The sequence below is a fragment of the Nelumbo nucifera genome, chromosome 3 (assembly GCF_055504915.1).
Source record: "Nelumbo nucifera cultivar China Antique chromosome 3, China Antique-T2T, whole genome shotgun sequence".
Lineage (NCBI taxonomy): Eukaryota > Viridiplantae > Streptophyta > Magnoliopsida > Proteales > Nelumbonaceae > Nelumbo > Nelumbo nucifera.
Window position 1 is genome coordinate 51467723 of NC_142651.1, and position 72089 is coordinate 51539811.

General features: G+C 38.9%; 1 protein-coding gene and 1 pseudogene across 1 annotated transcript; one reads left to right on the forward strand and one right to left on the reverse strand.

The window, feature by feature from the left end:
* The first annotated feature begins 19218 nt into the window (after positions 1–19218).
* LOC104600857 (ethylene-responsive transcription factor ERF098 pseudogene) lies at positions 19219–19650 on the forward strand (annotated as a pseudogene).
* Positions 19651–29020: 9370 nt separating this feature from the next.
* On the reverse strand, positions 29021–30537 carry LOC104600858 (ethylene-responsive transcription factor ERF098-like). The gene has a single exon (XM_010264002.3). The coding sequence runs from the start codon at positions 30370–30372 to the stop codon at positions 29977–29979; it is 396 nt and encodes a 131-aa protein (XP_010262304.1). The 5' UTR covers positions 30373–30537; the 3' UTR covers positions 29021–29976.
* Positions 30538–72089: the final 41552 nt, after the last annotated feature.

Genomic DNA, 72089 nt, shown 5'->3' on the forward strand with positions numbered 1-72089 from the left:
AACATGGTTATAGATTTAAAAAATTGATTTGATTTGTGTGTCTGAATAAAGGGCTATACAGTGGTAATCTATCCCCTAAATACTTAACGTAGGTACAGATGAGATTCGGTTTCAAATCTCCACTACAATCAATAGGAAACTTTATATATATATAATATAAAGGTGCTGTCAATTTTATGATGGATATAACAGTAATGATAGTAGTTTGGAATTTGGAAATTTGAATAATTAATCTTATTGAATTATACTTGCTCCAAGTCTCTCAACACTACACACACTTTTTTAGTTTAGTAGTACACAACAGACACGAGATACCAGTTGCAACTTGCAAGAGACTTGTAACTTTGCATTCGAGATACATAAAGATGTTAAAAAATGTTAATAAAACCACCCGTTTGGCTTTTTCTGGGGACTTGCGAACGAAACGTGGTTTACTTGATGAACCCTCATTAATGCTAAAACTCAAAGGACGATAGAGACGTTCAGATACTTGATCCCAAAAAAATCGCCAAAATTGGGGGAACCGGGGGTGTTTATGCGAGCGGTGGTCATAAACGCTTCCCGTGGCCATCTTATCACTGTCGTGTCACAGATGATTCTTTCGCCGCGCCATCAAGGTTATTGTAATTACTTAGTATGTTTTTCTATTCTTTTGATGTTTCCTTTTGTCACTCCCCCAAAAGCTTAACGTACTCTTTGAGGGGAGGTAGGTAGTCGAGTGAGCTCATAAGCATGTAAAGGTTAAGCATGAGATCCCTTTGACACTGTACTGTGTGCTTGTGTTTACCACTGATTGATGCAATACAAATAGCCTTTTGCTAATTCGTGTGCCATCTTATTGCCTTTTTGTGTGTATTTGCTTTGTTTTGTAGGCTTACTCACCCATTTCGAATGCCGCACGGGACCCTAACAATTACCCCCGTGACAATCGGGTGCCTATCCGTTAGATACCTTACAAATTTAGGATTCAGTTGGTGATCTATAGGCGGAGGCTGGGGCCAATACCTCTCTCCGTGGGATTGGATAGAGGAACATCTAATTCAGGGCGATCGGTCCCTTGATCCCTCTCGTGCCAGCAACACGGGTCCCATCCCAAAGGTCTGTGGGATGGACTCGTTATTAGTGTGAGTTGAATATATTATTCAGATGAAGAATTTCACAAGAAATTCAGATAAAGCAGGATGGGACCAATTAAATTGTTTAAAGCTTTGAACTGGGCCTAGGCATGTACCCTATTTCTAAGTTGAAGCGTAGGTCAGGTTAGAACCTAGTAAAAATTCAAATTGCTAAGGTTATGTTTGGTGCATCTTTTCATGTGGACTGTCTGTATTTTAGAAGCTCGATTGTTTGTTTTTCAATCTTTCTCTATTTGGTTGGGGGAAGATCTTTCCGCCAAAAGACCATGCCCCAAAAAGACATGAAAAGTTTAATTCGAACTTATTTTGAGAATTAGAAATGGAGTTTCTTGTCTTTTTTCGCATACTCAAATCTTATATTCATGTGGAAAGACACATGTAAAGATGCACCTCCAACCAAATAATCTTTGGACTGCAAAGATGATTATCTAGAAGCTCATTATTTCTTTTGACTGTCAGAAGCCTTTGTGTAGATAAATTAATTACTCTAATTTACCTTTTAATTATGATACTTACGGAGAGATGCCTAAAGTAATGATTTGACGATTTGGTTGCAATTTATTAGTTTACTAAGAAGATGAAAAAAAGGGGTAAATTGCATATTAGTATTTTGTAATTTAGGATGGTCTCGCTTTAATACCCAAATTTTAAAACATGTTACCATAGTACCTGAACTTCTAAAAATTGCCACTTTAGTGGATGATAAAATTATCAAACTGCACTTTGCTATCATAAACAATCAAATACGTTTTCAAAACCGATGTATTGGTGGATGAAGAGCACAAAGTACCTTCATACTTGGCACTTGGCAGGTCATCAATGACTTAGTTTCTTCTATTTGCATGCTGCCTATATTGAGGGGACTCACTCCGTTCATCCAAGATTATCAAGTGTTTGGTCAAGGAATTCTTGACCATGATTCCAAAGGATGACTAATAGATGGCATCTGGACATCTTTGAGAGGAGGGGGAATGCTGGTGGGTTTGGGATTTTGCTCACTGCTATTTTGGTTTAGTCTTGAGGAAAGAAAGTTTCAAATGGCATGTAATATCATGTGGACCAAATAATTGATGGAATACTAATTGGGCCTAAAATAGCAGTTTTTGGGAGTTTAGGCACAAATTGGCACGTTTTATGGTTTGGGTATTAAGGCTATACTTGGTTTGAAGGAAAAAAAATATACGAAAAGGAAGTGAAAGGTAAAATACTAATTTTATATAGGTTTCCTTATATTTTCCTTCCTTTCCTTCATTTACCTACCTTTTTGTTTAAATCAAACATAGCCTAAAGTGAGGCTACCCTCAAAATATAAGGTACTAATCTGCAATTTACTAAAAAAAGTGATATAAAAGTAGTAGCTAGAAAGACAAAGGTAATTCATATAAAAATACAGGTAATCAAATTTGTGTTGGATGGAAGGAATAGAAATGAGTCGCCTTGAATAATAAAATTAATAATTAATTATACTTGTCAAAGTTGGAGTTAGCATAATATATATATATATATATATATATATATATAAATTAGAACATACAAATAGATAAATGGGAGAATGACGGTTCAGCCCAGGGTTAGAATTCATAGGCCTAAAGTACAGGTGGGATAGGTGCCAACTTGGAATTGATGCCAATTCACGGTCTGACAATGGTGCATATGGTGGGGGTAATTGACATTTCGAAATGTTGTAACTCTGCAATGGGCATCTCTGTACTTCTCTATAAATAAATTAGATAAAGAGGGAGAAAGAGGATATGCATGAACGGAGCTTGTTTTAGGGCCTGTTTGATGATTAAATGGTTGTTAAAAGAAGTATTTGTGCAAATTGCTTATTATGTTTTTAAGCATTTATTGGGTTGGGATGCTTGGTAAGCTACTTTCCTCATAAGTGCTTATATTGATACAAATGACAATTTTATCCCTCACTTCACTCATACATATATACAAAAAAACCAATAAAAATCAAACATGGAAGGGAGGAGTTGGGCGAACTAACCTCCTTGTCGTCGGTGGCTAGACAATGGGATTGTCACCGTTAAACTCTTCCAAAGTGTAGATCTACGAACACAACAAACAGGGGAGTTTCAAGTTTTAAAAAACCCAAGAAAAATGATTTAATGAGAAGCAAAACTTCATAAAATGGAAGAAAATGGCAAAACAACAGGTCTACTGACCATTTTTCCTCATGGCTGATCGTTGCCGATGGACCTGTGACTAGGTGTGCCGCTACCTGGTTCACTATGTTTGAATAAAACCCTCACGTGAGTGTATTTTGGGTATTAAAAGAAAATGTCAGGGACTGATTCATCTTGTTCTATTTGAGAAGTATTTCTCTAACAAGTACTTAATAACCATTTAATATGTGACTCCAGCTCTTAAAAGAAGTAATTATTAAAAGTAAAATCAAACGAGAGCTTAAAACATGCCGATGTCCACATTTAGAATATGAAGGATCTTGTCCTTATCCTCCCCTGTCCCTCTATTATATCTCCTTGTATGATAAAATATTTTTAGATTAGAGCAAGGTTGGAGAGGTTCCTAACACATACTGACGACTTTCATCTAGAATAGAGGTGCCTTCTAATTCTTCTTCTTCCCAGTTCATGAAAATTGTGTATTTCTTTTAATAACTTTGCCCTGTTAATTTCTTTCCTTGTTGCTTGTTTATCGAGGTAAGGTGACACACCTTCATAATTTTAGTATATTGCAACTCCAGCACACTGAAGCGCTCATGTATAATCCAACACCTTTGTCAATGCAATACACACACATTTCCAATTGAGTGATGAGAGAAGAATAATAGTACGGAATCTCTTTGTATCAGCATATGAAGACAACAATGGATGATGATGTGGCTTTACAGTCTCGGTTGGATGAGGATCATCATGCATCTACCAATGAATTTGAATTTGATTGCAACTCAATGACATTCCATTCATCCCCGCCCATTCACTGATTGATTGTGCAAGATCATGCATCTTGCATACACACATATTTTGCTTGTATATTCTCGTCTTTCAACAACTTGGAAAAACTACCTATCCAATAAGCTATATATTGAAGTATTTTCTCAATGGTATCACAGTCAATGACTACTACTGATTTCACCACTCAGTCTGCCGTGACGAATGCTCAATCGTCCAGTCGTCGTCCTCTACAATGAGAATTACCATGTCTCGGAAGCATAATTCTTTCTCATATTCAATGATCATGATATGATAGGGTTAAGGGATGGTTCTATACCATGGTTTTTAAAACCGACCCGGTGACCGAATTGGTCAGGGGTCTGGTTACCAGGTCCAATGATCCGATCATTTGAATCGAATGTTCGGCCTGTTCTGACAGAAAAATAAAAAAAAAAATCAAAAAAAATTAAAAAAAGGTCAAAACCATTCGAACGGTTAACCACTCGGATCAGCGGTTTACTGACCAAAATCAACGATTTTGAAGGAAAATCCAATTTTTGGGGAAAACAAAAAATCGATTTGGTGCGGTCCGATTTTGAAAACCATGTTCTATACCATGCCCACCCACTAAAATTCCACATCAATAATCCCACTACTGATACTTGGCGTTGGTTTGCTCAACTAGTTTTCGGTTGGATTTTATCATCTCTCTCTGAAAGTGTCATCGCATAGGTCATTGGGTTCTCTACCGTAGCAGCTGTATGTAGGGCTCTTGCTCACACTATGGATCCCCCATTCTCGTGTTCTACAACTATGCCTGTAGCTTTAGTCTATGAATAAAGGTGTCTCTTCAATCCATAAATATCTATACTACTATAAAGTTACAAATAGCCTATAAATTTCTGTAATTTTTTTTTACTAAAATACATTTTTTTCTGAAATATGATCCATCTATTTGAGGGTAGAAAATGTAATTTAAATGATATTATTTAATGCATTCAATTCACTCTCATAAATGACACATTTAAGGTATTAACTCCCATTCACTCTCATTAAATCATATATTTAAAGTATCTTTATTTATTCCCATCACTAAATTCCACTAATTAAATTCATACATAATAAATTAATAATTTCAATAACATAAGAATTTATACTTTTAAATCTATATGGAAAAAATAGTGTTTTCATCTAGGTGATGATAAGAAATGGGTTGATCAACTCATATTGCTACAATTATCCACCTGTTGAAAAGTTAGTGTGTTGTGTTAAATACCAAAAAAAATGATGCCACAATTAAATAATATAACATTCAAAAATAGATAAAATGCAAAAAAATATATAAATTCAAGAAAATTTTGGAACACTTTTAACATCATATATTTAACATATTAAACAATAATAAATATGACAAATAAGAATTATTTTTATTAATGGTGGAAATGGAATATAAAATTTAAAACCAATTTGAAATAAAACTATTTTCAGATTCTCTTTTTAAATCTCATATCTAAGTTACATTGGCTCATTAAATCCTATATTGAACATATATGTTTTTCTCATCATTAAATTCCAGTAATTAAATCCACAACATTAACTTTATTACTATAAAAATAAATATTTTGAAAAATTATTTGAAAACAAAACCATTTTCTTTCCCTCTCGGTGGTGGGTAAGCAATTAACCATTTGGGGTTAAATGGTTTAATCAACAATGTCATAATTTAATAATAAAAAATTAAAATAAATAAAATATATATAGAAAAACAAAAAGAATTATGCATATCTTTAATATTGTATATTCATTAAACTAAACAAAAATATGTATGAAATATAAGAAGCATTCTTATTAATGATGCAAATGGAATGTCAAATCTAAATTCAACCTATAAATGAAATGATGTCATAGTCAAATAATAAATTTTTTCAGAATAGAAAATAAAAATAATTACAAAAATATAAAAAAACTAAATAAAATTTTGGGCACATATGTAATATTTATAAAAAATAAAATATTGGGTACATCTATAATATTATATGATGAGGGCAGATTTGGCCCTTTAGTGACATCATGACAAATGGCATCTCGAAACAACTGGACGACACCTAGACACCACCTAGGCGATGATTTGCCCTAGCCAAAGTGATGGAATTCTAGATCACGATCCAACTTCGTGACCGACCTAGCGACCTCGATCACAACTTAGGCTTGCTAGCAGCACCTCATCCAAGACTGACCAATAGCACCTCATCACCAGCTAAAGTGACCTCGATGCGAGGACCAACCTCCCTCGAGGGCTTGTCGGCTTGATTGAGGTCCAGGTGGCGACCTGCAAGACGTGCTCGCCGACCAATTCTGCATGCACAACCCATCACTACTGGATCTCTTGGATGTTGGCCCCCGTATCGAATGTTCCGGAGGAGACCGAACAAGGCACGAAGACTAGTCTACATGTATGGCTACCTCCCTGAGATATCGGACATGATGCATGAAGCCCACACCAAACAATGCCTATATAAAGGCACCAACTCCAATGACACGAGGTACGTATGATTTAGTGCATGCTAACTCTCTCATTTCTCAAGCTATTAGCTCACATATTACAGTTACTAACTTAAGCATCGGAGTGACCACGTCAGGTTAGCCACCTCGGGTTCTTTGAACTTCCTCTTCTTGCAATTTGACTTACCAGTTAATTGACCGACATCCGAGCTGTCGTCCAGCTAGGAGCAACCAAATCGTGCATCATCATTATACATTCATTATATTGAACAAAAATAAATGTTATACACAATATTTAAATTTATCAATGATATAAATGTAATACATAATTTAAAGTCAACCTAAAAATCAAACTATTTTCCTTTCTTTTTTTTGAAAAGAAAAATACTATTATCCTTTTTGGGTGGTGGGTTATTGGGTTTTGTCAAATGAATTAACTAATGATGTCATAGTTAAATAATAAATCTTTAAAAAGTAAAAAAAATACAAATAACCAAAAGAATACAAAAATTATAAAAAAAAGTATAAATCTCTAATGTTATATATTAATTATATCAAACAAAAAATTAGTGTAATAAGTAAAAAAAGTATTTATATAATGTAGATGAATAAATAATTTAAAATTGATTTAAAAATAAAATTATTTCCCTATCTAGATGTTGGGTCAATAATCCAACTTTTCAAATAAACTCATGGTTATTATTATTATTATTATTATTATTATCATCATCATCATCACCATCATCATTATTATTATTATTATTATTATTATTATTATTATTATTATTATTATTATTATTATTATTATTATTATTATTATTATTATTATTATTATTATTATTATTATTATTGTAATTTAAAATTTCCATGTGTAATCCATATGAAGTTGGAATTTTTTGTATATATTTATTTTTTATTTTATAGGGTCATTTACTATAACACCCCTATAGTTTCACAAATTTGCTTAAATCTACCCATAATTTGCATTTTACTGAAACACCCCTTATAGTTTGCAACCTATTTACTTAGTCGACCTTTTATTAAGAAATATTTGTTTTGCCATTCAAATATAGTAACATGCTAAAATAAGTAGAAAATGTTCACCAATGGTTGTTTATTCCAAAAATACCCCTAAACTGGGTGGAAAATGTACAAGGATACGGATCCATATTCCAAAAGTACCCCTAATACTTTTACATAGAAAACAAAATTGATCAAATAGAGAAGAATAGAATGGTTGTCCATGTTTTACTAGGGGAAAAATAAGATTTTTGTTTTTAGTTTCTTTTCATTAAATTTATTCAAATGAGGGTGTGGAACTTGTTTTTAGTAAAAAAGAAAGTTCCACACACACACACACACACACATATATATATATATATATGTATGTATGTATGTATGTATGTATGTATATACTTTTCTCCATAGTATATTTATTCACATTATTAAAAGTATCAATGAGGTGTGGAACTTTCTTTTTTACTAAACTACCCCTATTTTTGAATTTAGTTCCTCTTTAATTTTGAGGACTAATAATGTAATATCCGTTACAAATTTTCACCTTATTTAATTCCCTTCTCATTAAGCTCTATATTTAAGGAACTAATTCGCATTCTCTCCCATTAAATTTTGTATTTAAGGTATTTTTATTTAATAAATTCTAATAATTATATCTTTATCAAATACTTATTAACAATATGAAGCCGATGTTTTTTAAAGGACAAAATGCCACTACAAAGAAATATGACCTTTAGCTACGGACAAAACCGTGGCTAAAGGTAAAAAAAAAACGTAGTTATAGACCTATAACTACGATTTAGCTATGGACAAAAAACCGTATCCTATTTTCGTGTGACTATAGGCTATGGCTACGGTTCACCTAATCCGTGGCTATAACTCATCTATAGCTACGGTATTTGTCTGTAGCTAAAGGGCAAACATAATCCATATGAACCTTTAGCTATGGTCTAAACCGTAGCTAAAAGATGCATATAACTACGGTTTTTAAATTGTTTGTAGTTATATACCCAAATCTATAACCATGGATTTTTATAAAATTGTAGCTATAATTCTTCTATTTATAGCTACGGTTTGCTACAAAACCATAACTAAATGTACTAACCTATAACCACGGTCTTTTCTGCTAAAACCGAAGTTAAATACTTTAACCTATAGCTACGGTTTTTTGATAAACCGTGGCTAAAAGATGCAATATATGCCCACAATTTCTTGGAAAACCATAGCTACTTGTTTTAATCTATAGAAAAAATTGTGGCTCTATTCCAAATAAAATAGTAAAATAATGACAATTAGGAATGCCACCTTAAAGCAACACCTATTTTATTCATGCATCAAATAAAAATTATATAATAACTACTAGCAAATACTTATATTATTGTAATAATTCAATACATGCCACATATAATTTGAATACATTCATTGTTCTATAAAAAAAATACATGTTAGGATTAAACTCTGAATTACCGATTAATTAGTATGGCAAACAAGAAAAATAATTGAGGAATATGTGAATTATAAAGCAAATAATAAGAGCAAAAGAAATGTAAAGATGGCACCAGATTTACGTGGTTCGGTCAAAGAGACCTACATCCACGGGAGAAAAAAGAAAACATGTTTATTCATGCCCTTGATGAGAGAACTACAAACTGACCACCTTACTAATGCCGAAATGCCTTTAACAAAGCCTTGAAGTACTCAAAAAAAGGGCATAGATGACTGCTTTGAGCTGGTGTGAGAGAAACCCTTAATGGCAGTAGTGAAGAAGAAGAACGATCCAAACAGAGTAGGAGTAGATCTTGTCAGAAGATGGTGATGGAGTTCTCCCAATCTTTTCAGCCTTCTAATGCTCTCTCTCTATACTCCTACTACCCCCAGGAAGCACCCCTTTTATAGAAGAAAATAGGGAAGTGGAGGTGCAGCAGTTTTTGGTGGTGTAATTGTGACTGTTACAACATTCATACCAAAAGATAAATGTAGCAGTTTTTGGTGGTGTAATTGTAATTGAGGCTGTTGAATTACTTAGCCACACCAAACGTCAACAATACATCCATTGTTTAAAATGTATTACAAATGTCAAAATTCCCTCCATAAATATTAAACTCTCAATGACTTTAAAAAAAAATAGAGAAGTTTTAAATATAAAAGAATTATCCATTGTCTTCAACTATGCTTGAAGAGTCACGCATTGCATCTTTAACCTACAAAGAAAAACAAAAAAAAAATAGAACAATGATTAGTTTGATTTAATTAAATATGTAATATACAATGAAAAAATGTGAAAAGAGATAGATAACGAAATCCAATAATATTTTGTTTAATACAAGATAAATTTTAAAATTCTAATTAATTGGGCTTGGTGCATTTGTTTGATACATTGAGGGGATCTCTTAGCTTAATATATTTAATTTAAGTTGTGTTATAACTATTAATTACTTGGGCACTAGGCATTTTGAAACTATAAGGTAAAGTATTTCATTAAAAGCAGAGAACCCCTTGAATTACAAGGTCTGAATTAAACAAGATCAGCCCATCTGTCTCAAATGCAATTACAGATATTATTCTCATTATTAATAGTAGAAGCATAACAGACTTGATAGTTTGGTGTTTAGAGCCAACTGCCCAATAAACCAATTGAGTCCTAGCTAATATTATCTGAATTGTACAGTTTATTCTCAAGATTTTCTTATTATATGCAACAGTCAATAAGCTTGCTGGTATATTATAGTATCTATTCTTCTCATGGGTCCAGAGGTTGGTCAATAAACTTGCTGACAACTTGGCTAGGGGGGAGGGGGGAGAGAAGAGGCTTAGACTGAGGTTCAGCCTTTCCCAAATTAGTTGCTTTTGGTGTAAACTGTAGGCTTGGGTGGAGGTGGGCCCTCTGTTTTTTCCCAAATGCCTCAAGACTCTAGGCTCGTTTATAAGCAATGGAATTTAAGAAAGCACTAGGCTCATTTCCTAGTGTAGATGCTGTTAGAAGAAGGCTAAATGCCTTCAAGACTCTCTTTATTTTCAAGGCATCATGAAGCCCATTTCCTCAACAAACAAGCGATCGCCAAACTACTGCTTAGGCAGGATGTTTGTCGACTCCAGCATCCCCCCAGGCCCCCACCACCTAACAGAATTAAATGCACCGCTCATGACCTTTGCCACAAATGCACCCAAAAATCTCACAATACCCGAAATACCAGCACCTCATGTCTAACCAATTCCGTCGATGGACTACATTCACCATTAAATTTCTCCCATTAAAATAATTAAGGTAACTCAAAGGAAAGGAAATACTAAGAAGTAAGGACATGATCATTGTCGTCGTCAAAGAAATTCGAAACCTTAAGACATAAAAAAAAGCATCATTTTTTTCTTCAAGAAATTCCCGTTTTCCTCAAGATTCCTTTCTTCCCATGGAAGGGTTCTCATATATTTTCTTAAATTACACATTGATATAATCAATCCAATCAAAAAAGGAAAAAATGAAGCTAAAAATAAAGAACACCGACAAACATGATAACCATCAACTCGTTTAATGGTTTTGGGCCATTTTTTGTTTTAATTTTTTTTTTAATTTTTGTTGTTAGAATGGGCCATTCATTTGAACTGGATAGTCAAACCATTGACCCGGAAACCAATGACCAGAATGGTTCCGTTTTTGGGTCATTTTTAAAACCATGCTAATTAATAATAAGTATATAATTTATATTTTAAAATTTCTTTTATATTAGTACATTTATTTTTCAAAAAATAATGTTGATTGAAAAATCCCAGGGATTTGGGTCCCCGTAGGGAACCCATCTTTGTCAGGGATCGAGGATGGAGGACAACTTTTATCTTCAATAGGGAACATGGTTGGTGATGGGGATTTATTTCAAATTTGAAGTTGGGGACAGGGAATATGATCCCTTTCCTAAACCCACCTTGTTGCTATTCTTACGATTAGGGATACAAGCTAGGCTCAGTAGTAGGGGTGGAAACGATTGAGGTTTTCACAAGCTATTGAGCTCAGCTCGTGAAAAGCTTGATTCGATTCGGTCAAAATCAAGCTTCGAGCCAAGCTCAAGCCCAATATATAGGCTCGTTTGCTAATTGAGCTCACTCATGAGACTCACCAATGATTTACATATATATATGTATCATAATATTTTTATTTTTGTATATATGATAATAAATGATTTTTATAATTCTTAAATATTTGTATGTAAAATAAAAAATAATTTTATATGTATGATTTTATTTTTATAAGAAGCTTGGCTCACATTCGAGCTCAAACATATGAGCTTTTAAGTCGAGCTGAATTTGAGCACAAATCTCTACCTTTAATATATAAAGTTTATATAAATATATTTAGAAGTGTAAAAATATATTCCATATATTGTATAATATATGAATATATATAGTAAATTTATTATGTTATATTTATATTAATTTATTATATATAAATTTTGAAAATAAATATATATATATATATGTGCCTTAAGGGTCTACACAACGGGAGGTACCATATCCCCCAACCCTAGTGGCAACAGAATTTGATCCTAGGTCTTTGCTACAATGACTAGAGATCCTACCAACTAAGCCACCATCAAACAATAATCAAATGAATCAAACTAAATTTGCTTATTTAGTTTGGTTTGATTTGGTTTTCGTTTCAATAACCAAATTTGAGTACCCCTAGCTTTCATTGCTTGTGGCATGACATTTGCTTTTTGAGATGAAAAAATGAAACACCAAATATTCCATGACCCATTCCTTTGGTTGTAGTGTGTTTGTTGTCTCTATGTCATTAGTGAATAAAGGTCAATGGGGATGGTTGGTCATTAGTGTTATAAACTGAACATTAGATTTTGGTCACTGCGACCTAAATAAGATAATTTCGCAACACAAAAAGGTTTCACTAAGAGGAGAGAATAGAAGAAATTTGACTATTGGTTCGGGTTTGAATCAGTTCAGGACTAGATGGAACCGATTCCAAACCGATAATAATTGGGACAATATATTCAGTACCAGAGTCAACTCATTGGTGCCGATTCCTAGAACCATAACCAACCTAATTAGTTCATGAACATCAGGTTCGTCGAGTCGAACTTGACCCATTGAATGCCCTATTTCTATGTAATATAAAATAACATATATATTATCTATAATATACATATAGTTAAATATATGTGGGTCAAGTTAAGTCCAAGGTGGGTTTAAAGTAGTAGGCCTATGCCCAACCCTAAAATTTGAGACTCTAATGAGGGCCCGAGCCTTTGCCATGGCTTAAACACAAAATCTAGGTCCAAGAGCAAAATTTTCCAACTCGCTAAAATGATCACCCTTGTTTTATAGCAAAAATAGCAGGGTAAGGTGCCCTCAGTACTTTAAAACACTTAGGTAGCAAAAAAGTTACCCAAGACCAATTCATTAGTTATTGGGTTAGACCAGTTTGGTGGATGGTTTTGGCTTTTTTTTTTTTTTGTAGTAAATAGAATTAGGTGTATGACCAAATTGGTTAAGGGTTGGGTCATGGTTTAACAATAATCTCACTAGCTGGTCTCGTCCAAGTTTCTAAACATTGGTTAGTGTTATATGTTTTATTATATATAGAATAAATAATGTTGTTTTGAAATATGCAGAATATCTGCATATTTTATTTTACGTTTTCATCTTTCACAAATAAAAAAGTCAAAAAATACACTTTAAGGCAAAAAATTGGTAAAGTGGTTGAAATAATTTATTAAATAAATTATTATTTATTATTTAATTAATAAAGTAATAATTAATAATTATTTATCTATATTGTATAACTATTATTTTATTAATAATTTATTTATGAATTTAAATAATTTAGTTTAATTGTCAATATTATTTTCATTCATAGGTAATTAATTAATTTACTATTAGTGGTTTTCATAATTAGTTTATTATTTTCTATTAATTATTAATTTACTTAAATAATTAAATTAATTTATGATGATTAGTTTTAATTAATCAAATAATAATTAATACTTATTTATTTCTATTCTAGAACTTATCTTCTTTTTATTAATGTACTTATGAAATTATTAATAAGTTATTTTCTAGTTTAATTATTATTAAATATAAATCATTAATTATTATTGTTACGCAATAGTAATGAGCTAACAATTTGTTAATTACTAATTATTACTTATATTCATTTACTTTAAAAATTCTTAATTCTTAATTTACTATAAAAAGTAATTAATATATAATAAATATTATATGATTATTATTTATGAGTCAGGAATAAAATGATTGTATCTAAAGATGATTAACTTCGTAGTTATAGCCATGGAATTGTAGTTACCCATGGCTATAGTGATAAATAGCTCTTTAGCCACAGACAAAATAACTTTAACCACGGACAAGTTGTCCGTAGCTAAAGCTCAACTTCTGCTTTTGTAATTATCGCTACGGATACATTATAACCATGGCTATAAATATCTTTTAGCCAAGGACAGAATAACTTTTAACCACAAACAAAATATCCATAAGTAAAGCTCAACTTCCGCTTTTGTTATTTATAACCACAAATACATTATAACCGTGGCTATAAATATCTTTTAGTCATGGATAGAATAACTTTTAACCACGGACAAATTGTTCATAGCTAAAAGCCAATTTTTGTTTTTGTAACTTATAGCCACAGATACATTATAACCGTAGCTATAAATGTCTTTTAGCCATGAACAGAATAACATTTAACCACGAACAAATTGTCCGTAGCTAAAGCTCAACTTTTTGCCACAGAAATCGAATTGTTCATGGTTATATCTCATATTTTAGCTACGGATTTTTTGACCGCAGCTATAGCCCCATTTTCCTGTAGTGTGCTAAAACCTCCCCTGAAGTTTCTAAGCATTCCTGAAACTTTCCCTGAAAGTTGATAATTGTTAATAAGTATTAGTCATTTTTAAAACAGTAGAGGTCTCATTAGTTAATTTTAAAACAGTAAGAATTAACTTAATCAATTAGTTAAATCATAAGAGTAGCTTAAGAAATTTACCTTATTTATAATTTCAAAAATAATTTCCTTCCCCAATCCTTTTCGTTCACCACTGAACTTCTAAAACTCCATCCGCCACGATTGCTCTCCAAAACCTTCCGTTCGAATTGGACCGTTAGTTTTCTTCTAGTCTCTCCGTGTGCAAGAAATTATCTCTACGTAACCAGAAATATTCTTAGTAATATTATTTTTTGATACCACAAAAATTGCCTAGTATTTGTAGTGATAGATTTGCCTCTTTTCGTTTCGCTTCATAAAGTGTCCGATACGATGCATATTTTTCTTCGTCAGTGTTTACATCTCTTTTCAGAAGCATTTTGCTATGTGTTTATTGATTTCGTATTGGAATTGAGGATTAACCTCTAACCTGATGTTCTTTAACTAACAAGCAGCTTCTCATGCTTAGCTTTACTGTAAAAGAAGTTTTCTAGAGTTCTTATAATCTGCTTTTGTCTCCAGCTCTAGAAGCGGGACCCAATAATTACAACTACAGTCTCACTGAAATGGAGGGGGTGATTAGAGATTCAATACGAATAAGAAGAAAATTAGATGATGGGTGAAGGGTATTTTTGTTCTTTTATATGATACTTAACGTTTATTAACAGTTTTGGGCCAATTTAATACTTTTTAAAGGTTTGAATATTATAGTGACACATTTAAAAATTCGAGTACTAGCTTGACACAACCCCCAAAGGTCAGGGTATTAAAGTAGAATTTTCCTTATTTCTATTTAATATGATAAATGTAATACCAAAGATGTGACCAAATGTTTTATACAAAATTTCTATATTCCTATCTTGGTTGGGCCATCGTCCCACCACCTAGATAAGAAAATAATTTTATTTTTGAATTAGTTTTAAATATATTATATTTCATTTACATGATTAATACAAATAAGAGTGTATGTTGATAGGTTGTGCCAAGTTTGTGATCAACCTTGGCTTAACAACTTAAGGCCTGAGCCCGAATTAAAGCGTCACCTATCCAACCTAAGTTCAGGTTCAACTGTAATTTGGCATATTCAGGTTAAGCCCCAGCACAAGTCGACCTTGAGTTGTTAAATTGGGCTTAAGTAGGCCTATCAGGCCCAATGTAGTAAAAATTTGCATTAACCAATTGACGATCAATAGTTTAAACCTTTAAATAGGATTAAAATATCAATACGTCTGATACTGTGAATTGGGATGCATATCGATATGATCAATATAATATTGATTTTTATTTTTCTTACCTTTTTGTGATTTATAAGTATTCGAGGGTCCACTTATTACTTCAGAATTTTAAGGTTTTTAAAAAATTCTTGTATTGATGTATCCAAGCATACTTGGGTACACTAATACAAATGCAATTGTTTAATATTAATAATTCAATCCTTGTACATGCATATATGTATCTATGGACTACGTGTGTATAGTTGGGCCGAGACTAAGTTAGGCTAAGGTTAGGTTTGGGCTCAAGGTACCAAAGGGTTAAGACCATGTCCAACCTGAATAGATGAAGCGTAGGGTTTTATCACACATATTTTATTTAATATGATTAGATAATAAGTTTTAGGGAGAATAACGGTTCAGCTCATTATCAGAATTTTTAGGCACAAAGTACTATTGAGGTAGGTGCCAGTTCGGAATTGATGCCAATTCACAGGCGGACATTAGTGCATGGAGTGTAGTGTGGGTATTTAACATTTTGAATGTTTATAGGTTTACAGTGAAATTCAGAAATCTGCATTGAGCCTATCTGTACTCTTCCATAAGTTTTAAGGTTTAAAAAATCTACATTCGTCATTCTGACAACTGACAGAATTGTATCAACGACCCCACACTATGCACCCCATGCACGCGAAACATCATCCCATAACAAGTACGGGATATGTTCCCAATCTACGGTGAGATATGCATGTGGGGTGCCAATCAGAAGTCCTTTAAAGCCTACTTAAGCGGTGAATGATAGAGAATAGGCATTTGGGTGACTATTTTACCTTTAAAGTTTTATTATATGCCAACAATACCCTTTGAACATGTTTTGCTCTCAACATCTCCAAAGGAGATTGGTTTTGGGTTGGATCCAATCCAATCCAAACCTTATCAAATCAGATTTAGACGGTCCATATAATTATTGGATTGGGCCAATCTAAAATAAATTGGTCTATATTCTTATTTGTCTGAATTAGACCTAAACCAAAATCCCAATAATCTGATCATGAGGCCAAACCCTTGTCCAATTTGAAATTGATCAAAACTGAAGCCGACATAGAATCACTTTTATGAAAGTACTTTTACAAAAGCACTTTTATAAAATTAGTTTTATAAAAGTACTTTTACAAAAACACATTTACAAAAATACTTTTATGAAAGCACTTTCACAAAAGTGCTTTTATGAAAACACTTACCGAAACAGTTTTATAAAAGCACTTTTACTAAAGCACTTTTATAAAAGTACTTTTACATGAAAGCAATTTTACAAAAGAACTTTTATAGAAATATTTTTATAAAAGCACTTTTATGGAAGCACTTTTACAAAAGAACTTTTATGGAAGTACTTTTATAAAAGACTTTACCAAAGGAATTTTATGAAAGTACTTTTAAAAAAACACTTTTCCAAAAGCACTTTTATGAAAACTTTTACGAAAGTACTTTTTATAAAAGCACTTACACAAAAGTACTTTTATAGAAGTACTTTTATGAAAGCATTTTTACAAAAGCACTTATACGAAAGTACTTTTAAAGCACTTCTATGAAAGTACTTTTACAAAAGCACTTTTATAAAAGTGCTTTTTCAATGCCGAAAGAGTATATTTTTGTAATTTTTAGATCTCTTCATTTTAATATATTTTTGTTATTTTTAAATGTTTTGTTTTTTTATATATAATTTTTGATATTTCATTCGATTTGGATCAGATCCAATCTATTCCATTTACATTTTAATGTATTGTACTGGATTTGGTGTGTATTAGATTTGGATTCGATTGGATCCAATCCATTACTAATTGGACCAAATCCAGTCCAATTGACACCTCTAAATCGTTTGAGCCAACCCAACAAACCCGTATTAATCTGACTCTCTACTACATAGGATTGTAACAATCAGATCAGTAAACGGAGTTTCCACCAACACGTTGCAAGTTTAAGAGTCCCACTATTGTGGTTAAGGGTGTTCACGAGTTGGGTTGGGGTGGTTTATTGGGGTTTTCCCAACCAACCCGACCTGGTCGGGTTACCTGAGGTGGAAACCAAAACCGACCCACTGATAAACCAAACCGACCTGGCCGGTTTGAGTTGGGTTGGGTTGGTTTGGGTCGGTTTCGATTTTGCTCCTGTACAAAAAGACACCTAATTGAATTCTAAATGTAATTGGCTAATGGGTTGCCTATTTGGTGTAAAAAATTATAGAAAGTTAGAAACTAGGATAGATTGCCTATTTTAATTGTAATTGCCTAATGGGCCTTCTAGTTCTAGTAGGAAACTACTCAAACTATGAACTACCGAACTAGTTCAGGTCGAATCGGGTTAGTTTCGGTTTTCACACAATAAAACCGAAACCGATCCGATATATCAATTTATATATTTTTCAACCCGAAACTGACCGATACTGATGAAAACCTGACCAACTCAAATTGGATCGTTCTGAATTGATCGATTTGGTCGAGTTGGACATTCTTATAAACAGCCTAGTTGTGGTAAACCACATACAATACGATGGATGACCACAACCCACGTGAATAACGGTGAATTAAGCGGAAGACGACAACCGCTAGTCATGACGAGGTTGTGCTGCAGAGAGCCCCCGGTAGCTTCTGATCACAAGATCCACGAGTAAGCAAATGTTAGATGCTTACGTCCGCATGAAATGAAACGAAATAAAGCACCCCCGCAATTGGATACCGGGACCCACAGCATTAAAACATTGGGAGATAACGTACTGCGGATCATTTGCCATGTGTCGGATATTCTACTGTTAGTTTGTTGGGATAACATTATTAATCAAAAAACAATAAAATGGTCGTAAATCAACAAGCTAGACCCATCACGACATGAAGAGAGATAAGACATTAGAATACACGGTGGAGTAACTCATCGCCGTGTGGGTAACGAGTTAGGACTTGGGAAAAGAACAAACATAAAGAAAGAAAATGTGGGGTAGGGGGGGTGGGTTCTAGGAGATTCCAATCTGACGTCAGAAAGCTCACCCACTCATTAAGAAGGATCCACCATTAATAAAATACTACTGTTTAGTGTTTAATAAACGTAATAGAGATGAGCAAGCAGATAACACGTAAGCGTATGACCTCGGGTCAGGGCCGACTAAGCAAATGAGTGGTGCAAATAAGCACGAGGCCGAATTAAGGCAAAACTTAATTATCTAAATGGGAAAAAAAAATCCAAAGAAAAAAGAGACCGCACGAACCAAAAAAATAAAAAGGGAAACTGGGAAAGCCATCGTTTGACCGTTGAGAACATCCACGTACAATGCATCGAAACCTCTCTACCGAAGGTCGAATACCACGTGTGAAGAATTCCCGGCCATTGGATTTCACAGTTGTAGGAATCTTGACCCTCGATTTGGGACCAATCAGACGCTTTTTCCAAACCAATTTAAATGCGGAGGGAGAAGTATAAAACTACCTGCGCGACGGACGACGTTGCGTCCATAGATGGCGGAAGAGCCAGCTGATCATCAAGGGAGGATGAAAGAAGGCGAGGAGGAGAGAGAGGTTCGGCACAGAGGCGTGAGGAAGAGACCTTGGGGGAAGTTCGCCGCCGAGATTCGGGACTCCACCAGGCACGGAGCTCGGCTGTGGCTGGGTACTTTCAATACTGCAGAGGAGGCGGCCAGAGCTTATGATCGGGCTGCCTACGCAATGAGGGGTCCTTTGGCCATCCTCAATTTCCCAGATGAATATAAATTGCCACGCCATGACTGTCTGTCGTCGAGCTACTCTTCCTCTGTGCTGGGGTCATCGTCGTCTTCTGAGTACGAGAGTGCAAAGAGTGGGAACGGGAAACAAATTATTGAATTGGAGTGCCTGGATGATAAGCTGTTGGAGGACCTCCTTGATTTCGAGGGGAAGAACAAGAAACAGTAGTAGTTTAGTTTTGAACGCAACTGTTTTTAGGGCTAAAATCCTGAGACCCAGAACCCAAATATGGTTCCACTTCAGCAAGTGTTCTTCTCTGGAATGCTATTAGTCTAAGTAGTTCTGAAAGGGGATTGATTGTTGGAGAGTGATATTTTTCAGTTTCTTCAAATCTAGGATGATGTAATGTTTGTCAATGTAAAAGAAAAAAAAAATTAGAGTAATATTTTAATATATAAAATTTGCACTCTTATTTCTATATATATATATATATAAGGTTACATCAATCTATTTAGTTTCGTTTGTAGAGAATAGTTCCAAACTTCCATAGCACCTCTATATGGCTTAATTAATTGACTTCTTTAGAACCCCAATTTATTTGACCAGTCACAATCCCATAAATTTTGGTGAAAACCCACCTGATCATTGATTCTTACTTTTATGATGATGCTAGTTGGTTGATTGTAAGTTTTTTTAGTACTATATCTTTTTGGCATCATAGTCAAACCCTGAATATATTTGTATTTACACTATTCCCAAATGAAGCCATAAAAAATAAAAATGAATCAAATAAATTGGGGTTTTGTGCTTTTGGGCTTTGAAAGCACAAACCCTGAAACTTATCCAATCACAACCTAATTTCCTAATAGCAGATGAAATCGGTAACGGGGTTAATAGACAACGGTGGGATTTTGATTGGTTTTGTTTACAGACATTATATTCAATGACGGGCAAGATTAATTCCTGTTTTTGTTGTTGTTGTTATAACATGTCAAAGCTTATAAAACTAAAACACTTGCAACAAATTTGGACGCGTTGATGTAATAGCAAGACTGTTTCTGATTGCTAGGACAATATATAAATGATGTTTGAAGAAATGCAACTTATTTCCATTTTCTTTCAATAATAGGATAGAAATATGACTAACTAGTTTGGATGATGATGATGACAATGACAATGACAATATTACGTCAAATACTTTTCATTGAAGACTTTAAAAGCATTAAAAGACTCAACTGTTATGTATCACTACTTTTATCACCGGTTCAAGTTTCTCTGCTTGGCAGTGCAGTTCATTGCCATAGATTTTGCCTATATCTAATTAAAGTAGCCAGTGAATACTTAGGAGTTCAAAATGTGTGGATGACAGCGTGAGATAGCAACATTGGAGTGAATATCACCCACAATTAGCATCTGGAAGGCAACGAAGCAGTCAAGCCGCCCGCCCACTTGAATGCACACAAATTCAGAAAAAGACATGATGACATTCAAATGAAATCAGCAGTCCTATCAAGACTTTAAGTCTCCCTTTGTTTGCAGTTCAATTTCATTTTCATTGGTAGGAATGCAAATTAATTAGAAGAATAATGTGACTATACTTTGTTTTTGCTTGCAGTTTTACTAATTTACTTTGCTTTAGGTAGGCAAATTAATGAAACATAGCAAAATTTAAAACAAAAATAAATCTGCAGAAAGATGAACCCAATTTAATGTTGAATTGTGAAAGTTTTTTCAAGATCAAAGTTGGGTTGGTTAGACGTTTGTAAGATTTTAATTGGATCCACAAATGCAAAAAAAAAAAGAAAAGAAAAAGGGCAAAGATATCTAACCAATTTGATTCTGCGCGCGGGATGGATATTGTACTTTCATGTGAAGAAGCTTTGTTCCAAAAAACCAGGATTCAACAGAGAAAAACACGTGACAAGCAATAGATAAATAGGGTTTGTTTGGTGGGGGAGAATGACAATTTCTTTAACCATTCAAATCACATTAGCTCTTCCATCTCCAGACGATATTGCTTGCCTACCTAGTAACATGGTTGCGTTGAGCTAGGCGTGGTGATTTTTGTTGGATTTTAATCTCATAAGAGATTAAATCCAATGGGTTTCATTGGTCAATTACATGAGAAATTGCACCTACACACTTGATTTAAAAATCTGTTTTTCTCTTACAAAATCCAGTTTTGAACTTGTCCCACATTGGATAATTATAAGGTTTGTTTTCAGTATTTTAATAGGAGCTGATTTACACTCCTTAGAATTAGTAGAGGAGAGTATGGGGATTCGATACCACGCAACGCACGCGCACGCGTGGCTTGCGATGGGCGGTTTTGGTTTTGGTGCGTTGATGACCGTTGATCACCGTTGATGAGATCAACGGTCACGATTCGATCGGGTGTGATCAAGAGGCACAATTCAAAGTTAACAGTTTCCAGCTGTTAATCACCCACCTTTTCCTCATACCTCTTCACAAATTATTTAAGGAGCATGAATCAGACTCCAAAAACACACAATTTCGAAATTCACTCTCTCTCTCTCTCTCTCTCAGTCCGGTCTGCTACAGTCTCACAGAAGGTTTCTTTGGAGACTCTTCAACTTTGGTGGTTGCAGATTCTCGCCCAAAGGCTCTGTTGTATCCTGGGAACGAATTTGCCTGTAACCCAACAGCAAACTCAGTAAAACTGAGTGGGGGCAAATAACGTTCTAAAGACAGTGTCTTCAGACGCGCCTCAGAGCTTCTCCTCCAAAGTTACAATGACCCCATCTTCCCCAACAATTTTGTCATCCACTCCTTATTATATAGTCAAATAAACTTTTATAACATTTTGCCTATTTACTCGTTGAAGTAATCAGTCATATATATATATATATATATATATATATATATATATATATATATATATATATATATATATGAGGACTATTTTCTGGAAGTTGTCACGTGAATATTGAGTAGATGGTGACATGCAGACTCTTCTAGAGCTACATTCTTTGCTGGTGTGAAAGTTAGAACAATTACAGGCCAAATCATTCATGGGTGAGTGAACAGTGGTCTGAGGTGGCCAAATTCTTGGTCACATGGCCCAGCAGAACTGATTAAATTAATATAAAATATAAGATTTTGCATTCTACATATTTGCATTTGTATTCTTCCCAAACTCAGCCGTAGGGGGTGTTCTTTTATTGGATTTTGAGAGGGAGGAAAGTTGGTCAATGGGATTTTGGTTCCCATTAACCAAGAATTCCATATTCTTTTTTTAGATTTATGGACCCATTTCGTACGTGGGTAAATAACTTTCCCACCTAAGGGGAAGTTATCAACACTTGAATGGGACAAAAGTGCCCCTTTTATGCCCCATTCGCTTTTCGATAAGTCACTTACCTAGGTAAATGCACTTATTTGGGTAAGTGTTTCCTAGCCAGGTAAGTGCATTTACCTATGTTCTTTTATTTCCCATGTAAATAAGGCAATGGCCATCTTAGCCATAAAAATTCTACTAATAAAAGGGCATTTTTGTTCCGTCCAAGTATTGGCAACTTTCCCTAGATGGGAAAGTTAATTTACCCACCTAGGAGATGGGTATCACTTACCCGGGTAAGTGGTACCCAGGAAAATAAAATTTCACTGGTCCCCACATAAATCTGAAAAATGAACATGGGTTTCTTGGTCAATGGGAATCAAAATCCCATTGACCAACTTTCCCCCTCTCAAAATCGAAAAAAAGAACACCCCCTTAATAATAGATTTATATGACTAAAATGGTCATTACCTTATTTACATGAGAAATTAAAAAACATGGGTAAATGCAGTTACCTGGGTAAGTTTTTCCTGAGAAACACTTACCCGGGTAAGTATCTGAAAAGCAAACAAGGCTTTAGGGGGCACTCTTTTTTCATATTTTGTGGGGGGGGGAAGTTGGTCAATGGGATTTTGGTTCCCATTGACCAAGAATCGCATGTTCTTTTTTCAGATTTATGTGGGGACTAGGGAAAGTTTATTTTCTTGGGTACCACTTACCCGGGTAAGTGACACCCATCTCCTAGGTGGGTAAATAACTTTCTTACCTAGGGGGAAAGTTGCCAATACTTGAATGGGCCAAAAATATCCCTTTTAATAATGGTTTTTTATTGCTAAAATGGTCATTTCCTTATTTACATGAGAAATAAAAGAGCATGGATAAATGTACTTACCTGAGTAAATGTTTCCCAGGTAACTGCATTTACCCGGATAAGTAATTTACTGAAAAACAAACAAGGCCTTAATATCTTTTCATCTAATAATTTTAGATGGGGTCATAACAAATTGTACTTTTACGGTTTTATGCTATAGGAAGGGTGGATTGTTAGATCTGATTAGATGGTTCTCCGGTCTTGACAATGTGGATTAGGGTTAGGTGGGAGTTTGAATCTTTAAAATAATAATTTGGCTCTATCGCACCAAATGCCTTTTACAATCTAACTGCAGGGGGGGGGGAGTTGGTCAAAGTTAACCAATTCTTCCGGATTCTTTTATCAATAAAACTAAGATTTAGGTAAAATTATTTTTCTTTAGGCTGCGTTTGGTAGAGGTGTAAATGAGGATCGGGGTAAAATTTACACCTCGGTTCAATTTTGCAGGCATTTGGTAGAGGTGTTAATATATCTCATCAATGGGTGTAAAATTTCATTCTTGTCTATATATTCATCAAAAATCAGTGGAAAGTTTATATCAATAAAATCGATGTAAAACTTTACCTTCCTCTTCCTCTGTCCAACGATTACCTCGCGTCTCCTCTGTCCAACAGCTGCATCTCTTTGTTCGATTGAAGAAGAGAGTGAACCAGTGCGATGGCGGCGGCGTATCATAGTTCCGTCCAGAGAGTGAACCAGCTCCATCGTATCAGTGAGCGGCAACGTATCGGAGTTTGATCAAAGAAGAGAGTATTAGTGATTAGTGAGCATATTAGTGAGCGGTGGCGTTTCAGAGTTCAATCGAAGAAGAGAGTGAACCAGCACTGGTGTATCAGTGAGTGGTTAGCGGTGAGTGGCGAGCAGCGTATCAGTGCAAATCCTACAATCCCCCTCACCAATAAACGGACTAGGAGTCGACATTATTAGTGAGTAGTGAGTGGTGAGTGGTGTATCAGAGTTTCATCCAGACCCAGTTCCGGCGTATCAAAGCTCTAGTAGTGGCGAGCGGCGTATTAGTGCAAATCCTGTCGGTGTACCCATTGAAGCACTACGTAAGATTCACTATGCAGCGGTAAGATTCACTGTGTAAGCATTGCTTGTTCACCTTTTTCTTCCATCAAGACCCAATTTATTCACTTTTAATCAAATAGATTTTTAATTTACACCTTAAAAAACCAAACATGATCCGTGTAAATTTTCAAAATCAATCAATCCCAATTTCCATCTACCACTAAACCGGTTCACATTTTTCCATGGTGTAAAATTTGAATTTACACCTCAAACAAATGCAGCCTTAGGTAAGTTCTTTTACAATTTTCCTGAATCCTTTTATCAGTAAACGTGGAATTTATGGTAAAATTACTTTTCCTTAGATAAGTGTTTTGACAATTTATCTTGGTTATCAATTTTAAGGTATCATGCCTTTTGTATTATGCCTTTTGCAAATTTGAAGTTCCAAACTTCATTTCTCCTTTCCACCACTTGGCTTGAGAACTGTCCAGGCAATAGATTTTTGGCCAATAATGAAAATAAAAAAAAAGTCAAAAATTGTTCTCCAACAGTTCAGGTTTAATAGATTGATAGTTCGATCGCTCGGGTCAATGGGTCACTACCAAGTCAATGGTTTTTGGCCATAAAACGGATTAAGAATGAAACAGAACTAATTGCCTGATCAGTTCCTGGGCTGAATGGTCTGACCAAGTCAATGATGCTCAAAAAAACACTAGTGGAAACAAAGTGATGGAAGGGAGAAATGGAATTTAAAACTTCAAATTTTCAAAATATACCAGCTCCAATAGGAGTCAGTAGTGATAGTAAAACTGGGTTTTTGAAAAAATAAAAGTATCACGTGATGTCATATATAAAGGGAACGTAATTGATAACTGGATAGATAATATGTGCCATATTTACAAAAGTTCAGTGGTGTATAAATAGGGTTTAAAACTTTAGATGTACTTTAATTAATTATTAGGCGTCTGTTTGGCATCGATGCCATTGTTTCAGAAAACGGTGACACATCAGCGCCATGTTGGAAAAAATGGTGCTCCAGAAAACATCTGTTTGTTTGGAACCGTTTTTCCATAAAAAATGATGTTCCAAGCTACGCCTTGGAAATTGGGAAGGCATGGCTTGAAGCAACACCGAATTTGGTGTTTCCTGGAGCTGCAGCTCATTGCTGCCAATAGGGACATGAGGTGGCAGTGATAGGGACATGATGTGGCACGGGATAATAGGTACCAGTGCTGAAAACATTTCATGGAGCATTGGTACCAAACAGAAAATGTTGTTGTTGCTCCAAGAAACGTCCTACCTGATAGCAATGCTTCCAAACAAAAATAAAAAAAAAAAGACAATTTTCTCAGAAAACAGTACTTCTAACCCACACATCAACTGAGAAGACGGTGTTATATCTGCAGCATTAATGCCAATTAACCCTTTGTAATATTATCATCATATTATTTCAAATGTATCAATTTGAAATGATACCTTAAAAATGATAACCAATCAACGAGTGTCAAATAACCAATAAACTGGTTTTATTCCAATTTCACTTGGAGGGGTTTAATTAATTGGTGAAAGTTTTTCAATTATCATATCCTTTTCACTTATAATCTTATCAAAGCACTGACCATAGGTCTCATTTGTTCACAAGATCTATCTCTACCAACAAGACACTACAGCTGTGCATCGTAAATAAACCCTTGTCATTCGTGGGGGATGTTCGAAATAGACGGGGGTAGGTAGGGATGGGGGAAGAGTTTGTGGATAAAAAATCATTAGTAAGAGGACATTTTGGAGATTTTAGCTATAGCATGCCCGATGCCCTAATGAAACTCTACGTGTGCAAAACATGGTGTTTTGAAACGTTTTGATGCAGAACACCTTTTGTGCGCAAAACAAAATGCAAGCTCTGGTGTTTCTGTTTCAAGCTAAATTAAGTCTACCAAAATTTGTTTTGTGTGCACAATGTGGTTTCCAAGGTAACCAAAGGGTAGATAAACGAGAATAAAGGAGCCCAGCCCAACCCGACCCAAAATATCAACATCAAGAGGCAAGAGCGAATAAAAAAACACCGGGGCCCCGCGCAGAGTATTAATTCCTTGTTGACAGGGTTGACAGTGCCCATATTACCATAAACAGATTGGACTAGAATTGTTCTTACAACATACAACCAAGGAATCTTTCACATGGGATGGGAATATGGTTCAGCGTCCCACAATTAACCCACGTGTTCCCTTCACCACCCTAATTCATTATTCGTGGCCAATTTTCATCTAAAAAGCCCAGACCATGCTTCCAGAATAACTGAGTTAGTCTTCCTTGGAAGTTTGAATTGAAAAACCCTAGTTTTCTATGGGCACTTTGCACACTAGTGATTAGTCCTCATCAAAGGAAGTCCAACTACAATGAACCACTCTGAAGTCTACAAGTTTCCTCAGAGGAGAACACGTGGTCCTGCTAGTCAAGGACCGTCAAGGACCGATGTACATCAAAAACTAAAACCCCAACCCAAAAAGTTTATAGCAAATCCATCAACTGTATTCCTTGGTATCATTGTTCTCTTCAACCCAAAACCGAAAACAACCTTAGACGGAGACCAATTACTTAAATATTATTGGAAAATTTGGTGTAATATAGGTAACCCATCCTCTAACTATGATGTAGACGGAATTCATCTCAAGTCTCCATTATAATTAATAGGAGACCTTACCCGTTGGCACCTTGCAGAATTTGGTGTAATAAAAGAGGTAATCAATCAAGGGGCATTTGATACTTTTGATTGGTCAAATTTCTTCCCATACTATATCTTTCCAGTATCATAAATTTTCCCATAATATGTATGTACACACTCCACTTTTAATAATCCTTTTTATCAAGTTCAGAAATGACAAGCGACATTACTCGCTCATTATCGTCATCCACCTTCTCCCTGTTACGCGACTCCCAATTTACTATTTGGTTCTATTTAATGCTATATTAATTATTAAATTACAAGCAATTAATTCATTTTTTACTATTTTGACTCGACTTCAATAATTTGATTTGTTAATATGGTGTATTTCCTCACAATAAACCTGTCTTGAAAGTCTCACAATTGCTCAGACACGGCTCAGTCCATTGGCAACCCTGCCCTATATCACTCTTTTCCTATTAATTAATATATTAGCGGCACCCGTGCAATGCATTGAAAATTTTGAAAGATTGAATAAGTTTATTTACTATTTATTAATTAATAAGTTAATAATGAAAATTTGTTGTTAATTAATTAAATGTATTTAAATTATTGTTAATATTTAAAATTTTAATAATTATATTTTTTATTTAATGTTGATTTACAGAAAATAATAATTGTTAATTTAATATGAACAAATATTTTTTAATAAATTTAATTTTATTAATCATTTGTAGCAATTTTAATAACAATTATTATTTCATTATTTTTAAATGAAATTTTGGTTGACTTTAAATAAATAAAAATAATTACAAAAGATAACATTTTTATTAATTTCATCAATAATTAACAATTATGTAGGAAATGACAATGGGTCGGGTTCGGGGCAGAACACCCTATCCCTATCCCATGCCCTGTAATCAAAACACTTTACCCCATTCCTGTACCATCCCCAATGTCAGGCAGGTTCAGGGCAAGAAACCCATTCCCCGTTAAGGACGAGAAATTCTCAAATTTCCCCGCCCCGTCCCCAATGTCAAATAGGTTGAGGGCAAGGCCCTCACTCCCCGTTAGGGACGAGGAATCCTCAAATTTTTCTGCGGGTGAGCTCAAGGAAAGGCACCCACTCCTCGTCAAGGAAGGAAAATCCTTGAATTTCCCTACCCTGTCCTTAGTGTTGGGTGGGTTCATGACAAGGCACCCACTCCCCATCAACCCAATATTCAATTTGATGATAAAAATGATCAAAATGATATATTGAGTTTCAGCCACATGTTAAATTTATAAAAATACACTAAATTGTCTTTAATTTTCAAAAATGTAATTTTATGAAAATCTATTACATTTGTGTAATGGCCTAATGGAAGTGGTAGGAAGGGGAGAGAGAGAGAGTCAAGGAGAATGCAGGGTGGGGGTAATGGAACAAGGAGATGCATATAAATAAATAAAAGGTTTAATAATACAAAATACAAGGTTTTGCATTATACATATTTGTTATTTAGGCATGAATAGAGTGCACTGCACCTCAGAATTCTGAATTCCATTCCAGACCTACAGCAATTTAAAATTTCAAATTGTGAGGGTGGACTGAACAGTAAAAGCCTCTTGTATTTATACTCTTCTCTAATTGAGTTAGGATTCTTGTCAATTTAGTTGAGATTTTGCATTACACAAGTACAAACGCCGTCCAGACACTAGATTCATTGCTTTTGGCTATGTTCTGTACTTCTCTAAAGGGATCGATGCAAAGCAAAAATTTACACCCATGAGGCTCAGTTTGGAAGGAGTACAAATACAAATATGTACAATACAAATACATACAAAATAATATAAAGACTTAGTTTGGAAGGAATGCAAATACAAATATGTAGGATACAAATACATACAAAATAATAGAAAATGTAAGGTTTTTCACTCTACATATTTGTATTTATACTTGGTTTTGTACTCTATAAATTTGTATTTATACTTCTTTCAAACTGAGCCTAATGAGCAAATTAGACGACTAACATTTTCATGAGAAAAAGAGTTTTTTGATGAGGAATAGAAATTTATAGCGAACAATCCCATAAACCATGAAACGAATCTTTTTGGACATGGATAGATTCAAAAGGAATCATTTTATAGTGAAAGTCGCCTTTTTAGATTTAAAAAATTCAAGTCAGACTATATCGAAACGGGTAGCCTTACAGTCGTGATGCATTGGGAAGCGTTTTATTTTTTCATGGGAAGATATTCCCAATGTATGGCTGTAGGCGAGAGGTAGGTGTGCAACATTGCAACGTGGCCTGGCTCTGTTTGGGCTTTTGTCAATATTTGGAAATTTGAATGGACGCAGCCCAAAGGCTCAGGCCCAAATATTCGAATGGGCGCAGCCCAAGGACCCCTGATTGGTAACGTTCCTTCGCGCTTCTGAAAGCGATCGAGATGTGTAGACAATTGCTGGTACACCAAACACCTCTTGGCTCCAGCACAGATCCGGACTGTTTGCAGCCGGGGAAATTAGGATCTACCATCTTTCATTTCCTTATCCAACGATCCAATATTTGGACAATCAAATTCAAACAATACGAACCCTTTAGACTTTAGTTTAGTCCCCTGCCCCAGGGAAAATAAAACAAACCAAACCGAAACGAAAGCCCTCATACAATACAGTACGCAGAGAGGGAAAGTGAGGAACAGAGAAGAGAGAGATGATCAAGATTTAACTCTTCAACATCTCTTCCCTTGTTTTTCCTCTTCTGACTTCAGAAGCTCCTCTAACAACTTGTCGTCCAAATACTCAAACTCGATAACCTGCTTTTCTCCACCCGTAGCCGTATCAACAGTTTCAGAACTGGGAGCAGAAGAAAATGATGAAGAAGCATCATCAGGAGCGGCTGTGCTATGAGATTGGTATTCGTTGGGGAAGTTCAGAATTGCCAAATGGCCCTTCAACGCAAAGGCCGCTCTGTCGTAGGCACGCGCAGCATCTTCTGCATTCTCGAACGTTCCGAGCCACAAACGAGCACCAGGCCGAGAGGGGTCACGTATCTCTGCTGCGAACTTCCCCCATGGCCGGCGACGAACCCCTCTGTATCGAACATCCACCTTTTCCATCTGTTTCATCTTTCCTCTCCTTTTTGGCGCTTCAATCTTCCATTTGCATGTTTTGTTACAATAACAAAAGTGCTTTTAAAGCCTGTAATGTCTACTACTCTTTCAAATCTGGTGGGAACAAATTCGTCTTTCCTTTGGCGTTTCCGGGACCCGGAAAAAAGTTTGGGCCGGAATTCTTAATGGGTCTTATCTGACGGTTAGAATCTAACTTAGACGTGGTTAAACAAATGTTGGTAGGAACTAGGAAGCTTCCATTTCTATTGGATTGGTCAAAGATTTTGATTCCATTCAAGTCAAAACCCTTTTCAAATATCAAACCCGCCCCCCGACCCCGACCCTCCTTTTTTGCTTTTAGAAACCAGATTGGTGTGGATCGACTCCAGTCTCCACTCCCACCCCAACGGCCAAAGTTTTGTGCACAGCTTAAGCATACATCAAAGAGAAATAACTGTCAACCGTCAAACAATGCACAGGAGGAGAGGGTGTACACTGAACGGAGGGGGTTTTCGAGCGATGCAAAACCCTCTCTCTAATTGGTGTACACAGGAGGAGAGGGTGTAACCTTACAAAGAGATTTGAATCGTTTGCTTAATTTCACCTCGGGCTCGGGATTCCGGTTGTTGGCAAAACCCTCTCTCTAATTGGTCGGTTCGGTGTTTTTAAAAATCCGAAGGTAATGGTTCGGTTTCAGTTACCAATATAAAAAACCGGAGGTTAACTGAACCGACCGTATACATATATTTTTATATATTATATTATATATATATATATATATTATTTTATATATTATAAATTAATAAATATGCATTATAATATATATTTATAATATTATATATTATTTATTATTTAAAATATAATATTATATATATATATATTATTTTTTATTATATATTTATATATATTGTTATAATATATATTGTAAAAACTAAAAAACTGAAAAATCAACGAACCGAATTGACAGTTAATCGAATCGGTCAATCGGTTAACCGACTAGTTTCGGTTTGATTCTGGTTACCGGTACTACCAGTTTGGTTCAAGAAAATGCCCCACTGTTCGGTTAACCAAACTGTGAGCACCCCTACTAATTGGCTACAAAATGCATTTTAAATTTGTTATTTGGCTAATTGCAAGGCTTTCAAAACCACTATTGACCCAAAAGGTTGGACCATTTGGCCTAGAAATGGTCAGATCAGGGTATTGGTTCCGTTTAGACCTGTTAATGGGTCGGGCTGGGCTCGGGCCGAGCTTTGCCTCTTTATCAATAGAAAATGTGCAGGTCCGAGCCCAAAGCCCGACCTATATACAAAATGTCTTATTTTCAATGTACTTTTATAAACTCATATTATATTAATTTAGTAATAATTTAATAAATCAATAAACTAATTTGTAATTTCTAATAGTAAATTAATATTTATTAATAATTTAATAAACAAATATATATTATATATATTTATTATATATAACATAAATGCTTTTTATTATATGTAATAGTATTAGGTCAAGCTCGAGCTTGGGCTGGGCTTATTTGAGAAAGCCCGAGCCCAGCCCAAAAAATAGTTGGGCCTGATATTTAAAGCCTGATCCTGAGCCCGCGGGCCTGGAGTTTTGTCCAAGCCCAAAAAATAACGGGCCAGGCCAAGCCATCCGACTACACCGCCCATGAATAAGTCTACTTCCATATCACCCCGAATCATTTGAAATCCTGTTAAATTAGCTAGTGGCCTACTAACTCAGGTGGTCAAACCATCGAGTCGAATAATGGTTTTCTGGCCAAAATTTTATTTTAATTATTATAATATTTTTTTAAATGTTGTGAACTGATCCGTTTAGACTAAACGGGTTTGAACTAGTGGCCTATTGACACGGGTGGTCAAATCATTGAGTCGAATAATGGTTTTCGGGCCAACATTTTATTTTAATTATGGATAAATCTCTTAAACTATCCCTATTGTTTAGCATAATGACACACGATAGCCCTATTATTTAGCTATTGGCTTGGGGTACCCTTAAATTTTCTAACAATTGACTAGCTCTACCCCTGTCGTTAATATGCGTTAATGTTCCGTCGAAATTCAAACACACGTGACACCACATGATGTATGATTTTTTTTCAAAACCCAATTTTGTCCTTCACCATCCCTCTCCCCAACGGCAGCTACAACGAACCACTCTGCAACCGTTCCACTCCCTGTTTCTCTACAGCCATCGCCACCACTGTCGTCGTCTGTATCTGACCACTTTCACCAGTGACTTCTTCTTCACCCTCTTCCTTTCCCTCTCTCTCCTCATTGAACTGAAACAATGACTGAAAACTTCACTGTTCACCTTCATCTCCATCATCATCTGTCGTTTTAGATGCAGGAGAGAACAATGATATGGAACAACGAAACCGACGGGGATTTCTAGTAAGGGAGGTTCTAGGCGGAGGAAGAGAGGGAATAGTGTACCCAACTCAGTCGAGGCTGATCTCAGTGATGTTGGGTCCAGCCCATTATGGGATATTGACCCATGTTATAGCCCATCCTACTTCAGCCCACTATTTTTTGCCTTCAAAAAGAAAAACAAAAAAAACTAGGGTTATTATCAAATTTGCGCGCGGCGTGTTGAAAAGAGAGAGCAAAAGAGAGAAATCGAAATACTGTGCAGATTTCTCAGAGTGCAGAGTTCATCAAACGGCCGGAACTTTCCGATCCACCGTCCGATCGAGCTGAAATTTGGAAAGTAACTGGAGAACTCATCTTTCCTCATTCTGAACGGTCGGATCGTTGATCAGATCTCTGAATCGTCGGTTATTTGAGGTCGAACAGAAGAAACTCGCAATTGGTCGGGAAAATAAAACATCTCACGGCAGTTTTCATCAATTACTCTGATCAATGGCCATTTGTGGTCCGATTTAGCTGAAATTTGGTGGGCGTTTTCGAAACTCATAGACCTACGATCTGAACGGTGGAGATCGGATTTGGAGTAGTGGAAGTCTCTATGTTGTGGCCTGAACAGTAGCCGCGTTTGTGAGTTTTTCAGACTGTTCTTTTCATAGTTTTTGGTATTCTCGTGTGTATGTTTGAGAATTTGTATTTGCTCTAAATTTGTGAGCATATTGTGGTATTTGAGTTGCTGTAATTGTTACCTCAAGTTATTAGTGGAGATTTTTTGTTGGGTCTCCTTGGCCCCGTAGTTTTTACCCTTCACATTGGAGGGGTTTTACACGTTAAATATCGTGTCTCTCTTTGCTTGGCTTATGATTGTTTTTTGTTGATAATTTGCTTGGAATTGTGCTACCTGAATATCTACAAGTTTTTTTTTTTTTGGAAGAGAATTAGTTTGTGGATTTGTTTGATTGCATGATGGAGCCTAATTATGGTAGAATGATTAGTTTGAATGGCACCAATTACCACAAGTGGAGAGGAAAAATGAAGGATCTACTATTTGTGAAAAAGTTACATTTACCAGTTTTTGCTACTCAAAAACCTGAAAATAAATCTGATGAAGAATGGGCTTTTGAGCATGAGATGGTTTGTGACTTTATTCGACAATGGGTAGATAATAATGTTTTGAATCATATTGCTAATGATTCACATGCCAGAACCTTGTGGGATAAGCTTGAGACTTTGTATGCCTCTAAATCTGGGAACAATAAATTATTTCTGTTGAAACAGACTATGAATTTGAGGTACAAGGAAGGTACTCATATTTCTAATCACATAAGTGAATTTCAGGGGTGCTTTGATCAATTGTCCGACATGGGTATTTGAAGGTGAAATTTTGGGACTTTGGTTGTTTAATAATCTACCTGACTCTTGGGAAAATTTACACGTGACTTTGTCCAGTTCTGCTCCTGGTGGTATAGTGACCTTGAATATGTAAAAACTGCTGTTTTGAATGGAAAAGTCAGACGACGAACTTAGCAAGCATCCTCTTCTCAATCAGAGGTTTTGATTATTGAAAACAGGGGGAGAAGCAATGATAGAGACCAAGGACAAGGTAGTAGAGGTAAAATTAAGGCTAGAAACAAATCAAGGTCTAAGTACAAAAAGGGACATATCAAAAGATTTTGTTTTCAGTTGAAGAAAGGGCAATAAAGGTAACAAATGTAAGCAACAAAATAAAGATAATGACAATGATGATCGTGTTGCCACCACCACTGCAGGTGATCTTGTGATTGTCTGTGATGAGAATTTGATTAATGTTGCTTGTGATGAGACAAGTTGGGTTGTTGACAGTAGTGCCTGTTTTCATGTTACATCGAGAAAGGATTTTTTCACATCTTATACTCTAGGTGATTATGGGGTTTTAAAGATGGGTAATACTGGTTTGTCAAAGGTGATTGGCATTGGCACTATTTGTCTAGAAACAAGTAATGGGACTGAATTGATTTTGAAAAATGTCAGACATGCACTAGGCATTCGTTTGCATCTGATTTCTACCAGTGTTCTTGATGATGATGGTTATGTTAGTACCTTTGGTAATGGACAGTGGAAACTCTCTAAAGGTTCTTTGGTTGTGGCACGCGGAAAGAAGTGTTCTGGTCTGTACTGGACCAAAACTTCAGTTTTCATTGATGGTGTGAATGCAGTTGAGTGTGATAACCCATCAGTGTTATGGCACAAGAGACTTAGCCACATCGGTGAGAAGGGACTTGATTGTTTGGCCAGGAAGAATCTACTTTCAGGTTTGAAAGGTGCAATGTTAGAAAAGTGTGCTCATTGCTTGGTTGGGAAACAAAATAGAGTCTCTTTCAAGAGCCATCCTCCCTCTAGGAAATCAGAGTTGCTTGAGTTGGTGCATTTAGATCTCTGTGGTCCGATGAAGACAAAAACATTGGTGGTGCACTTTATTTTGTTACTTTTATTAATAATCATTCAAGGAAACTTTTGGTTTATCTCTTGAAGAGTAAAAACAGGTACTTGGTGTCTTTAAGCAGTTTCAGGCTTCTATTAAGAGGAAAACAGGGAAGAAACTGAAATGTATTCACACTGAAAATGGTGGTGAATATTGTGGACCATTTGATGAGTACTGCAGGCAGCAGGGTATTAGACACCAGAAGACGCCCCCTAAGACTCCTCAGCTTAATGGCCTAGCAAAGAGAATGAACAGGACGTTGATGGAGAGAGTTAGATGTTTGCTTTCAGAAGTAAAGTTGCCTAGATCTTTTTGGGGTGAGGCTTTATATACTACTGCACATGTTATTAATTTATCTCCTGTTGTTGCTTTGCAAGCTGATGTTCCTGACAGGGTGTGGTACAGAAAAGATGTATCCTATGACCACTTACGTGTCTTTGGCTGTAAAGCATTTGTGCATGTGCCAAAAGATGAAAGGTCCAAGTTAGATGTCAAGACAAGACAATGTATCTTCATTGGCTATGGTCATGATGAATTTGGCTATAGATTGTACGATCTAGTTGAAAAGAAGCTTGTAAGAAGTCGTGATGTTATTTTTATGGAGGATCAGACCATTGAAGATATTGATAAGGCAGAGAAATCAGAGTCTTCGAGTACTGATGGGTTGGTTGAGCTTAATCCAGTCCCTGAGACAGATATGCCCAGTGTAGCTGAGTTTGGTAATCATGATGACATCCAGAATTATATTCATGATGATTTGGTTGAGGATAATGATGATGATGTTGCTGATGATATTGATGCTTCTGCCAGTGGTGCTATTAGTGAACCTGTTGCCCCACTTAGAAGGTCTTCTAGACAACATATTCCCTCTACTCACTATTCGTCTAATGAATATGTGCTTCTCACTAATGGGGGAGAACCTGATTGCTACAAAGAGGCTATGGAGTCTGAGCACAAGAAAGAATGGATTGCCGCTATTAATGATGAGATGAAATCTTTGGTTGACAACCATACTTTTGAGCTTGGTCAAGTTGCCTAAGGACAGGAAAGCTTTGCAAAATCGGTGGGTTTACAGGTTAAAGACTGAGGAGAATACTTCTAATCCACGATACAAAGCTAGATTAGTTGTCAAAGGCTATCGTCAGAAAAAGGGAATTGACTTTGAGGAGATTTTCTCGCCTGTTGTCAAAATGTCTTCTATCCGAGTTGTTCTTGGTTTGGCAGCCAATCTTGATTTAGAGGTTGAGTAGATGGATGTAAAAACAGTTTTCCTTCACGGTGATTTGGAGGAGGAAATTTACATGGAGCAACCAAAAGGTTTCGTGGTGAAGGTTAAAGAAAACTATGTCTGCAGATTGAAGAAAAGTCTATATGGGTTGAAACAAGCCCCAAGGCAATGGTACAAGAAGTTTGAGTCTGTTATGATTCAGCAGGGATTCAAGAAGACAATCTCAGACCATTATGTTTTTGTGCAAAAGTTTTCTGATAATGACTTCATCATTTTATTGCTCTATGTTGATGATATGTTGATTGTTGGTCATAATTGTTTTAGAATTGACAGGTTGAAAAATGAGCTTAGTAAAACTTTTGCAATGAAAGACTTTGGACCAGCAAGACATATACTTGGCATGAAGATTACTCATGACAGAGAGGCCAAGAAGTTGTGGTTATCTCAAGACAAGTATATTGAGAAAATACTTCAGCGGTTTCATATGGATAAAGCTAAAGTGGTAAGTACACCTCTTGCTTTACACTTTAAGCTTAGTACTAGACAAGCTCCTTCTAGTGATAAAGAAAAAGGAGAAATGCAACGTATTCCTTATGCATCTGCAGTAGGAAGTTTAATGTATGCAATGGTTTGCACAACGCTTGATATAGCTCATGCAGTTAGTGTTGTTAGTCGTTTTCTATCCATTCCAGGTAGAGAACATTGGACTGCTGTGAAGTGGATATTGAGATATCTCCGGGGTACTTCTAGTTTAAAACTCTGTTTTGTAATTGGGAAACCTATTCTTTGCAGTTACATAGATTCAAACATGGCTAGGGATGTTGATTCTAGAAAGTCTACTTCTGAGGCCTAGCAGTCTAGGTTGTAGGGGGATTAACTTTGCAGGGGGAGCTGTGGCCTAGCAGTCTAGGTTGTAGAAGTGTGTTGCATTGTCTACGACTGAGGCTGAGTTCATCGCTATTACTGAAGCATGTAAGGAGTTGTTATGGATGAAAAAGTTTGTGCATGAACTCGGTTTCACTCAACAGATATATGTCTTATATTGTGATAGTCAGAGTGCTATTCATCTTGGTAAGAATCCAACATTTCATAATAGATCGAAGCATATTGATGTAAGATATTATTGGATTCGAGATGTTTTGAACTCCAAGTTGATTGAACTTGAAAAGATTCACACTGACAAAAATGCTGCTGACATGATGACAAAAGTGGTGCCTCGAGAGAAGCTTGAACTGTGTGCCGGAGTAGCTGGCCTTAAATTTGCATAGTTGCCTTTTTTGAAGTGTCTTCCTTCCCTCATGGGCTGGAGGGGGAGAATTGTTGGGTCCAACGCATTATGGGATATTGACCCATGTTATAGCCCATTCTCCTTCAGCCCACTGTTTTTTGTCTTCAAAAAGAAAAAAAAAACTAGGGTTATATCAAATTAGCGCGCGGCGTGTTGAAGAGAGAGAGCAAAAGAGAGAAATCGAAATACTGTGCAGATTTCTCAGTGCACAGAGTTCATCAAACGACCGGAACTTTCTGTTCCACTGTCTGATCGAGCTGAAATTTGGACGGTCAGATCGTTGATTGGAGCTTTGAACCGCCGGTTATTTGAGATCGAAAAGAAGTAACTCGCAGTTGGTTGGGAAAAGAAAAAATCTCGCGGTAGTCTTCATCAATTACTCTGATCTAGAGCCATTTGTGATCCGATTTGGATGACATTTGGTGGGCTTGTTCAAAACTCACAGACCTACGATCTGAACGGTGGATATCTGATTTAGAGTAGTGGAGGTCTCCATGTTGTGGCCTGAACAGTAGCCGCGTTTGTGAGTTTTTCTGACTGTTCTTTTCACAACTTTTGATATTCTTGTGTGTATGTTTGAGAATTTGTATTTGCTCTAAGTTTGTAAACATATTGTGGTGTTTGAGTTGCTGTAATTGTTACATCAAGTTATTAGTGGAGACTTTTTGTTGGGTCTCCTTGGCCCCATGGTTTTTACCCTTCACATTGGAGGGGTTTTCCACGTTAAATATCATGTATCTCTCTTTGCTTGGCTTATGATTGTTTTTTGTTGATATCTTGCTTGGAATTGTGCTAGCTGAATATCTACAAGTTTGTTTTTTATTTTTGGGAGAGAAATAGTTTGTGGATAAACTTAGTTTCTTCCCAACAGGTGACTCGATTGATGCCGACGAGAGGGAATGGGGGCGAGAGAACGAAGGGGAGAGAGGGAGCGGCAATGATCTCTAAGTGCATGGAGGGAGCCCCTTCACTAGTGCTGCAATGAGCTATGAGTGCAACGGTTGTGCAGAGAGGGAGCGGCGATGACGGTGATGAAAACGGGGCGAGAGGGAATGAGGAAGAGAGAGAGAATGAAGGGGACAAAAGGGAGATAGGCGACGAGCTTCGAGTGCATAGTGGGAGCCCTTCGCCAGTGTTGCAATGAGTTCTGAGTGCGACGGCTGTGCCGAGATGAAGCGGCGACGAGCTCTTCATCTTCATCGAGTTGCAACGTTCCCTGCAACGTTGCTGTTGACTTTCTGGAAGCTACTCTTGCTACTTGTTCCTTGCAACTTTGCTGCTTGCTCCATTGTCTCCACCGATGGAGCCCTTTGTCTCCATTGAACTGCAACTTTCCCTACTGACTTTTCGAAAGCTACTCTTGCTGGTTGTTTTTTGAAAGGGAGGAAATTAAACAAGGAGGGGCTATCTGGGTAGCGAGATCTAATCATAAATTTTCTCCGTTCCTCTACCTTTACCTTTGTTAAAGTTCCATTTCTTCAGGGTTCTTCATATCTAATCATGAATACGGTATTGCGTCCCATAGATGCCACCACAACCGCTGTTGTTGTTGCCGACTTGCCGTTGCCGTTGCTGCTGCCAGTTTCGGCACCGGTCTCGATGGAAATGAAACAGACCTACTGGTCTTGCTAGCCTTTGATTGCCTCGCTTGATGGTGAAACTGGAAGCTTTCGGGAAAGAAGGCATCCCCGCCGAGACCTTGCTCCATTGAAGAGGAAGAAGAGGGCAAATTTGACATTTTGTTTCCTTCCATTAGCACTTAACAGCAATGACAATTGTTAGAAAACTGTAAGGGTACCGCAAGACAATAGCTAAACAATAGGGGTACCGCATGTCATTAAGTTAAACAGTAGGGATAGTTTAAGAGATTTACCCTTTAATTATTATAACTATTTTTTTTTAATGTTGCGAACTGATCCGATGATGCACAAAATATGCCCACCAATAGATGAAGCACAAAACCTGTTCACTCTCTCGTGTCTGATGAGGTGGCTCGAACTGGGTTCAATCTGTGGTTAACCGAGTTGTAAAGCCGAGCTGAGATTTGCTGAAACAAAAGAGAGGTTAGAGTGCCAAGGTAAATTTTACCCAGGAGGACACTCCAATGCTTAAGTCAGTGAGTAGTTAAATCGGGGAAATTGAGAGAGAGTGAGAGCTTATGTACGCATACCTTTCAGAATGTCCCTGGGTCCCTTTTATAGTTACTTGGTGTTCAGATGTCATTGACCAACGTCTTTGAGTTTTCTGTGGAACTGTTTCCATAGTTTAAGGGAGCGCTAGGCAATTAGTTGCTAAACTCGTACAATGGTTACAGGTCGCCCGTAGGTCTCATGGCCTATGGTTCGGCGAGCTGCTCCTGTAGTCTCGGTAACGGTGCTAGATTGGACATGGTGCACGGGACAGTTTTGGGTGAGCTGTTGTTGTCGGTGGGCCAAGCTTGCCTCAGCTCGGTTGCGTACCTATTATAAACTGCCACTTGCTGAACTGGTAAGCTGTCTCGCTGAGTTGGATGTTGTGTTGCTGACAACCTCCATGTGTCCACTACCAATTGGGTTGACCAAAATGCCCCTCATCAATTGCCCCCCACTCTCAAGTCACAAGCTAGTAGACAAAGAGAATAGAAGTTTCTGGGGCATTTTTGGTTCGACATGCTTAGTTCTTAGGTTTGTCTTGCCTTTTCAACTGGCTTGGTTCAGATCGCCATTATCAGTTCAGTGTGGTTGGTTCAGCTCATCCGGCTCAGCATGGTTGGTAAAGTTTGCTGGTACGGAATGACAGGCTTTTCAAATTTCAAAAATGCGTGCCCCTTCCTCTTTTCAAATTCTCGGGTTGGCGCGTTGATAGGTTCGATGTGCGCGTCTGTCTGCAACTGTCAACAGCCTGTCAGGCACAGGCGCCGCTCGATCGTGGGAAGCATGCTCTTGTCACATCATCTCCAAATCTGGGCCGTTGACTTCCTTTCTGCGAGCTTTAAATATGGGGGCCCATGAGGTCCCCACTTTGTCATTATTCTTTGGATTCTTCTGAGGATAGGTATGTGGTGAGTATGAAGTTTCCTACTGAGGTGATCTCTGTTTTCTGTGGGCGAGCTATTTTTTCTTACTTTGCTAAGTTCGGCGGCTGTTGTTCCAAATCCCTCCTAGCATTCTCCTGGTGAGTACTTCATTCTCGACATTTATCACAGTTTCGTTGAGAATAAAGTTTGTTGTAGTGGGTCAGGGGAGGAGTCCATCTCCTCAGATGCTTTCGAGGTTTTCTATGATGGAGCGCTGGTAGGTAAAAGGTAAGAGGTTGAGGCCGCGACGAGTTTGTTTGGGGGGACCGAGTTGTCAGGGGATGATAGTAGAGCTGTCATAGGTATGAGATCCCAAATGAGTACCAGTGGATCACGCCTGGTTCTAACAGCTATCCTTAGGAGCATGGCCCAGAAGGGTTATGTGTCTATGAGGAATCCTTAGCGGCCAGTCTTCGCTTTCCCCTTCATCCTTTCATTGTTGCAGTCCTGATGCACTACCGGGTGTCTTTGGGCCAGCTCACCCCTAACGGGGTTAGGACACTGATTGGATTAATCAGCCTATTCCATCATCGCAGTTTTCCTCTGAGCATTGAAGCCTTCTCGACTTTGGTGCACATGAAGTGGGTTTTGGGTCCCTTCTGTTTCTATCTTCCCTTTCATAGCGGGAAGAAGATTTTTAACTTCCCGAACAAGGTTAGGAATTGGAGGCAGTGATTCTTTTTCCTTGAGAAGACCGATGGCTAGGGCTATAGTACTACCTGGTTCAGTAGTCCTCAAAAGGTTCTTGAGTGCAAGGATGACAAGTTGCGGGTTGCTGTTCAGCAGCTCGTCCGAGAATGTGTTAGAATTGAGGATTTTGTGGCTGAGCAGATGCTTGCACAGGTAGGCCTAAGCCAGATAGGTGGGTCGGATGTCTGGCCACTTATTGCACATTTAGTTCAAGTCACTTGTCTTTTTATTTCTTCCTTTTGAATTGGTAACTGATACTCTTTGCTTTATTTAGGTATGGCGAGCTTGGCTTCCATGATGTCTACTGATGCTGAGCAGAGGTCTGCTTGCAAGAAGTGCCGAGCTGAGCGCAGGCTGTCGAGGGATGGAGCTTCTTCTTCTGGGACTCCTCCCATTGTTGACCAGGAAGGGGAGGGGGATCCGATGCTTACAGAGCAGGATTCTTCTGACCTTTAGCCTGTGCGAGAGGCAGGCCCTTATCTTTTCGACGTTCCTCCTTTTGTTCCCTGTATTCCTGATGTGAAGGTGATTGATCGATTTAGTGAGGCTCGGGTGGCACTTCAAATCGGTAGTGGCATTCTTCCTCTGGCAGACATGCAGTAGATTGCCGAGATGGACCTTGCAGAGACTAGGGTTCTATTGACCCTGTGCATTGTATAGGTACCTTCTTTTTCTTCTTCTCTCTTTTTTTTTTAAGTGCCTTACTCCTGCCCTTTCTTTTCATAGGCGAACTCTTACGGCGAGGCCTTGCTGCATCATTCTTACTCCAGTAAAAAGGAGTGAGCTAGTCTGTAGTCTAACGCAGGTTTGCTTAACGCCAAGGTGCAGAAGCTAAGGCTGGACTCGGAAGGGGAGCGTGTGGAGCATCAGCATTTGCAACGCGAGCTGTCAGAGGCGAGGTCGAAGTGTTCACAAAAGTAGTGCCCAGGGGTTGAGTAGGCTAGGCCGGAGGTGGTTGCTTCTTACCTGAAATCCCCCACGTACGAGAACAAGTGAGCAATGGACAGTATCCCTTCAATGAAGAGGGGTTTCAAGCTGCGCCGCTGCTATCTTAAGTCTCTTTTTCCCGACCACGACGTCAGCTCCATTAGTTCTTAGAAGGTGCCACTCGAGCTCGTCACCCAGGTGGACAAAGAGTCGCTGACCTCATCGGAGGAAGAGGAAGACGACGAAGAGGGGTTTGAAGGGGGAGATAGCGAGGAGGCTCAGGATGACGCTGGTGGTGACGAGTAGCCTGCTTCTCAGCTCGACCATGGACTTTGTGGTGGTGGTTCTTCTCAGTTGTTCTGGGGGCTTTTATGCTCATGTTAAGATCTTGGGGCCTGCGTGCCCTATATTGTTCGAACTCATGAAACCTTTTTTTTAGGCGGCCACTTGGCCTGCTTCTTGTAGGGGGGAAAGTTCTGGTTCTCCCCCTCCCCCGTTTTTTTTGTAATAAAGAAGTTCATTTCTTTTAGCATTCCATGCTTGTCTTTTCGTGTGACTTAGCTGTGTTGTGTTGTTTCGGGCTTACTTATTGCCTATTTTCGAGCAAGCTGATTTTTTATGCTGGCGAGCTGTTCGAATCCTTAATTTAGACATAATACCGGCATAGGTTGTCTATGTTCCATGCCCGGGGGACCATTTTGCCTTCAAGCGTCTCAAGTTCATATGCATTCCCACCAAAAATTTTAGAAGCTCTATAGGGACCCTCCCAATTTGGGCCGAGCTTACCTACTCCAGGCTCAGGCATCATAATTTTCCTGAGTACTAGCTCACCAACTCTGAAGTTGCGTTTTCTGACTTTAGCATTATAGTATTGTGCAACACGCTGTTGATATGCTACAATCCGAATGTGAACAAGTTCTCTGGTTTCTTCTAGTAGGTCAAGGTTGGCTCGTAGCTCTTCTTCGTTTGATTCTTCAGTGTATACTTTAGATCGCAATGTTGGAATTTTTATTTCTGTTGGTATCACAGCTTCGGTTTGTTTGATTCTTCGGTGTATACCTCAGATCGCAAGGTTGGGATTTCTATTTCTGTTGGTATCACAACGTCGGTTCCATATGTTAGGTTGAACAACATTTCACCGGTTTCTATTTTGGTAGTGGTCCTATAAGCCCATAGCATGTTGGGTAGCTTGTTCACCCACAATCCTTTGGCTCGAGATAGGCAAGCTTTGAGTCCTCGTAGTATTGCTCTATTGGTGACTTCAGCTTGCCCATTGGCTTGGGGTTGTGCTACCAACGTAAATCTCTGCCTTATTCCCATTTGACCGCATCAATCCTGAAACTTAATGTCCTTGAACTGTTTTCCATTATCGGAGACTAGTATCCTTGGTAAACCAAATCTGCACACTATACTTCGCCAGAAGAAATTTTGGACGCTGTGAGCAGTTATTGTTACTAAAGGTTCCGCTTCCGCCCATTTGGTGAAGTAATCGACTGCTACTAGCAAAAACTTCTTCTATCCTTTAGCCGGTGGAAAGGGTCCTAGTAAATCTATGCCCCACTGCACAAACAACCATGGACTGGTTAGGTATCTTAGGTCGGAAGCGGGTTGATGTAGGATATTCGCATGTCGTTGACACTTATTAAACCATTGGACTAGCTCGGCTGCGTCTGCTTTCATGGAGGGCTAGTAGTATCCTTGTCGTAAGGCTTTTTGAGCGAGGGCCCTACTCCACAGATGTCCTTCACAAAGGCCCTCATGGATCTCGTGTAAGACTTGGCTCGCTTCAGTTCACCTCAGGCATTGTAAGTAGGGCAATGTGAAGGATCTCCTGTAAAGCAGCTCGCCTACTATCACGTAGCAACTGCCTGTCACACTATTCGCCAAGCTACATTTCTTTCTGTTGGTAGCGTTCCGTGTTTTAGGTAGTTATAGATTGGGTCGATCTAACTCAGCTCTGCATCTGCGATGCTGGTGATTTCCTCATTTGTCCTTTCTATCGAAGGGCGAGGATATTATTCTATGTAGATAGTTCATTTTGTCGAGTCAATCGTGCTTGCAAGTTTAAAAAGGGCATCAACCTCTATATTTTTCGATCTCAGAATTTGTTGGAGATACCAAGAGTCGAAACTTGGGAGTAGCTTTCTTACTTTGGTGAGGCATGCTGCCATGGAGGGTTCCCATGCCTCGTAATCTCCATTTACCTAGTTTACGATAAGCTACAAATCACTACATATGATTATGTGTCTGGCTCCCACTTCTTTTGCCAACACTAAGCTTACTAGTAGGGCCTCATATTTAGCCTCATTATTCGATTCTTGGAATTGAAACTGGAGTGCGTGTTCTAGCTTTACCTCGCAAGGTCCATATAGCATTAACCCAGCTCTACTCCCGCCCTGGTTGGATGAGCCGTCTACGTGAAGCATCCAGGGCTCCATATCCCAGCTCGCTATCTCGCGAGGTGGGGGTGCCAAGTTGGGTGAAGCTCCAACTTCTGGCTCTACCTGTGCAGGCGAGGGCGAGCTGGAGATACACTTGGCAAGGAAGCCTGCCAGGACTACGCTTTTATTGCCGTGTACGATTCGAACCAAATGTCATATTTGCTGAGCTCGATTGACCATTTAGTGAGCCTTCCTAAAACCTCAGGCTTTAGGAGGACTTGCTTCAGGGGTTGGTCAGTTTGCACCACTATGGTGTGGGCTTGGAAATAGGGCCTTAACTTTCGTGCTGCTAATACCAATAAAAAGGCGAGTTTCTTTATGTTGGGGTACCTTGTTTTGGTGGCATGGAGAACCCTGCTGACATAATACATAGGTCATTGTACTTTGTCTACCTCCCGCACAAGGACTGAGCTTATCACCTCATCACTTGTAGAGAGGTAGATCTTGAGCTCGTCTCCTTCCTATGGCTTGGTCAATAAGGGGGGCAAGCTAAGGTATTGCTTCAGTTCGTCAAAGGTGAGTTGACATTCTTCAATCCACTCAAAGGTCTGGTTCTTTTTTATGGCCTTGAAAAAGGGAGGCACCTCCTAGCCGACCTATGTGGTCTCAGATCTAGAATAGCTTGAATCTTTTCAGGGTTGGCCTCTATACCATTTTGGCTGATGATGTAATAGTTTTTAAGTTATGTTTACACAGAACATCGAACACAGTTTTTAAATCAGAAACTAGATCTTTTGTAAAAAGCGTTTTTATAACCATGTCATTGACATAACATTCAACTTTATTGCCAATTAACTCAGAAAAAAACAAAGTTTACTAAACGTAGATAGGTCGCCCCAGCATTTTTCAAACCGAATGGCATGACCTTGTAATAGTACAGGCCTGTCTCGGTGGTGAAGGTGGTATTCTCGCGGTTTTTAGGATCCATTAGAATTTGATTGTAGCCTGAATAGGCATCCATGAAACTGAGCAGTTCATAGCCTGAGGTCGCATCTACCAGGCGATCTATACTGGGTAAGGGGAAGCTATCTTTTGGGCAGGCTTGATTCAGATCTATAAAATCTATGCACATCCGCCATTTTCCGCTCGCTTTCTTTACTAGGATCAGGTTGGACACCCAGCTCGGGTACTGGACTTCCTCAATGAAGTCCGTTGCTAATAGGTTCCCCACTTCCTCATTTACAATGTTCCACCTTTCCGGGGCAAGGTTTTTCCTCCTCTACTGGACTGGTTTGACTGTAAGGTCCACATTAGGCTATTGAGTTATCAAACTAGGGTCTATACCAGGCATTTCAGTAGCTGACCATGCAAAAACATCTAAATTATTTAATAGAAAACTTACCAACTCATATCGCAATGACTCCTTTAGGTGGGTTCCTAAGTGCTTTCTCAGGCTTGGTTTTGGAGGCCTATACCGCTACCGTTTCTTCGATTGGGTGAGCTCTTTCTTCCTCCTTCTCCGGTGGTGGCTCCAAATCTATATCAACTGTCATTTTTCCTTTGGCCTTCAACAAAGCCACATAACATTTTTGGGATTCCAGTTGGTCGCCTCTCAATACGCCTACCCCCATATTTGTCAGAAATTTCAGTGCGAGGTGGTATGTTGAGACCACAACTCGTAGTGCATGCAGTATTGGCTGTCCCAGGATTGAGTTGTATCATGACGTGACAGCCACTACCAAAAAATCGTGTTCAAAACGTACCATGTGTGGTGGCAAGCCTGCCTCAACTGGCAGCTTGATCCTGCCGGTCGGGCAAACTACCTCGCCACTGAATCCTACTAAGGGTACGTCAGCAGGCTGCAGGTCACCTTTGCTAAGTTCCATCCTGTTAAAAGCTTCTGCGAACAAGACATCTGCTGAGCTACCTGAGTCCACTAGGATCCTTTTTACCTTGAAATCATTGATGAGTAGTTTCACTACTAGAGCATCATCATGGGGGTACTGGACCCCACACATATCATCTTCTGTAAAGTAAATCACTTCCTCCTTTCGTGGGCATTTACATGGCTGGCTATCTTCTTGCTTCAATTCTCGTACTGCGTTTTTTCTGCTGATGTGGTACAGAATACTATTATTGAGCCTTCAGTAGTTACATTTATGGTCCCTCAGACCTGCCTTTCTTGTGTTTGCTTACTCTACGCAGTTTGATCCTGTTGCTTGCTGTCCTGAGGTGCCTCCTTGATGGTTCCTGCTTTGGGCTGTCATTCATCCTTGATGAAATGTTTAAGGTAACCTCATTTGATGAGGTCTTCTATCTCGTTCTTGAAATTCCAACAATGCTCAGTGTCATGTCCGAAATCCTTGTGAAAATGGCAATATTTATTTGGTTTTCAGGTGTTGGGGTCTCCCCTCATCTTGGGAGGCCACTTTACATAGTCATTGGATTGAATTTGCATTAGGATTTCCTTCCTCCCGGTGTTCTACGGGGTAAACACCCTTGTGTATGCTGGTGGCATTGCTGCTCGTTGACCTGTCCTTCTAAATGGCGACCTGCGTTTTTGGCGTGGCGAGTTGCTACCTCTTCTCCTTGGGGATTTACTCTTTTTGGCGATCTGCACCTTCGCCGGGTTCTGTTGGTGCTAGCTTTTTCGTCAGCTTGCTTCCTTTTGGTTGTCTCAGACTCTGTGCCCACTGCTTCTTCTGCTCTGATGAAATTGTTGGCTATTTCAAGGAATTTCTCCATGGTAGTTGGGGGACGCAATTCAATTTCCCACTTCAACTCTTGGTGTTTAACTCCTTTTTTGGCTGCAATGACCTATACAGAGGGATCAAGGTCGGGAATCTACAGCCGTTCCATGTTGAATCGTCGAATGTAGTCCTTGAGCCTCTCATTGGGCCTTTGTATGATGTTGAATAGACAAGTTGCCAATTTTGAATGCAGCTTGCTGGTGACAAACTGATTGATGAAGAGCCCGGCGAACTAGTCCCAGTTCTTTATAGACCCTGGGGCCAATCCTGAATACCAAAGCCACGCTTCTTCCTTCAAAGTGGTGGGAAACGCAATGCACATATTGGCGTCATTTGCCCCATGAAGGAGCATATGGGCCTGAAAGCTATTCACATGTTCTACAGGGTCTGTCTTTCCTTGGTAGGTTTCAAGGGCAGGGGCCCGAAAGTTTTTGGGCCGAGGGGCTTTAAGGATTTTGGGTGCCAAGGGAGTCTTGCGGGTCAGGCTATGCTGTTCTGAAAGGGATACCAGCTTACTGGTTGCGATGGTGCATTCTCCAAGTGGTATCATACTTCTGGCCCAAGCAACTTGTACTTTCTTTCCTGCTCGGTGTGTCCATTTCTTCTTCTTGGTGTACTCGGCGGAACTAGTTGCATTGGACTAGATTGGTGCATCTGCTTGACTTTTTGCCGGGGCTTGTTCATGTCGGTTTGGTTCTTCTTTATCTGGGACTTGAACTTGGCTTTATATTCGCTAAGGGGGTGGGTTTTCATGATTGGAGTTATGACAAGGAGGTTGTTGGTTGTTGCAAGGTTGACTTCCTCGCGGTATTTGCTGATTGTCCTGCTGAGCCAGTTGATCTAGTACCGCAAGATGTGGTTGTGGATGTTGTTGTTGCTGGTGTTGTCGTTGTTGCTGCTGAAGAAGTTGTTGTTGTTGTCCAGTAGTGAAGGCAAACTTGTTTTCCCATGACCGCATTCACTCGGTCATATTGTGCACACAATGTACCAAGTCATTGAATTGTTGTACGTCCACTGCTGCAGGATGTGCCACAGGCTCCACAACCCAGGGTGGGGATGGCATATTCAAGTTCTCCTATACGTCAGTGGACAACAATGGAACGTTGATTTGGCCTACTGCGATTGTTGGTATTTGGCCGTTGACATTGTTGGCAGAAGGGTTGTTGGATGAGGCCATTGAAAGGTTTCTTTGGGTAGAATGAGAGGTAAAGGGATGAATGAAAGGAAACACTAGCATTTTGCTATGCTTCCCATAGAGGGCGTCAATTGATGATGCACAAAATATGCCCACCAATAGATGAAGCATAGAATCTGTTCACTCCTGCATGTCTGATGAGGTGGCTCGGACTGGGTTTAATCTGCGGTATGCCAAGCTGAGGGTCTGAGTTGAGATTTGCTGAAACGAAAGAGAGGTTAGAGTGTCTGGGTAAATTTTACCTAAGAGGACACTCCGATGCTTAAGTTAGTGAGTAGTTCAATCGAGGAAATTGAGAGAGTGTGAGAGCTTATGTGCACATACCTTTCAGAGTGTCCCTGTGTCCCTTTTATAGTTACTAGGTGTTCAGATGTCATTGACCAACATCTTTGAGTTTTCTATGGAGCTGTTTTCGCAGTTTAAGGGAGTGCTGAGCCGTTAGTTGCTAAACTCGCGTGACGGTTACAGGTCGCCCGCGAGTCTCGTGGCGTATGGTTCGGCGAGCTGCTCCTGTAATCTTGGTAATGGTGCTAGATTGGACATGGCACGCGGGATGGTTTCGGGTGAGCTGTTGTTGTTAGTGGGCCGAGCTTGCCTCAACTCGGCCACATACCTGTTATAAACTGCCACTTGCTGAACTGGTGAGCTGTCTCATTGAATTGGATGCTGTGTTACTGACAACACCCACGTATCCACTGCCAAGTGGGTTGACCAAATGCCCCTCTTCAGATCCATTTAGACTAAACAGGTTTGAACTATTGACTCAAAAACCGGTTTGGGAGTGGATAGACTCAGTTTGAGATAGGATACGCGGACCTGTTATTCACATATACTCAGGAATTCATTTACAGGGTTTGTCTTTGCCCCTTTCAACATCCTATCCAGACTTGGTGAGTATGACGATCTAGTGGTAGTCCAATCAATTAGTGGACATTGGAGAGAAGCCACAGGTTCACATAAATTGTCTCCTTTATGTCTAACCCATGCACTATACAAGTCATTCAATTTAAATATATTAACAATATGGGGGTTTACATAGAAATGGCAATTTTCTCTATCCCTCTCAGGGTTGGAGATTTCCATGGCAGGGCCTAGACGGGGATGGGGATGGGGAGTGTAGTCCCTGCCCCACTCCAACATCAATTATATATTATTCATATTAAATATATGTTATTTGTATATCAAAATATATTTAAAATATTAATTATATTTTAAATTTTTTTTTATTTTAAATAAATTTATTTTTTAAAAAATACTATTAATTAAAAAATTTTATGGATTCAAATCCCCACGGAAATCTCCATTAAGGTTCAGGGATGGAGGATGACTTTTATTCCCAATAAAGATTGGAGTTGAGGACGGGGATTTATTTCAAAGTTGAGGTTGGGGATGGAGAATATGATCCTTTCCCTATTGCTATTCCTAGGTCCACATTAGGATAAATTGACCCCCCTTTATGTCTAACATGTACACCATAAGAGTCATTCAATTTAAAATGACCCCTTTAAGTACTTTAACTTAACAATTTAATTCAATTAATTTAGTCAACTCATCTAATTAAACTAAATTAATAATACAATACACAAAATTGATTACTCAATTCAATAATTCATTTACATAATTATAAATGGAAAAAAATAATAAATTTATAAAATAAATACAAAATGATTTAATAATTACTAAAAATGATCACAAACTTAAAAAATTAGGAAATAAATAATAAATTATATTAAAATTAATAAATGGTAAGAGGGAATAAAAATGACTATTAAAAAAAGAAAATGATTGAATAATTAGTAAAATGGTTAAATTGTTAGATTAATTAACTTCATTAAGTTATCTTAGCTTTATTAACTAAATAAAATTAATAATTTAATTAAAATTAATTAAAATGTGATTAAAAAGTTAAAAATGACTATTTAAATAAAAAATAATTGAATATACAACATATGCATAAAATTTAGTTGTCCATGTTAGCATCTCCTCCCTCTTTTACACCGTCTAAGTTTACAATTTTTTGATTTTTTTTAAATAATCTCTAATTCTACATACTCTTACAATATTCTCAATTGCCTAAAGCCTTTTTTTCCTAAAACATCTCCACCTCTTAGATTAGACAAGAAACTCAAATGAGATTTATCACAATATTTTCATTTGCATTTATTTTTGTTTCTAACATGATACCGAACAAACTTATAACCAGCTAGAGGTGTAAATTGGGCCGTGTTGCCCATGGCCCAGCATGGCCCGACACGATTTTGAGTCGACCCAGAACGATGGTTTACAAGCCATGCCGGGTCCAACATAATTGTATGGGCCATGCCAGACTTGGGGTTTCAGGTCCATGGGCTGGGTTGGCATGACATGATTGAGCAGGCCATGCCACCCGTGGCTTGCGTGCCAACACAGCCTAGCACAGCCCATATATTTATATATATTTTGTATATATAATATATAATAATATTATATAAATTATAATATATTAATAAAATAAACAATTATTTTCAATTTTATTATACTATTTTATTTAATTATTGTATATATAAACAATTTTATACATTAAAATTCATATAAAATATTTTTTTTAAGATTTTTTCAATTTTTAAATAAATAACTTTAGCCTAATCTAGGGTTCAACCTAATCTAAGACTTGGCCCACAAAGTAGTCTGGCCCGTGACAGGGCATAATATGAAACAGGGCCGCACGAACTCAGGTCGTAAGCTATGCTAGGACAATCCCCCAAAATATCCCAAGAAAAGGAGGCACAGCCCAAAAGGACCCATGGACTAGCACAACACGGCCCGTTTTAAAGATCTAAAACCAGCCGATTAACTCGTTGTCTCGTTGTACGAGGAGAGACCTATTTATCCACAGTAACACAGGAGAATATCTTGAATCGCGGACACACAACCATTCTTATCTCTAATAGAGCCGCGGTTATTTACCACAACATTTCAATGAAGGCCCGGCCACTAAGTACGACTGTCACTATACTGATTAATTTATACTGATTATCAATTGATACCTGTGACTCATACGGAAGAAACCCGTACAGACCGATGAATAGAAAAGAAGAAGCTCTTTACAGCACTGGTGCCCTGCAAATAAGGGTGTCAATGGACCGTTTCGGCTCAAAATCAATTTTAACAGATTGGACGGACTAAGAAGACATATTGGATTAGACCAATCAGGTTCTAAATATTTATTAAATTGGATTAAACATGGTCCGTCTTTAATAAATTTATATTGGATTGGGTTAGATTAAGTCAATATCTATTTTATTGATATAAGATCTATATTACTTATAAAAGAGTGAATGTTCATTCTTTCTGAAATTTTCATTAGATGCTTTCTATCTTTCTTGTCTAAACATACAATGGGCATAAAGATGGCATATATGTCCTTTACTCTCATTTTAGAAACTGTCCACTTATACTGTCTAAAAACTGCCCACTTATTATAACTGTTCAGAAACTGCCCATAAATTATAAATAGTTGTCTTGGCGATAGTGCCACGTACATATTTACTAGTAAGAATATAGGTGTCAATGGACCGGATTTGGATTGAAACCAATCTAAATTAAAATGAGTTTGAACAGATTGGGCAATCCATACATTGAATTGGACCAGTCCAAAATATTCATTGGATTGGATTGGACCTGGTCCATTTGTAATGAACTCAAATCCAGCCCAATTTGACACCCCTACTCGCAAAAGCTTCCTGCATACGACATGTGGTAAAACCACAAATGGGTAAGAACGATATGATAGTATGCACAGGACAGTAGTGGTCCATTTCACCTATAAATAGAGACCGACCCTTCAAAGGGGGGATATTTTTCTTAACCTTCCCGGTTTTTGACATCCTAATCTCTTCTCATTAGGGGTGTTTACAGTTCGGTTAACTGAATTATGGGATTTTTTTTGAAATCGAACTGGTATTACTGGTTTCTGAAAATCTCTTCTCACCATCACCACTGCCTTGCACCCATATCATAAAAGTGATATAGCCAATCAGGTGGTATTCATCAAAATTCACAAAAAGAGGGGAGGGATTTGATTAGTCAAAGCTCTTTTAATATCATGCCTTTTCAACATCATAGATTTTCCCTGGACTATACCTCCCAAAGAAAAGGTTGAAGTCATAATGTAGTTAACAAACCATTTTATGATCAATCCATCCAGGCTTGATCAAGTTCACCTAAGGACTCCAGATATCCTGCCCACAAGAACTTTGCTCACGTCTGCCTACAACACACTACCCCCATGTATAATACTATGTAGGAGGATGAGATGTTTTCCATGTGTGGCTGTGATGTTATGTGAGTATACGTAGACAGAGTTCTTGTGGACAGGAGAACCAGACTCCACCTAAGCCCTGCACAAGTTCTGTTGGGTTTGGATTGGCAAATTTGGGCTTTGATCTTTGGGTTGGTCCATGCATGTTTGGGTCAAAACTCAAGTTCTTAGGGTTGGACCTATATTATTGGTCAGCCCAGCCCAAAGACCCAAATTCCCAAGTAAACCCATGGCATTGTTAGACTCTTTGTAGGCTGGATGATTGGACCATTAAAACAGTTTTTCGGTTGCCTGGTTCTTAAAAATTTTGACAACATACCCAAAATACATGTTTTAATAGGTCTTTTAACATCAATTACTACTACTACTACTATTATTATTATTATTATTATTATTATTATTATTATTATTATTATTATTATTATTATTATTATTGCATCTTTTATTTGAAGAACAGTTCTACATGAAATGAGACTACATGTGACAAGAGGCCCAAAACATTAGTTGCCTATTGCAGCGAGATGATGTCCTGAGAATTGGACCGGGCAATAAGGCACTTGGGGTGGCTGTTCCAAATTCACTTTTGCTACGACATTTGCCGTTGTGCAAGGCTAAAACATAAAATCGTAACCTTAAATGTATTACAATAGCCCACCAATAAGTCACTTCATCTGATTAGGGATATAAATTTTCTCCATTCCCAACGAAGATCCGACTTCCCCGACCCTATGAGATTACTTTCAGAATCAAAATAAAAAACGAAAAATATAAAAATAGGGTTAACTTCAGAATCGAAATCAAAGATGGAAAATATGATCCCACCCCATTGCAATTCTTATATCTTATTCAAGATGGGTCCATGCAACAAATCGAAGAATTTTGTTTAATTGTTTCAGCACTGGGCTAAGACACTGTCGTATCAAATGTGGGTTGGGTTGTTTCTCCTTCATTCCTACCAAGTTGCAGCTGTGGCGCTGTCAAACTCAGTAATTCACTGTGGTGGTGTGCGGGGGCGGGGTGAGTGGATTTCCAGTCAAGTCAATTAGTAAGTTGAAGTCCAGGTGATCTCGTCAGTCGTCACCCTCCATCCATGGGGGCGAATTTTGACTTATCCCCTTGTCGCATGGCTCACGTATATGTCTTTGTTCTCATATTTTAATGTAAAAGATCACTTTTTTCAGAAACCATATTGGACTATTTGGTGGGTGTTTGGTATGGCTGCGTTCTAAGTCTTATACTTTGATACAGAGATGTTTTGGCACATGGTACAATGAATTAAAGAATACTAAACCCATTAATAAGTGCTATATATTTAGGACGCCCGAAATGGATAGGCCGAAACAACTTTATTAAGCTTCTGCCAACACTTTTTTTTATAGAAATGATAGTACAAAGACTTGATTTTGTCCAACCAAACAGGATTTCTGAAAGATAAGGTCAATACCTACATGACACTTAAAAGTATTGGCTTTAGGATAGGAATGATCGCCCCTAATTCAAAATTTGAATGAGAGAAAGAGAGAGAGAGAATTTTAAGACTATGTTTGATTTGAAGGAAAAAGTAAGAAAATGAAAAAAAACATAAAGAAATCTATACAAGATTTGTAAAGAGGGCCCATATCATGTTTTTCTTTTTCTGTCATTAGTAAGAGGGCCCATATCATGTTATTAATTAGTAGCCTCCGGTAGCCATGGCTAAGCTTATGCTTTTGTTGACCAAGTTTGGTTAATTTGCCATTGACTTGACCAATTTGAAATCCAATTGGGACCAGTTCTACGGTTTCTATCACTAACTTGGGGCCCATTTAATACTCATCTCCTTATCATTGCTTTTATTTTATATGTTGGATTGTCATACCAGAGTCCAGATGCCTCATCCTAACTATTTATACTCGGTTCGGACACCATAAACAGAATTCAAGAAGGACATTCAATAATGCTAAGCCAGTTGTCCTAGTCATCATCCCCTCTCATCTAGAAGAAGTCTCAAGTCCCTTAATATGCTTAGCAGCAAATTGAATGAAGAATTAAAACAAATTAAGTCAATAATAATAAAAAAATGAAGAAAATGAGTGATGAATTCCTATTGAAAACTACGAAAGTAGTGGAAGCTGCTGGTTTCTGCCGCCTTTGGAGATGAGACCAATCCTTGACATATATGCATCTTGAATTTGTGGCCATACGATTAGGACTTTAAGATTGAGATGCCATGTAGATGAATTAATTGAGATGGTTTAGTGTTGTTATATGGATATAATACGCATTCATATAGATTTTAAAGCTCAAATCGGATCGACAGGTTTAAGCATAGAAGATTTCAAAATGGGTGACCCTTCTACTTCTAGGTCGTATTGACCAAACAATTTGACTACACATGCTTCTAAATTAAAGATTATTCAATTCATTCTTTGTGATTTCGTAATGACTAGTTCAACCCTTCCATGCATTTTCTTTCGTTCTTTCTCAATAGAAATGTCTTAAACCTGCAAATAAATTTTGCAGCTAGTTTGATCAGTTGAGCCATTTTACTATTACGAAGGAGGAGAAATTACAACGGAGGATTTACTCTTTGCCACAGACCCAAGCATTACAAAATTTTTCCTTTACAAACCCAACCCAGCCCAATACAAGCTTCAAAACAATGGAAAACAAGAACAAAAACATATAAACAAGATCAATTACCTAATTCTAGCAACAAGTAAGCCCAAGATGTCTTCCTGGATCAACATTTTTGTACAGACTAAGAGCTCTGAGATATTGTGGTAGTGTGCATCACTCAGCCATATTTGGGTTTGTTTTACCCATGAACTGTTTACCTGTAGAACTGTAGGAAATTATTGATTTGGTCAATAATCTTGTGACTCAATTGGTGGAACCATTGAGCCATTTGACCTGCTCAACAAGTCACGAATTAGATACTTTTTTTTCTTTTCTTGTATTTTATTCATTTTCTTCATTAATAACAATAACGATTCTCATTTATCACACTTATTTTTATTTGATATGAAGAATATATGATATTACAGAACATCTATAACAATTTATTATGGTGATAAAACCTCAGGTTAGGCTGAATTCTCTACACTTTGTGATGGTTTACAATTATGTTACAATTGTGGCATAATGTTGAAGGTGATGATAACAAGATATTGGTTGACATTATGTTGGGTAAGGTGTCTCATCATTTGTCTGTTGCTTGCATTTTGTGGAAAGTTAGTAGTATAATTTGCAATACACAAATGGAATTTCCCCGTATATTTAAAAAAGACAGACAACCAAAATATATGTTGATCTCCTTGCAATTAAACATGGGGCATTGATGAGATTTGCAACAAATGAGAAGAGGTAGGGCTTTGGTGATCTGCAAGTTTCAAAAGACGTCAAATACCATGAGTTTTGTCCCTCGGGAGTCCTAGCTGAGGGAGAGGTAGGGCTTTGCTTGAGAGGTTGTGTCATTGTGAATACCTTGGGTGTAGTGCCTTTATATAGGAGAGTCTAGCTGAGGGAGGGCTAGGTTTCCTTGTTTGGCTCAGTTTCTTGATTATGAATGAACAAGGTTTTTAAAATCAAATCGGACAATGAATCAGTAGGGTTTGGTTCCTGCATCGAACAGTCCGATCGTTCGAATCGAATTGACAGTCTATTTTGATAAAAAAATAAAAAATGGTCAAAATTGTTGGATGGTTTAAATGGTCAAAATTGTTGGATGGTTTAAATGGTCAAAATTGTTGGATGGTCAAAATTTTGGGAAAATTAACAATTTTAGGGTAAAATAGAACTGGTTACCTAACTGGTTCCAGGTTTTTCGATCCAACCATCTGGTCTGGTCTGATTTTGAAAATTGATGAAGGGTGATTTGGACCAACCTAGTAAGTAAAGGTCACGTGGACACGACCTGTCAGCAGGATGGCAACTCAGCAAGGGGAGCCTAGTCAGCAGTTCAGGAGCCCGGGTGTTCGGGCACCTCGGCACCAAAGCCAATTCGACACCCAAGTACCAAGGTGGCACGTAATCCACTCCAGAAGCATCTCAGCAGGCTCTGAATCTCCCGGGATCATGCCACATAACGGTAGGCCTTATCGGATGGTAACGATAGATTTCATTGATTGGTACATTACTCAACTTCTAAAGTGGAAATGGATTCCATCTTCGCGGGCCGAAGATCCCGGAGTCATTTCGTGAGACCCATGGAAGCTCAACTATATAAAGGTGTCAACCCCCCTTGGACCCAGGTACGCGCGATTTGTGCATTCTAGCTCTCCTTGTTCTCAAACTCTCAACTCACATATATTATTACTGACTTCAACATCGGAGTGACCTCGCCAAGTTAGCTACCCCAGGTTCTCTGATATATCCCTTTCTTTGCAGACAATAAATATGATAAAAAAGAAGTATTTTTATTAACAGTGGAAATGGAATAAAGAATTTAAATCCACATCACATCATTCTTTGATTACTTATTTTAGTCTCATGGATTATTGATAAGGGTACTGAAATTCTTTTTGTTTAATGAAATTATCACATGCAAATGCACATGCACATTTACTAGTATAAAACAATATGTGCTTTATCTTCTTCCAAACAAAAAAGAAGCAGAATACAATATTCCAGAGAATCCAGTAGATGTGTTTAAAATATGGGATCTTTCAAATTGGTCTAGGGATTTTACAAAAAATTGCCTGACAATTTCTTTGACTAATGCTCTTGTGTTTCTTCTTTGTTCTCTCCTTTCAATCCCTCATGGTTCAAGTGGACTGATGTACACACTGTCGTATGAGATTGCGTTGTCCTTAAATTATTTGCAAAGATACCTACTTGGTGACAGGCGTCCAAGCTACCCTACAGCTAGGAGCATCCAGATTGTGCACCATCAATTGGCGCCGTCAATGGGAAGCGATCAAAAGGTCATCCCAATCCCAGTCTCAATCTCAATAGCATCTTACAGGAATACCGGAAAGAGGGACATGAATGTTACTGGGGGCAAGAGCAGCAAACGACTATTCCCCAATGTCCCTCGGTGACCATAGGTTAGTTCACCATTCCCCTGACAGTCTCGGGGGTTCCATCACTGTTCGTGCCGCACACTACCCAATAAGTGAATGTCCCGTTCCCCCAAGTGAACACCACATTCTCGGAGCCCTCTGTGATTCCCCATGGGGTCAGGCATTCCCAGTTTAATGACCTCGTTTAGAGCGTCCGGACGATGCAAATCTAGATGCAACAAATTCACCAGTTGCAACAATATTACTTCTACCACCAGTATCAGCAGTAGTTCCCACCGCTACAGCTGAACCAACTAGCAGGTCAACATCAAAGACACACTTAGAACCAGAATTAGCACCAGGCTCATCAGAACGTCCGCTAGTCTCCTCCCCGTGGTGAGAGAACTTCATAGGTACCGATCCCTCCCTTGGGATGAACCCCACCACGGGGTATAGTAGATGAACAACGTACTCCCCTAGCCTCCCAAAGGGGGAACTCAAAGGATAGGCCTGAACCTAGCCAGCCTGAGAGGCATAGTTGGCAGCTACCGCATCAGGACAACGTAGATCACCAGCTTGGGACCCGAGGTGCGGGCTCGAGAGGAAACCCCTCGGCACCCCGCGACAACTAGCATCAGTCACGTGGTGAAGCAGCAACGACGACGTCGCAAGACTCACCGTTCCTCAACAAGGAATAGCATGCCAACGAAGCCAAAGCCTGACCACCCAGTAGATGGAAGCAGAGAAAGAGAAGAGGTAAGATCGATCGCCACTAGAATGGTATCCGCTTTGTTGACCGGCCATCCCCCTTGTCTCCCAAGCTCCTAGTGGCCCCAATGCCAAAAGATTTCAAGGTACCACCTCTGGACAAGTATGATGGGTCTTTCGACCCCAATGATTATGTATATGCTTTCCAGACCCAGATGCATCTTGCTAGTGCTGACAAAGCTTGCATGTGCGTGGCTTTCTCCACCACATTCAAAGGTGTAGTTCGGACCTGGTATAGGAACCTTGCGTCGAGTTCTATTAGAAGCTAGACGCAGTTCACAAACATGTATACAACCCACTTCATCACCAGTAAGAAGTGTCCGAAGTCACAGGAGAGCCTTTTAACGTGGTGCAGAGGGAAGGAGAATCAATTCAGAGCTACATCAAGTGCTTCAACGAGACTTGCTTGTAGATACCAGACCTGGATTAGAGGTACGCCTTACCATATCTCAGAAAGGAATTACCCACAAGGAATTCAAATGGCATGTCAAAGCAAACAAGCCGAAGAACACCACCGAGTTCCTCAGACTAGTCAATTAGTTCATCAACACAGAAGAGGAGATTAACCAGAAGATAGAAAACCAACAAGGTGAAAAGAGAAAGAGAAAAGAAGAAGGAACGGACAACAATAAGCAAAAGAGAAACAAAATCAAGTCCCTGAGGCGAAGAAGCAAGTCACCACGCTCGAGGAGTAAGTCCCCCTCCCAAAGTTAAAGGTCGGGTGGGCGTTCCAGGACCCCGCTAGTGGAGAGAACCAACTATACTCCCCTTAACGCGAAACAAGGAGAGATCTTAATGACCATTAAAGACTCCTCTATTGTCAGATGGCCACCTAGGCTACGGGGAGACCCAATGACCAGGAACCCGAATTTTTATTGCCACTTTCATCGGGACCATGGTCACAGCATAGAGAATTGCAAAAACCTCAACAACGAGATCAAGGAAATCATCTGTCACGGGTATTTGAAAAACTACAGTTTGCGCAACGAGAAAGGGCAGGGGACCGACAGGGAGATCGGAAGAAAGATGCCCTGGAAACTAGTAGGCAGAATGGGCAGCCACCTCGCCTGCTACCCGAAGAAAGACCGATCCGTGGGGTGATCAATATGATCACTGGTGGATCCATTGTAGCGGGGTGGACAACACTAGCAAAGAAGACTTCGGTCTGAGAACTGGAGCACAAGGCAAAGAACCCACCAAAGCGACCTCGAATAGAAGAACCCATTTATTTCACTAAGGACAATGCTCGTGGGATTCAATACCCTCATGACGATGCCCTTGTCCTAAAGTTGATCATCAATGACTTCGAGGTGAAGTGGATCTTGGTGGAATTAGGCAGTTCGACCAATATCCTTTTCAAAGGAACTTTTGACAAGCTACAAATGCAGTAGAGTGATCTAAAACCGACAGATACCCCACTAATAGGGTTCAACGGAGAAGAAGTCAGGCCTGTCACTCGGGTCACATTACCAGTGGAGGCGGGCATGTGGCCGAACATTGTACGGAATGAACATACATTCCTTGTGGTCGTGACTCTGCCCCCTACAATGCGATTATAGGTCAGCCCATCACACTTGCTTCACGTGTGATTGTATCGACTTACTATCTCACGATGAAGTTTCTGACAGATAAAGGGGTAGGGGTCATACGGGGTGATCAACTTGAATCTCATAAGTGCTACGTGGCTACCCTCAAGGGAAAGGCAAAGTTGGCGGAAGACGTCGAACTGGAGCAACTAGCGAACTATACCAAGGAGCGAGCCGCCCCGATGAAAGAGACAGTCCACATATACCGGTTTCCGAAGTCGAACTGACCAAGACTCTCCAGATCGGAGCCCTGATAAGCGAACTGCTCCGAACACAACTAGTAAGTTTCTTACTTAACAGTTTAGATGTTTTCGCCTAGTCCACGATAGAAATGCCCAGAATCGACCATAGTGTGATAACTCATAAACTTAATGTAGACCCTTTGGTCAGCCAGTTAGACAAATAAAACACAACATTGCCCTAGAGCGGTGTAGGGTAGTCGATGAGGAGGTTGGGAAGCTCCTCACCGCAAACTTTGTCAGGGAGGTCCATTACCCGAGCTGGGTCGCAGACCATGTGCTGGTGAAAAAAGCCAATGGTAAATGGTGCATGTGTGTCGACTACACCGACCTGAATAGAGCTTGCCCAAATGATTGCTTCCCCCTGCCCAAAATAGACCGCCTGGTGTTAGCACCTAATTTTTGCTCGGTTCCTTCTTTAACCCATCTCCTACATTCTGGATGCTTGATCGAACCACACCAATCACTTTAAAACATGCGTAAAACCTAAGAAACCAAATTTTAGCCAAAATACCCACAAATCCATTATTAAATCTACTTGATTCCCATTTGATGGTCTTGATTCTACCACATCACCATACCTGATCCCTGATCAAAATCCATCGTGTGAAACAAAATCCTCAAACAACTAATCACGCAAAAATTTCAACCCCAATTTATTGGATTTAGCTAATTATCCATCAGAGATTCCATTTCGACGCACATAACACTACAACGTTCCTCGAAACTAAAACTCGTTATTTGTACACACCTAACACGATCAAACCCTTCCAACAGCCTCATAATCTCAATCCATACCTACCCACCAAATTTTATCCCAAAATTCCCTCGTTTGCCCCAACATTAAGCCTGAATTCTGTTTTGACGAATCTTATTGGTCAAAAGCTCACTAGTCATAAACCCTATCTGACCAATCAGACCCCGCCACCATGTTCAGTGACCCGAAGAATCCCAACACATCAAATTTCACGACTAAACACCTTCATTTGACCGTTGAAAAAGCAAGATTTCATTCCAGGCCCTCTCATTAATTGAAAAACCACAAGATAAGACCATGATCTGAACTAAATCAGTCAATCCACACCTTTGAACAAAGATCTGTCATTCCATCAGATTTGGGATATTTGAAAATGCCTACCCACCAAATTTCATTCCAAAATTCCTCTGTTTGACCCTTCATCAAACAAAGATTCTATTTCAACAAATCTTATTGATCCGAAGTTGTTAGCCACAGATCTCAATTTTTCCAACCCCATTTTTCTGCTCAGACTTAACCACTATGTTCAGAGACCCAAAAAAACCCCAACAAACCAAATTTCATTACCAGATTCATCCGTTTGACCATTAAACTAGAGAGATACCTTTTTGACGCACCCGATTGAACTGCCACATCAGCTGTCCAACCTAGGATCTTAAGTGGGTGGAGACTGACGATCCTTACTTAACCCCATTAAAACACATGGACTAGTGATTTTGAGCCTAATAGGCTTAAAAAACCCAAAATGCCAAACAAGCCCTTACTTAAACTCAAGAAAATACAAAATAACATTTAAAAGTTCTTCAAATTTACGTTTTTTGCCACTGTCCGCCCCAAATACGGGGTTGCAACGTTTGGCACGCCCCAATCCCTCATTGGATGCATGAAACCCATGAGAAACCACCCAAAACCGAGATGATTTGTTGCACAAAGAAGGAAGGGTCAACTACAAGCCCCTTTCTCTCAAAATCCTTACCCATTTCTATAAAAAAACTCTGCTGAGCTACAGACACTATAGCTGGATGAGTTTCAGACCCATCTCCCTCCATTTTCTCTATAAATAGAGGCTCAACTCGAGCTTAAAAAAGGGGGGGGAGTGCTTTCCAACTCCTATAACACACCTAGCTTGCTTGAAATATCGATATACTTGTAGCCAAGCTCAAGCCTCATCCTCTGTTTTCCAGCCTCAACACCAGAAACACCCAACCTAGCTCCTGCCTTTTTCAAATTTCATTTGAAGTCCTTTTGGCTACTGGAAAGCTTGTTTGAAAGTTGTACACAAGAGGTAAGCTTCTCATTCCATCATCTCTTTGCTTTTAGTTTAATTTCCAGTTGCTTAAAGCTCTGAAATCTTGGGAAATTTGCATTCCCATCTTCCTCCGGATTGAGAAAAAGAGGTAGAGAAGCGAGGATCTTAGGGAAACTAGTACCTAAGACCCAATAACATCACCTCAAATCAATTTTGGGTGAACTTGGAAACATTTTTGCAAGATTTCAGGAGCTTTGGACAAACTTGTTAGTGGGTGTTTTTGCCGGAATTTTAGCCTAAATTACACCCTTCTGAGTTGAAGTTGTACCTCTCCGCAAGTGACGAGGTGGTCAGCTCGGTACTGATTAGAGAAGTAGACCGGGTCCAACGACCAGTCTACTACGTAAGTAAAGTCTTGTAGGACACAGAAACCAGATATCCTGACATCGAGAAATTGGCGCATGCGTTAGTAATAGCAGTTCAGAAATTGCACCCATACTTCCAAGCCCATACCATCATCGTCCTTACTAATAGAGCTCTGAGGCAAATCTTACTTAAACCCGAGGTGCCAGGGAGGTTGATGAAGTGGTCCATTGAACTGAGCGAGTATGACATCCGGTTCAAGCCATGGCCAACGATCAAAGCCCAAGTCTTGGTGAACTTCGTAGTAGAATGCATGTTCAGCATGCCGGCCCCTGAATCGACTGAGCCCACTAATGTGTCTGAGGCGTCAACAAGCGCGGCACCGGTCCTGGTCAAAGCAGTATCGACTTAGGATGAAGAGCCTTGGATCCTCCACGTAGACGGCTCGTCCAACCAGCGAGGGAGCGGTGTTGGATTGATACTATACGGCCCGAGTGAAGTAAAACTGGAGTATGCTCTCCAGTTCAAATTCGAGGCGTTGAACAATGAGGCGGAGTATGAAGCACTAAATGTCGAGCTAAACTTAGCAAAGGAAATGGGTACAAAACATTTCATCGTGTGCAGCTACTCGCAACTGGTAGTTAACCAAGTTAATGGTGATTACGAAGCACACGACTCAACTATCGTGGCTGACTTAACGAAAGTCAGGGAGATCCCACCAGGCTTTAGCTCTTGCTTCATCAGGCAAATACCGAGGTCTGAGAACCTTGAGGCCAATGCCTTGTCACGACCAGCAAGTTCCAAAGACAACACCATGTGAATTGTGTACATAGAGGACCTGCCCCGGCTCAGCATTCTCGGGGGGGCAAAAGAGGTCGCTACCGTGTTGCAAGCGGAACCAAGATGGATTAACCCGCTCATTGATTATCTGCTCCACAGGACCCTACCTGTAAAACGCAATGCAGATCGTAGGGTAGAGCGTCAATCAGCTCGGTACGTCCTTATAGACGGACGGCTGTACAGGAGGTCCTTCACGCGCCCCTACCTACGTTGCCTACGAGCCTCAGAACCTGAGTTTGTACTTCACGATATCCATGAAGGGTTATGTGGATGACACTTGGGGAGTAGAGCTCTCGCCCAATAATAGGCTACTATTGGCCCACTATGAAGGCAGACACACTCGAGCTTGTCAAGAAATGTGACAGATGTCAAAGGCTTGCCAACATCGTCCATCAGCCAGCCGCCGAGTTGAAGTACCTAACTAGCCCATGGCCCTTCGCACAGTGGGGAATCAACATACTCAATCCATTTCCACCGGCAACTAGGCAGTGGACTACACGAAGTGAGTGGAAGCTGAACCGTTGGAAAGCATCACAACTCGAAACGTGCAAAATTTCTTTTGGAAAAACATCGTGTGTCATTTCGGACTACCCAAGGTTTTGATCTCAGATAATGGGAAGCAATTTAAGGACATTAAATTCTAGAACTGATGCACCGAAATGGGGATTCAGCAAAATTTCACTTAGGTAACACACCCCTAAGCAAATGGGCAGGCCGAAGTGAAGAACAAGGCTATCCTCCGCGGACTGAAAGCTCGCCTTGCGCGAGCTAAAGGATTATGGGTGGATGAGCTATCTAGCGTCCTTTGGGCCTATCGAACTACCATCAAGATCAAGACTGGTCAAATACCCTTCAACCTCACATACGAGATGAAAGCCATGATTCTAGTAGAGATTAAAGTACCGACATTGTGGTTCGAAGCATTCGATGAAGAGGCGAACAACGACAAGCTTCGAACTAACTTGGACCTAGTTGAAGAGGTACGCGACCTGGCCCATATTTGGACTGCGGCTTACCAATAGCGTGTAACTCGGTATTATAATGCCTGGGTCAGGAAGCGACTATTCTGAGTCATCGACATGGTCCTCCATAAGGTAATGGTACCTAAGCTTGGCATGGGTAACCTCAATCCGAACTGGGAAGGTCCATATTGGGTGAGACAGGTATTCGGAGAAGGAACCTATGAGCGCGAAACAATGGAAGGAAAAAGGTACCTCGAGCTTTGAACATTGACAATCTAAGGAGATACTATCTGTGAAACCTCAACGCAACTGAAAAAACAACTAAGTCTACGGGATCACTAAGCTGACCCTAAGGGCGATGAGCTGGAGAGAGGACCCTAAATCACTCCTAGAAGCCTAAGGGCTATGGTGCCGAGTTGACAAGAAGACCTCGACACGATATAATACCCAATCGCTTCTTCGACATGGATAGAGAAGACCTAGTCGCTTTGGCATGGGCAACCGAAAGCCCTGATTGCTTTGGCATGGGTAAGGCAAAGTAGCCCGGGTATCGACAGGTCGAGCATGTACCCTACAGTGTTTGTTCACCCCGGCATATAGCGATGTTGGATTATTCCTATTCGAGTGTAGCTCGTCATCCCGGGAGTAATCTGTACTTAGAAAATTTTTTGTTCCTATTTGAGTCAAGCTCACCAGCTCTGGAGTAATCTATACTTAGAGAAATTTTTTAAACACGAGAAATCTTGCAACTGTTGTATTTCATTAATAAAGCATTTTGGGTACATAGTGAAAAAAAACAAGAGGGGGGTCCAAGAAAAGAGGCATCAATCAACTTGGGGCTCCTTATCCCCAATAGAGGCATCAATAGGAAAATCAATCTCCATATGGTCCTCGTCGATATGGAGGTCCTCTTCTGATGTCTCATCGCCGAGGAGGTCATCGTCACTCTCTTCCTTGGAGTCTGGGTACTTTGTAGCTTTGATGGCCATCTCCTTGGTTATCTTTGATGTTGTCATTGCATTGAGGTTGAGATGGGGGAAAACCCTTGCGGTAGCCCGCTATCCAGGCCTCAACTAGCAGCTCGCGAAGTTCTGCCAAAGACTTGTATTCCAGCACTTCAAGGTTCTCGTTCTCTCTCTTAAGAGTCGCCTCGCGCTCCTCTAGCTCCTTCTTCTCTGCCATCAATAGAATCAACAATTCCTTCTTAGCTCACGCATCGTTTTTCAGCTGGTTGATCTCTTTGTGAGCTAGGTTCAGTCCGAGTGGGCACTACGGGAGGACTCCTCAGCCTCGAGAGCTCATTTCAGGTTCACCTCGAACTAGAAGGCCAGGGCATGGATCGAAGAATTCACCTGCCAAAAGAAGAAACAAAATCTAAGTATGGAGAAAAATCAAAGTGTAATATAGCCCAACGGTTGAGTACGTACCACCACACAATGTGTTGCCGCTTTGGCCCTGAGCTGAGCGACCGGTAAGTTAGCCCAACGAGCAACCTCCTCGGTGAAGACTGCGCCCTTGCTCTTGAGGAGACCGAACTTTGGGGTCAAGATGCTCCGAGATGAGGTGTCGCTACTCGATGGAGTGGTCGCCTAAGCGTGCTGGGGCTCGAAAGATGTGATTTCCTCAGGCAAGCGGGGTGGGGAAGCTTTACCTTGGTCCTCTGTGACCATGTCAATCACTGGTGGCTGCTCGGTAATCAGTGGGTGCTCGAGGATGGTGGCCCCGATGTCGGAGGTGGTGGTCTCTATGTAGAGGCGAGCCTTCATGGAGGTTCTCTTCTTCTTCTTACCCTTCTGCATGCCCTCAAAGAGCTCATCGGCGGGGATATCAGCCATGACAACTACAAAAGGTAGCAACCAAAGTAAGTACAAGATCAATATAAAGCAAGGCAAGGAAAACAAGTATAGCAGTTGTGATGATGACCTACCAAGAGGACTTAGCCCGACTTGCACGAGCTTTTCCTTGGCCACGAAGTTCTCAAACTTCAGCCCGAGCTTCACCCAAGATCGGTCCTCCTTTCATATCTTTTGGTCCAATTTGATGTCAAGGTCTTGGGTAGCAGCCCTCCAGTGAGTTGGAAACGGCCACCCCTTGGTGTTACGGACTACAAAATAATGCCTCTTCTAGGTTGGGACTTTGTTCGGGAGTTCATGCAACAACTTGTACCTGGGGCGAGGATACATGTAATAGCTTCGCTTGTGCTCGGGTAGAACACATGCTGAATTTTTCTTGATAGAAAGGATCAAAGAAAAAATGTTGAGGTCTAGAGGTCGGTTATAATCGTGGAAAAGGGAGATGGTAGCTATGATGTTGCGGATAAAGTTCGGATGGAGCTGGTCTATGGCGATATCAAAAAACTTAACGATCTCAACTACGAAGGGATGGAGTGGGCAATGCAACGCGGCTACGAGCTGCTCCTCGAAGACCACGATCTCATCGTGACCATGACCCAAGGAAAGTTACCTAAGGGAATGATGTACACTAAGTTATTGGGGAGCCTATACCGAGCTACTAAGGACAAGAGCCTGTCCACTGTCTGGCAAATGGCCCTGACGCAAAGTGGAGGCTGACCTATCGGAAGCCTCGTGCTCTTGCCGAGGTGGGTCCACCTCGGACGGGCTAGAGTCCAAATCCTGTGCCAAAGTAACCACCTCAGCAGGATGAGACTTCGCGGCCTGTGCCGAGGTGCCCAACTCGGCCCCAACGGACTCACTGCTCCCATTTAAAAGACTATCTAAACTAAGGCTAGACATGCTAAAGGAATAGACAACGGAATAAGAAACAAAGAAAGATGAACTCACCAAAGATGATCGAAGAAAGCAAGATGACCTCGGACACGGGGATAGTTGACACTGAGCTGGGAGACTTGAATGTGATCTCAAAGAGCTCAGTTACGTGGTTTGTGGCAAAGAAAATGGTCCCTTCAACCCTTATTTATAGCCATTATATCCAAGGATCAATGGCCGAGATCTGCATGATCCAATGGTTCTTACGAAAACCGGCTACATGCTACCCGAGGTTGAAATCAGTTGAGCACACGTTTTGACGTCTACAAAGTTTATAATCGGCATGATGTCTGCGCGTACCTGATACGCGATCTGGGTCATTTCTTGGTCAAGCCAAATGGTCATACAGGTCCAGCCGGAGGTCCACCCTTCATACCACCTAGACATCATGCCAAATCCACTTGGGCTCGTCATGAACTCTCTGCGCCATGTCAGGACCCCTGGTATGAGGAGTGGGGGGCAATTGATGTGGTGTGATTTGGCCCGACCTAGTAAGTAAAGGTCACGTGGACGACCTACCAGCAGGATGACAACTTGGCAAGGGGTGCCTAGTCAGCAGTTTGGGAGCCCGGGTGTTTGGACACCTCGGCACCAAAGCCAATTCGACACCCAAGTACCGAAGTGACATGTAATCAACTCTAGAAGAATCTCAGCGGACTCCAAATCTCCTAAGATCACACTGCATAATGGTAGGCCTTATCCTCTCCCTTCCCGCATCAAACGGTAACGATAGACTTCATTGACTAGTACGTTACTCTCCTTCTAAAGTGGAAACGGATCTCATCTACATGGGTCGAGGATCCCAGAGTCATTTTGTTAAACCCATGGCAGCTCAACTATATAAGGGCATCAACCCCCCAGGACCCAAGTACGTGCGATTTGTGCATTCTAGCTCTTCTTGTTCTCAAACTCTCAGCTCACATATATTATTACTGACTTAAGCATCGGAGTGACCTCGCTGGGTTAGCTACCCCGGGTTCTCTGATATATCCCTTTCTTTGCAGTTCGAGCGACCTATTTGGCGACAATCATCCAAGCTTCCCTACAGATAGGAGCATCCAAATCGCGCACCATCAAAAACCATGTGGATGATTTCCTTTCACAGCATGATTTCCTAATGGCTGAGATTTCCTCTTTAGACTCCTCTCTTCTGTTTTGTTTGGTTTGAAATCAACTTTTCCCTAGCTTGGGCCATGTGTCAGTTTCTAAATGGTGGTTGAAATATGATTGTATCACATGCCTCTACTTCCGTGGATGAGGTGACCACCAACTCAACTTAGTTGAAGGAAGTATTAGGTCATCTATGTTCAGGTTGGCTTCTTATATTACAAACACTTGGAATTTTTTACAAACTTTATGAGTGGGTAAATATGAGTCCCAAAAGTTATGTCATTTTATCTTCGAGGTGGGTTTAGAGGGATTTGTTGAAGCGTTCAACGTGGCATTGTCAAGGTAGGGAATACAAGGAGTTGCAATCTGGATCATCCAGCCTTGCATGATTTAAGCTGTTGGTTGCCCTATAAAAGTGGGGAGACAAGAGACCTAATGGTCTTAATCAACATTTATTTCTTCCACCAGTCTTAGGTGACATTTGATACATCTAAAAATTCAGATATGAAAAATTAAAAACATATGAAAATTGTCTAGAATCTTAAAAGAGGCATACAGGCTTTTCTACTTTTTAAAGGATCTGAATCCATAAGTTTGTTTGTATTGGATCAACCCTTTACCATATGAAATTTACTGATTTTACTATTTTACCCCTAGAACATACTATTTGGAAATGTTGATTTCAATTTGCAATATCTCATAAAAAATAATTTTCAACCTCAAAATAATATTGAAGCAATACAAATAAAAAATAATAAATTAATAATTACTAATTAATAAATGAAACAATTAAAATTAAAAAAATAATTAATGACTATAAAAATATTAAAATAATTAATAATTACTAATTAATAATTTACACAAATAAAAATTAAAATAATTTTTAAAAATTAATGAAATAATTAAAAATTACTAGTTAATAAATATAATTAATAATTAATAAATAACACAAGTAAAATTAATAAAAAATAATTAATGTTTAATAAAAAATATTAAAATTATTAATTATTAATAATTTATAATTAATATTTAATAAAAATATTATTATTACTCACCAAACCATTGCTGCTACAAGTTGCAACAGCGGTGGCGGTGGCGGGAAGACAGGAGAGAGAGAGAGAGAGAGAGAGAGAGAGAACAACCACTACAAGTTGTAGCGGCGGTGACGGAAGACAGGAGGAGAAAAAGATGTATGAAGACAAGAAAGAAAGGTCGAATGGGGAGGGAATTTTTCACTTTTGGCCATGTCTAAAACACGTTTGACTGTATTAATTGACGGGCCTTAGTCTAAAAAATTCAGATATGAAAAAACTTTTCAAACCCTATTTCAGATGCAACACCAAACAAAGGTGGCGTCTGAAAAGCAACATTTTCAAATTGAGACGTCTAAAAAGCAACATTTCCAGACTCAGACGTCTGAAAAGTGCAATCAAACGCCACCTGAGTCTAAAAAATTCAGATTTGAAAAACTTTTCAAACCCTATTTCAGATGCCACGCCAAACAAATGTGGCATTCGAAAAGCAGCATTTTCAGATTCAAACATTTGAAAAGTGCAATCAAACGCCACCTTAGTGTGCTTACATAGGCTCATTAGCTCATCTTAGACTCGCTTAGCTTTTTGAGCCTTTTCGATCCCTTTTCTCCAATTTTGTAAGATTTTCCTTTCTTTTTCTTTCGCTGGTTCTTTTATTAGAGATCTCTTCCTTTGAGTCAAGTTTTGAGTAGAGTAGCTTGAATAATAGCTTGGATAGCTTGAAACTCAAACCTCAAGGTTTCGTAAGGGCCGGTCTTAGACGGTGTAAGCAAGGAGTAATGTGTCATTTTCCTAACTAGACTTCACTTCATTAGACTTTGCCAACTATATGATATTCTTGAGAAGTTTAGACTTAGTGTTAAGGTGGTGTCAGTCCTTACTCATTGTCCCACTGAATACAGCAAGTGAAATGGCCCACGGCATAAGGAAAACAAGCGGTGAAAGCTAAAGGAATTTCTTGCCGCCTGTTTTACAAAACTAAGGGATATTTACTATGGATTAGAAAGGGGGATTTAATCCTAGCTCTATATTTGGGTGGCAAATCTAAGGGTGCAAAATTTTCTTAAAATGCCCATTTTGTCCCTCTTGATTACTATAAATAAGGGTGGTCCATAGCCTTATAACTCATCCCATTAATTCCTATTTATTCTCTTGTAATTCCTCTTTCCCTATTTTTGTTTCCATTCCTTTTTGCATATATAGATCATCCATTGTGCCAATCCCAACAATTGGTATCAGAGTTTCACGGTTCTGGCCTGGGGTTCTGCTAAAATCTGTATTTGTTATTTTGGTGTTGTATGTGTTAAATATGGTGGGTTTGAGCTCTATCTAGTTTGATATACCGAAATTCAACAGGTCCAACTATGCAATGTGGAAGTTGAAGATGCATTTTGTGTTGGTGAAAAAAGATTATGCAATTGCCTTGAAAGGAAAGGCAGAATCTCTATGAAGGGAAATCGATGTTCTTCTTGCTTTAGAAGATTTGGCCTTATTCAATGTGTTTGATGAATCCACTGCAAAGGGTTTATGGGGCAAGTTGCAGAATCTCTATGAAGCAAAATTGATGTCCAATAGAATCTTCCTCTGATGACAACTCTACAACCTGGGAATGAAGGACATAGTCTCTTTGCAAGAACACTTGAATGAGTTCAACAATTTGGTAATCAAATTAGCAGTTGTTGAGGTACGTATTGACAACAGAAAGAAGGTTACTCTTTTACTTTGCTCCATGCCTGATTCTTGGGATAGTTTAATAATGAATTTAAAAAATATGAAAGATTTGTCCTTGGAATCTATTGTTTCTATGGTGCTTATGGAAGAATCTCATAGAAAAACTTGTGAGAATTCTTCTGGCGATGTAATGATGGTACGAGGTAGATCCAATGAGAGAAACAACTTTAGCAGAAATCAGACAAGATCCAAGTCAAGAGGCAAAAAGAAAGGACTCAAGTGTTGAAACTACGACAAGAAGGGCCACCTTTAGAAAGATTGTAGACAACCTAAACCAGATCAAAGCCAGACCAACTTTGATCAAGAGTTAGAGAATTCCTAAGGAGATATCGCAGAAGGAAATGATTCATTATAAGATGGTGAGGTGTTGTGTGTTGATTCATGTGAGAGCTTAAATCATAACTGGATATTGGATTCTGGTGCCTCCTTCCATATGGCACCATGTAGTGATTGGTTTTACACATACCAATCATGTAATGGTGGGATTGTTTACATGGGTGACAACAACACATGTAAAATAGTAGGAGTTAGAAATGTAAGAATTACTATGTTTGATGGCATCATTGGTATAGTAGGTGTACGGCATGTTCCATAACTGAGAAAGTGCCTCTTGTCATTGAGAAAATTTGTTAAAGATGGCTACAAATTTTTTAGAAAGAAAGGCCT

What these genes read in the sequence shown, in the direction of transcription:
- LOC104600858 (XM_010264002.3), bottom strand. Translation starts at nt 30,372, where the DNA reads ATGAAACAGATGGAAAAGGTGGATGTTCGATACAGAGGGGTTCGTCGC.